Source organism: Dermacentor andersoni, chromosome 4 (genome assembly GCF_023375885.2).
Source record: "Dermacentor andersoni chromosome 4, qqDerAnde1_hic_scaffold, whole genome shotgun sequence".
In the NCBI taxonomy this organism is placed as follows: domain Eukaryota; kingdom Metazoa; phylum Arthropoda; class Arachnida; order Ixodida; family Ixodidae; genus Dermacentor; species Dermacentor andersoni.
This window is the reverse complement of record NC_092817.1, coordinates 147,119,938-147,192,026: the sequence shown is the minus strand read 5'-3', so window position 1 is coordinate 147,192,026 and position 72,089 is coordinate 147,119,938. Positions and strand designations below refer to the sequence as shown.

Sequence of the window (72,089 nt, the reverse complement as noted above, 5' to 3'; positions counted from 1 at the left end):
CTGAATATAAATAACCAGATGAAGAGGGTGGTGCCAATGTCTGCGATTGGTCCGCTTTCTCTTACTTAGATTGCGGTGGCTCGTCGACAATCGCGGCGGCGTGCAACGGAAGCTTAAGAATAACGCTTAAACGGATTCTCAGCAAAGAGGAGTTGGCAAAACGAGGACGTAAACGTGCCAAAAGTTCTCGAAAGCGTTACATGGCCCCGCAAAAGTTTTATTACACGCAAATAAACCCATGCTCTCCGGCGGGGGCGAGTAGCGAGTGCCGGAGCGATCGGCGGCAGCTATCTTTTATTCCTTTCGGAACGGGGCAGCCTGCAGCCAGCAGTTCTCGTCTTCGTAGCGCTCTTTTCTTCAAGTATGCAAAACCAACTCGCCCACATCAAGCTTCTGCTATTCAGAAGAAAATTCAGTTTTGCTCGGCATATTAATGCATCTTTAACGCGTACGCGTCACTTGGACGCGGTAAGTTCTTGCGGTTTTGTGACGTCGCGTGAGAGGCAGGTGAAGTGGGTGCAGCACAAAAACTTTTGAGGAATAGCCGAGGGCTAATCGCAAAAAGGCGTCGAATCAGAAAGAACTATTTTTGTTTTGTTCGGTCAAATTATGCATAATCAGTGTGTACACGTCATATCAGATGGGGAGCTATCGCGGTTTTCGTGACGTCGCGTGACAGAGAGGTGAAGTGGGGGTGGTCCAAAATGTTTTTGACCAATCGCGGTGGGCCGATTGCAGAATTGGAATAGAAAAGTTTGGAATAGTTTTACGTTATAGCGCCCCAGGCTTCTGTGCTAGGGTTCCTGTGTTCGAATTCTGCCGTTGGACAGTTTTAACGATGTTTATTTAATTACGTATTACGCAGCTGGTACATCGTTGAAAATGACGAGTTTACAAAGTCACAATGCCGTTTGAAGCCAAAAGGACGAAGTTTAGGCAAATCCATGTACTTACAATAATTCCCATGCTGGAACAACCGTTCTCATTGCAGCTCCCGTAGAAACTAGCGCCAGAGTTCCCTCTAGTAATTACTGCATGAAACTCTATGCCCTGGAGGACATACCATGGCGCCACCTGCTAGAATTTTTCCATGAAGCAGAAAGCAACATCACCTAATAGCGGCTGCGAAGTGTTCAAGATTTCCGGCAGCTCAGCCCCGGTTATAATTTCGAATGCTTGCATGATTTAAGCGTTGTGTGTGAGGCTTCTTGTCTGCAGAACTACCCAGCGCATCCGTCCCAGTCTAGTGTGTAAGCAGCGAATGATTTTAGCGAGCGAGAAACCTGGTGCCTTCATTTTGATTATCAGTTCGCATAGTTCTTTCATAAAGCGTCAGTACTGTTAAGTGGTACTGTTACGCGCTTTCGCCGCAGTAACAGTACTGTTCCCACTATTCTTCATGGGGAGTGGGGCTTTGCCACTTTCGCCAGAATTATCGCGGAACTGGTCTCTTAAAATACGTAGACCGTCAACCGCTTATATGTTTGTCTCATCAATCCAAGCTTTCGCCGTGTACGCGCATAGGCAAGTCGCATGGCAGTAAGCACCCAATCGTAAGCCATTGCTACGATTGGGTGAATGTCTCATTTTCCCTCAATTAATTACTTCTCTCCACCTTGCAGGTTTCCGCAGCACTGTTAAGTCAAACCCTGTGTGCACTGCCTGCTCGACTCTTACGATCACCATATCATATTGTTTTCAGTTATTTTATCAACCAAGCATTTCGTTGCCACTTCGTTTTGGTGCACATGTGAAAACTCACCCGGGACTCAGTTGAATACACCCAGCACTACGGCACCGAGCACTAGACTATACTAAAAAGCGAGCAACTAATGTGCTGCCTTGGGAATGAAAGACGTCATCTACAAACCGACAATCAAGACTTCAATCGCCCAGCCAGCGAGCTGTGTTGGCTGCGGCAAACACGCGAAGGCGCTAACACGAGTCGCGTAATTCCACGTTCTACGACATAGTGATAGCAGCGCCGGTTTCCCCAGTGGTGTTGGAATACAGAGGTTCGATCACACCTCTGGTCACGCATTTCTTTTCAAGCGAAGCGTGTATTGGCTAAGAAGTTTCGGTGGTATTGTCGTGGTCACGCAAAAAAACCCAGTTGTTCCTAGAGCCCCTTAAACTTCGTAAAGTAGCGGCACGCTTTGAACAATGCAGCATCCTTCTCGCGCGCTCTGGCCGAGGCCGACGCCGCGTCGCTATTGGCCTAATAGCATCAAGTGGGCCCTCGCACCGTGCATCAGCGCCATTTTTGCTCGAGAAGCGTCTACGGAGGGGCGAGGAGTGCATGTTGGCGCCGTTGCTACGCTCGAGCAGTGTAGGCGGCCCCACGGTCGAAGAGAGAGCGTAAAAGAGAGGAGAAACGAGGAGGAGTGAAGGCGGAGGAATAGATTGTAGCTACTTTACGAAGTTTAAGGGACTTTAGTTGTTCCCAGAGTAGAGCAGCTGCGGGAAAGGGCGGTTTCATGAGTTGACAGCTGCGCGTGCGCCGGAGCGTGAGCCATGAGCAAGGATTTGTGGGGGCTGCGTAGCCCATTTCGTTGCAGCGCCATAGCGCAGCACGTTTTGGGCATAGGAGCCGCAGCGCGGCGAGGTCGCTTTCGAACTTCGCGCGCGCGGTCCATCGCTTTCCCTCTCTCTCGTTCCTCCGAGGGCATCGAACGGCAGCGGGACCGTAAAACACTTGCTGCTGTCCGCCCCCGAACGGTCCAGGGGCTCACCCGATTGGTCTGTTTGGGTGGGAACCCGCGTTCCCTCTCTCCTGGCGACTCAAGTCGACGGAGGAGCGGCAACGCGGGGAGAAGCTCTCGGACAGCGAAACGGTGCGTACTGACTTCCGATTCTCCCGGTCATCCCTTTGGTTGACCGGTCTCGCCGAAGGTCCTCGACCCGAGGCAGTTGCGTACCTATTCGCTGCTCCTGTTCTGAAGGCTACGCCAAAGAGACGCGGCTCACTTGACGTGCGCGGTCGTACTGCGCCGAGTCGCCCTCGCAGGCTACCCCGAGCTGAAAGAACGTTGCCCTAGTAGCACAGTCGTTGGGAGCCATCCTCCCGTATAGCGGCGTGCTACCGCGCGTTTGAGATACCGAGTGTCACCCCTTGACTTGCGGGAGCTTCGGCTCACGAGCCCCGCGCCGAAACGGGTGTATACAGATATCCTGGACGCCAAGGTGGTCGTACAATAAACGCCTTCCTTGTACTCTGGGCCTTCTCCTTGCGGCGCTCTGTTTCGCTCCCAGAGGAGACCGAACGAGCGTCCGCTTAGGGAAAACGCTACACACGCGGCTGAGCTGATCGTCCCCCTCTGAGGGGCTCGGACCCTCGGACCCGCGCGGTGGTCTAGGTGACTCCCGGCGGAGCACCGCTATATAGGCAGAGACCACAGATTCTAGCTGCATAAAGCCTGTTTCACATGATGCGATTTTCGTCGCACCGGAAGTGCGATTTCCGTCGTTTGCGATGAAAATCGCAGTCGCAGTGCCGACCCCCCGATTTTCGGCTGCGACCAACCGGTTGGTCGCACCGTCGCACCGATCGCTGCGATTTTCCGTCGAAATTGCGCGGAGAGCTGTCAACGGAGCTATTTCGCCGGTTTGTTTTCGAAAATGGCGTCTCGTACGACAAGTGCAATGCGCGGAGACGTGGATCGTCGAATTCGGTACGTACGCGAAGGGAGAATAAAAAAACTTGTACCGCAGATTGCATTCTCCGATTGCTATGCGTTTGTTGACACGCTACACAGCAAATGAAGTGCATTTTCACGTTTGCTTCGTACGCCTTTGAGAGTTGTCAGTGCTAGGAGGTGTTCGATCCCCAGCAGACGACGAGGTCGTCACAATGTTCTTTTGTAAAATCGCGCTTACGGAGCAGCTTGAATTATTTCAACCTCGGCAAGGGCAAATGACAAGACAGCAAAGTACCCAAAGTTTCAACTTTGCGCTGAACGCGGTACCGTTCAGTTGCATTTTCTTGTCGGTTTTCAAGCATGAATTTCCCGATGCATCTTGAAAGCTTATCTTGCCTCTTATTAAATTTGACAGAGCAAAAGTGTAGGCTATCGTAATGAATTTGCTACGATAGCATTAAATCCGTGGCTTGAATAAAATATTACATGCACGTTAAGTTGCACCTCTTCTCTGGAGAATTTTTTTTTCTTGCACAGAAACCAATAAACATAGACTATGTTGCGGACTTTGTATCCTTACTGCATCTGTATGAACACTTGCTCTGCAAGGTAATTAACTGTACAGCTAGTAGATTAATTAAATTGCTTGCTATAGTGGCAAAGTGACGACGTACCCTCCTGCACAATTATGTAGAACTCGTGCAACAATGCGAAAAGCAGGCAAACGGCCTGTTCTTGTGGGGATAAACCAGTATAGAACGACACGCTGAAGAAAAGTAAATCAAAACTGTGCAGTGAAGTCAGCCAGTACAAGCAGTTCTTGCATGTTCACAGCTGATCAAGTGTGCAGAAACATTCATGCCTTACATGTTTCTAGTAAGTTTCTAATAAGTTTGTGATCACATATATTAGTGTGTAAACCCATATAACGATATCCGCTGCGATTACTATCTTTAGAAGTAATGAAATACCATGCTACTTGCAAGAACATACATCACCCGAGGATTTTAGAGCAAATTTCTGCATTTCAACTATACACAATATGTTGTTTATTCAATAAAAGACCACAAACTGGGCTTTTTTTGCAATGACAAACTTATTCCAAACTTTACTTACATATAGGGAAGAAAAAAAATTATAGACAGAAATATTGTTCTTCAATTTGTTCACCTGCCACTGTGGCTATAGCAATCTGCTGCTAACACAAGGCGAGGGGTTGATTTGCCAGCCATGGAAGTCGCATTTCGATGGGAGTCGTAGGTGAGAAAAAAAGCTCTTGCACTTAGGTTTAGTTCACCTTTTATTGAACCCTTACACTTCAAAATGCTATTGCATAGGGGGGCATGCTTACGCAAAATCTAACACCAATAGAAAGCAAAGGGCAGAATTGTAAAACAACCATCTTTCGTGATAATTCGAGTGTGTAAATATTCATTGCATCCATATGTATTGTTCAACAGCACTGCACAAATAAGCATGATCAGGTATAGAAAGTACTCTGTCAGGAAGCTGGTTCTACAGATGTATAAATGTCAAGGCATGAATGCTCATACTACGTCGCACACATAGCACAAAAAAAACCTTTTTCAAGAGTTGTCCCTTCTGGCAGATATGAGTGGGCCATAAGCAGCAGAAACTTTATTGCAGGACATTGTGTAATACCGCTTATGAAAGAATGAAGAGAGTGAAGAGGCTTTTAACAGCAGTAGCTCATGCTGCTCTAATAAGAGGAACGATGCGCAAAAACATTTCTGGTAGAACACTTAAACGGTAACTTTCTGAAAGACAGAAAATTCCAGGTGAGAGTTGGAGGTACATTAGGCCCACACACACCAACAACACAGGCATACTACAAGAAACACTACAGCCTATGGTGTATTACAGTCTGTGGGAAAGCTATCTTATACAGAAATCAAGAATGATGCAACAAGCCCTCAACAACACTGCAGACTTTCTTGGCCAGTCTGGCCTCTCGCTTTCTGATAAGTCAGCTCATATCGACGTTGGAAAAAAAAGAAAGACTAGAATCAAGAACTACCCCAGATTGCACATTGTGATCCACATAGCTGGACAAATATGCCCGCAAGTCAACATCCACAAATCCTCAGCTAGTGTAAGCCCATGACGGCAGAGCCAGCACGTGGGTGAAACAATTATGCAATGCCTGGGCGCAACTTTCTCACCTGGTGAAAAGAATAATCTCGAAATAATGGGGGTGGACGAGTGGATACTATAGAAAATCGCAGATGCTGTGCTTGTGTCCAAGGTGTGGTACGGTATGCATTACCAGCAGCACACAAAAAAGACAACTCATCGAATACAGGCATCGGGTAGTAATAACAGGTCTTTCCAACTGTACCATGCTTGAAGACCTCTATGAGAAAGAGCTAACGAACAAGCACCTAGACAGAGTAGAGTTGCAGCCTGCAGCACAAATTCTTTGTCTCAAGAGCTCAGAACCTCGTCCCAAGATACTATGCCAGCTAGCATATGAGATGCAAAGACGACTACCCCTCCCTTCAGAGACACAACCTCGGGAGTACCTGAACTTGAAACATAACAGGCCCATACCGTGGAATATGGGGGCAAACAATTAGGCCAGGAGACTGTATGCAACTGCCAAACACACAGAGGAGGTTGCTAATCATGAAGATGCAAGCAAACATAAGGCACATATAGTACACTGATCTGGCAATAGCAGTGTAACAGTAGTATGACACTACATAAACTTAAACCCCATATAACGTTTCGACAAGTGGACTTGTCTTCTTCAAGGTCCACGTGTGTAAATGTTGGCTCCTACTTTCACCTTGTTCTCATGTTGCTCATCCTCTTGAATTTCCATCTCCTGCCTTCCCCGAGTTTTCCCCAGAAAAAGAAAGACATCTTTGAAGGATAGATAAAAATTGGTGCTTGATGCAGCCAAACATAAATAAATATGCTACAGAAAGAAAATAGAGAAAAATTCCAAGTGCAGGAAAAAATCATTACAATTGCCAATCCTGCATGCCGGCACCTTTCAAGAAACACTGTTGTTATTCCAATAGACAGACTGACAGCTTGCATATGCAAGCACATTCTTCCAGTTCCATGCCATTGGGAAAAAAATGAGTTTCCTGGAGGGTAGCCCCATGCACACTTGGTGATCACAATGTTTTTTTCCCCTGGACTTGTATATCTATATGTATTTTCTCCTTTTCCCACTTTTATGTTTGGTTTCATCAAGCACTAGTCTTTATCAGGTTTTATTGCTGTACTACTTTGTCGTAACCTTTATAGATCACTGCATTTTCACAATAAACCTTTTAATTAGAAGTTAGCATACCCTGTTCTTACTGCTTCACACTGTACATTCTGGCTACATTGGCCAAATAAAAGATTTTATAAGGTATCATGAGGGCCATTAAAGTGACTTGTTGCAGTCTAAAAAAAAAAAATGAATAGCCTGGCTGCAAATGGCACCAGAGAACACATAGGACAAACAAGAAAACCGAGATGATCTAACAACCAAAAGTTTAATGTACACACCGAGTAAATGCTCGCTAACAAGCAATAGACTGAACATACACAAGAAGGAGAAGCAAAAATTCATGTGCGTTTCCTAACAGGAAATGCATCCATTTCTAACAGAGGCCGTGCTGACAAGATTAACCCAGCATTTTTAGATTTACAGCTTCCGTAATTTCTCTAGGCAGCCGATCTGCACAGAATGCTAGCTTCTTCCTCTACAATGCACGCTCAGATGTGGAGAGTGCATTGTAGAGGAAGAAGCTAGCATTCTGTGGAGATCGGCTGCCTAGAGAAATTATGGATGCTGTAGATGCAAATACACTGGGAGAATCTTGTGTCAGCATGGCCGCTGTTACACTTTCAGAGATGGATGCGTTTCCTGTTGGGATCTGTATGGACACACATCAGATCTTGCTTCTGCTTTTTGTGTAAATTCGATTTATTGCTTGTCGAACAGCATTTACTCGGCATGTTCAATAAACTTTCATTTGTTAATACACCTCATGATTGTCTTGGTCTCTAGCAGAAAGGCGTTCATTCTTTTTACAGTGAAGCTGTATATGCCTAGGCGAAACACTCATGGTCCGATCCCGAAAACCCTAGTGTAGGGGTATGAGCCATTGCATTCGTCTTGCATGATGGATGGAGACATTTCTTGTTGGGTAGACATAGAAATGCTTATGCATTTCAAACATACATTATATCTGCGTATTATTGCAGGGAAGGGACACAGAGGGGGATGGGGTTAAGACAAGATCATGATGTCATTATTATCACAGCAAAGGTGTGGTGGGCCATTGGCTAGACAGATAGTGACGTCGTTTCTCTCTAGCAGCAGAGCGCGCGTGCAGCAGTCTCTCCGACTTCCCAATAGGTTCGAAAATGTGTCCCTGTATTTAATTAAATGAAATGTGCAGCCCCAGTGTGTCACTTCGTAACTACAGTGCATAACTGAGTCATAAACATTATGATTAACGCATTACAAAACACAAGTGCGTAACATAATTCAGAAAGACTTTGATGGACCCGCTGGATTAACACAATGAACCACTCCATTGCACTTTCTATGATGGTGATCTTGCAAAGTGCAATGTGTGGCATTCCAAATAAAGAATGTGATAAACCCAAGTCAAACATGTGCATAACCTCATTAAGAAACGCAGACATAACCAATAATATAGAAAGACTTGAATAAACCATTGGAATTAACCCGGTGATAAACACCGGGGCTGCACATTTCAGCTTTGCTGGTTCACCGTCTCTACAGGGTGCATGGGCAGTAACTTTTTCTGTTATTGTTTGTTAAGTATGGTATAATGTTGTGCCAGTAAAACACGTTGGGCTAGTTGGTGCAATGTATTGGTACTGCTTTTTTTGCTGGTTTTTTCCTAATGTTGTGCCCTTCTTCCTTTTGTAACAACTTTTTTATTCCCCCTTGCATAATACTCCAACTTTGCAGCCTGCGAGGTATATAAATAAATAAGTACATAAGCACGTCATGCATTCATTTTGTGCGTGGAACAAAAACGCATTGATAAGCTTAGACATATAGTCATTGCTTCACACTTTCGAAATGAATAATTATAGCTTGCTATCGACATTGAAGCAGCCTTTCGACAGCTAGAAAAGGAATCAGTTTTTCCAGCTCTGAACATTGAATTGCAGGAAATGCAAGCAGGCATAAAATTCTGCCAATATAATCTGTTTAGGAATACCAAATTGGAATAACCATTGAGGCTTGCATTTGTACTTTCTCTGGCTGAGCAATCTAGTTTGAAATGACTCCCATAAGCATGTTGTAACAATGTTGATCTAATACAGGTTAAATGCATGACTAGCTTAAGAAATCTGGATGATTGCTATATATTACAGTAAAGAAACTATAATATCTAATAACATTAATAATATAATAATAATATTTATTTCCACAAAACAGGCTAACCGTGAGAGGCGTGCGAGGCTGAGCAGAAAGCTGAAAAATTCTACGGCAAGTGCGCCTGCCGTGGGCCTACGATCCTGCATTACGAATAGCGCGTATTGATATGGTCTTCTTGTTAGAAGTTCCGAGTATACTACCAGCGCGAGACACGGGACAACAAAGTGGACGAGAAGCGTGTCTTTTAGAATGCTATGTTACAACGTACAGGTTTCTACAAAAGTGACGGTAACTGCTCGAAACATTTGATGCGTCGGCTTTTGCGCCTTTAGAAATATTTAGAGAGGGCTCCCACATATATATTCGCAGCGCAAGCACGGCGATGGACGAACCAGGCTAGCGCTAAGGTTGAATTTCACAACACGATTTTCATTCCACGTCGTAATCACACAGATCGTTTGAGGCTTCGTTCAGGTTGGTGCTTCTTGTTGCGTTTGGCGTAAGAATATGGCTAGGAGCAGGCACCACATATGCGCAATGACGGGCAATATACACGCATCATTTCTCCAGAAGCTGACGCCGAGCACGGGTAGCGCGAGGATCTTGTTGGGCTCACACGACAACTTCGTGGCAGCCGAATTCCGAATACTGCATATACGGCGAGGGTAGCTACATGAACTTGTCGATAGGTCATCTTGTAGATTGTTGTAGCGCAGGCAGAACGAAACGGTCATAGAATATAGATAAGACAACACACAGCGCTGAACCACCTGCGAACAGCTGTTTACGTGCGCGATGTCGCACTGAACTACAGAAACCGCCGTCGCGCACCCCAAGACAAATCTTAACTAACGTTTTTAAATTAGTAAACGTACATATTATTTGCTTCTAATCAAGAGCAGTCAATAATATTATAGTGTAAACGTTTTATTCACTACAATAAAAGAATTATGCAGCGTGTGCCACGAAGCCTGGCAGTAAGCAACCCTGGGCGTCGCACCAGTCGCATTGTTGAAATCGCAATCATGTGAAATGAGCCCTCAAAAAATCGCATTGCGACGCGTGCGACAGCACCGATTTTCGTCGTTGCAGTCGCAGCATGTGAAACAGCCTTAAGCGCGCGCTCACGCCGCGCGCGCAACCAATCAGAGCCGTTTCGCTTCCGCCGGGGAGCAAAAGGACAGGAAAGGGCGTCGCGCGCGCTCCGCCGGCTTCGTTTCCGTTCACTTCAATCTCAGAAAACGGATGGGACGGCCACGCATTGTGCGTTCCCCCGAAGAACAGGCAGCCTTCGACGAGCGGAGGCGAGAACTAGCCCGTGAAAGAGCTCACCGTCGGCGCGCCGATCCAGCCGTTGGAGCCGCCCGAGCTCAGGCAATCCGACAGCAACGAAAAGAAAATCCCGAGCTGAGGGAGCACGAAGCCGAAGCGATCTGGCACTGTTACCTGTGGGTTACTTGACCATGACGAAGGTCAGGTGCACGCAGGACAAGCTTCGCTTACTCCCATTTAAAAAGACCCAATACAAAGAGAAACGTACGCCTACACCTACCCGTGTTTCCGTAATATGTCCAGCGGGCGCACACGCCGCCTATCTTGCTGCAGTTGCTGCAACGTGCCGCCAGCTGGGCCTTGGTGGGCATTTGGGCGAACGTCTCGGCACCCAGCAGAGGCGACTTGAACGGGTTGTGGATGGTTTTCTCCGAGTCCGCGTACGCGGCCTTCCAGCGCTTGGCGAATCCCTGGCTCCGGACAGGCCGCCATTGGAATATGAACCTGGCAACGTTTAACGCAAGAACATTATCTAGTGAGGCGAGTCTAGCAGTGCTATTGGAAGAATTAGAGGGCAGTAAATGGGATATAATAGGGCTCAGTGAAGTTAGGAGGCCAAAAGAAGCATATACAGTGTTAAGGAGCGGGCACGTCCTGTGCTACCGGGGCTTAGCGGAGAGACGAGAACTAGGAGTCGGATTCCTGATTAATAAGAATATAGCTGGTAACATACAGGAATTCTATAGCATTAACGAGAGGGTGGCATGTCTTGTTGTGAAACTTAATAAGAGGTACAAGATGAAGGTTGTACAGGTCTACGCCCCTACATCCAGTCATGATGACCAGGAAGTCGAAAGCTTCTACGAAGACGTGGAATCGGCGATGGGTAGAGTGAAAACAAAATACACTATACTGATGGGCGATTTCAATGCCAAGGTAGGCAAGAAGCATGCTGGAGACAAGGCAGTAGGGGAATATGGCATAGGCACTAGGAATAGCAGGGGGGAGGTATTAGTAGAGTTTGCAGAACAGAATAATATGAGGATAATGAATACCTTCTTCCGCAAGCGGAATAACCGAAAGTGGACATGGAGGAGCCCGAACGGCGAGACTAGAAATGAAATAGATTTCATACTCTGCGCTAACCCTGGCATCATACAAGATGTGGACGTGCTCGGTAAGGTGCGCTGCAGTGACCACAGGATGGTAAGAACTCGAATTAGCCTAGACCTGAGGAGGGAACGGAGGAAACTGGTACATAAGAAGCCGATCAATGAGTTAGCGCTAAGAGGGAAAATAGAGGAATTCCAGATCAAGCTACAGAACAGGTATTCGGCTTTAAGCCACGAAGAGGATCTTAGTGTTGAAGCAATGAACGACAATCTTGTGGGCATCATTAAGGAGTGTGCAATAGAAGTCGGTGGTAACTCCGTTAGACAGGATACCAGTAAGCTATCGCAGGAGACGAAAGATCTGATCAAGAAACGCCAATGTATGAAAGCCTCTAACCCTACAGCTAGAATAGAACTGGCAGAACTTTCGAAGTTAATCAACAAGCGTAAGACAGCTGACATAAGGAAGTATAACATGGATAGAATTGAACAAGCTCTCAGGAACGGAGGAAGCCTAAAAGCAGTGAAGAAGAAACTAGGAATTGGCAAGAATCAGATGTATGCGCTAAGAGACAAAGCCGGCAATATCATTACTAATATGGATGAGATAGTTCAAGTGGCTGAGGAGTTCTATAGAGATTTATACAGTACGAGTGGCACCCACGATGATAATGGAAGAGAGAATAATCTAGAGGAATTCGATATCCCAGAAGTAACGCCGGAAGAAGTAAAGAAAGCCTTGGGAGCTATGCAAAGGGGGAAGGCAGCTGGGGAGGATCAGGTAACAGCAGATTTGCTGAAGGATGGTGGGCAGATTGTTCTAGAAAAACTGGCCAGCCTCTATACGCAATGCCTCAAGACCTCGAGCGTACCGGAATCTTGGAAGAACGCTAACATAATCCTAATCCATAAGAAAGGCGACGCCAAAGACTTGAAAAATTATAGACCGATCAGCTTACTGTCCGTTGCCTACAAAGTATTTACTAAGGTAATTGCAAATAGAATCCGGAACACCTTAGACTTCCGTCAACCAAAGGACCAGGCAGGATTCCGTAAAGGCTACTCAACAATAGATCATATTCACACTATCAATCAGGTGATAGAGAAATGTGCGGAATATAACCAACCATTATATATAGCTTTCATTGATTACGAGAAAGCGTTTGATTCAGTCGAAACCTCAGCAGTCATGGAGGCATTGCGGAATCAGGGTGTAGACGAGCCGTATGTAAAAATACTGAAAGATATCTATAGCGGCTCCACAGCCACTGTACTCCTCCATAAAGAAAGCAACAAAATCCCAATAAAGAAAGGCGTCAGGCAGGGAGATACGATCTCTCCAATGCTATTCACAGCGTGTTTACAGGAGGTATTCAGAGACCTGGATTGGGAAGAATTGGGGATAAGAGTAAATGGAGAATACCTTAATAACTTGCGCTTCGCTGATGATATTGCCTTGCTTAGTAACTCAGGGGACCAACTGCAATGCATGCTCACTGATCTGGAGAGGCAGAGCAGAAGGGTGGGACTAAAAATGAATCTGCAGAAAACTAAAGTAATGTTTAACAGTCTCGGAAGGGAACAGCAGTTTACGATAGGTAGCGAGGCACTGGAAGTGGTAAGAGAATACATCTACTTAGGACAGGTAGTGACTGCTGATCCAGATCATGAGAGTGAAATAATCAGAAGAATAAGAATGGGCTGGGGTGCGTTTGGCAGGCATTCGCAGATCATGAACAGCAGGTTGCCATTATCCCTCAAGAGAAAAGTGTATAACAGCTGTGTCTTACCAGTACTCACGTACGGGGCAGAAACCTGGAGGCTTACGAAAAGGGTTCTACTTAAATTGAGGACGACGCAACGAGCTATGGAAAGAAAAATGATAGGTGTAACGTTAAGGGATAAGAAAAGAGCAGATTGGGTGAGGGAACAAACGCGCGTTAATGACATCTTAGTTGAAATCAAGAAAAAGAAATGGGCATGGGCAGGACATGTAATGAGGAGGGAAGATAACCGATGGTCATTAAGGGTTACGGACTGGATTCCGAGGGAAGGGAAGCGTAGCAGGGGGCGACAGAAAGTTAGGTGGGCAGATGAGATTAGGAAGTTTGGAGGGTCAACATGGCCACAATTAGTACATGACCGGGGTAGTTGGAGAAGTATGGGAGAGGCCTTTGCCCTGCAGTGGGCGTAATCAGGATGATGATGATGATGATGATGCGGCGCTCATCGTCCACCGATTGCTCGGACAGCCAGCTGCACTGGAAGCAGCTCACATTGCGGTGGCTCCGACTTGGTCGATTGTATTGGCCCGTCTCGGATAAACACGACACTGCGAAACAGGTTGCGGGATTCAGTTAAAATGGGAGCTCGGATCGCCTATCTGAGGAGAATGGGTACAGGATGCATTCATACACTGGGGGGAATATGGTAGCTTTTACAGGAGGTGAACATCTTCAAATTTTTATTGCGATAGAAATTACACGGACACTCCTGGCGAATTCTTTCCGTCGGCGTCGCCGTGAGGTTCTGTATAAAGTCCAAGTGCGGTAACATCACGGCTGCGCGCTGTATGCTGTAGGTGCGAGGGAAAGCATGCGAGGGTGAGCCGAGATGGATGGTGACTTAGTGCGGCAGCATCTTCTCGTTCGCGCAAGGGAGAAGGACGGGGAGGGCGCGTGCCGACTTTTCGCGCGCGCCGGAAAGGGGTAGCAGGAGACTTCCGCGCGCTAAGAAGGGGAAGGGAGGTTAGCGTGTCACTGCTTCTACTGCGGCCACAGCTGCACATGACGCGGCTGAGTGCGAGTGCCTTTTCTTGAAGGTCATCTGCGGTGGGTGCGAGGGCTGGCCGACCCGAGATAACTGATGGCTTCGCGTGCGCTGTGTTCTCGCGCGTCTGGTTCGCGTTGAAGCGAGAGGCAGCACGCAGGGGAATTCGATCGCCGCTGTTGCCGCTCTTCTTCACGCCAGAGTTCTGAAAGCGAGTGTCCAGGGTCGTCGAGTGAGGTGTGTTCGTGTTCGGCTGTGCGTGCGCGACACTATGCTTGTTAATTTAGTTAGTAAGGGGATGTTTAGAGCAGTTTATACAGCTAATAAAGCTACCAACCTTACTGCGCAGAGCTAACATTTTGCTATCGCAATCAGTGCTTTACTTTTCGGGCGAAACTGCGACTATTTATTTGTTACCGGCGCTTCTTCTCCATCAATACACATTTAATAAATGGTCCTTTTTTGCCTCAAAATAATCATAATAATAGGGCAAGCGCTGCGGTCTACTTATTATTAATTTATTTATTTGGGCTATACTGATGGCTTATTAGCGTTGTAAGCATTTTACACCTGCCACGGCGCTTCAGCGACTATGGTGTTCTGTTGCTCAGCAAAAAATTCGGGTTTGACTCCCGGCCACGACAGTCACTACGGTGTCGCTCGTGGCCCACTGTGATGTTTCAGGACGCTAAATCCTACAATATTAACTTAAGTATTTTACAGTGGAGCGGCTACATTCTTGCTGAAGTACGTATTGTATAAGGCACTTGAACAAAGAGACATATTTTGAACAAGTACGCTGTTAGGTAAAAGCGAGGTTGGAGAAACTGCTTAACTGTTGCATTTTTCCTACATTTAAGGCATTTCGAACGCATCTTCTGAAACGCCCTTCACATCTTTCACATACTGTCGTTGAGACATCGTACTTGCCCTCTCACGCAGTGTCCAGGTTCAATGTTCGGAAAAGTGGCCAACGGACACGGGTCACTTCGATTACTACTAAGCGGACATTGTTTGACCCTTCAACAGTTTGTACTCGGCAACTGTGACGTGCGCCCTAAGTAAATAATTAGAAAGGAAATTTCAGTTAAATGTTAAACTGCCATTAGCGCAAGCCTCTAATGCACAGTTGTGACGAGGTACACGTGCTGTACGTTGCAAAGGAAAGGCGAAGACGACGACGACGAAGACACGAGTATGATGCAAGGTTTGAATTAAAGAAAAGCTTCTTGGTATGATCGTGCAATGGCACCGGAAGAAGCTGTAGAAGAGAAAGAAGAATCGCTGGAGAGCCTCGTGGCACGCGCAAGGAAGGTGGGAGCGGCGCCATTGTGAAAATGGAACAGGAATGAAGTCTATGTCTTCTATGTCTGGCGCCCCTGAGCTCAGGACTCAACGCCTGAAGCTGGTGTATGTCTACGGGGTGTCCAACGCAGCCCCGACCACAGCCACTCTATGCTCATGGCCTACCTTCCTGGCCTTAGGGTCCTATACTCAGTCTTGTACCCACGTACGGCTGCCTGTCGCCCGTGAAATGCTTTAACCGCAGCGGATACTCGTCACCTGCATCATTCCAGCCTCTGATGTGCTCCGACACCTCTAACCAGGGTAGCATGCGAACTTTGATGTTTCATTTACATAGTTTGAGGACTAATTTGTGACTGTATAGTTAGTGTGTTTCTAGTTGCTGTTTAGTTAACTTTTGTGTGCTGGAAGCCTTATATAGTACGCGTGTGCGTGCGACAGAGAGCGTACGCTTCGTTGCATTTTTCCCGAAATGTGTTCTAACCTTCACAAGCTTAAGAACTTGCAGTGGTGAACGTAACTACACCGTGACAACAGCATAACGCAAACAATGCACCTCGCAAGAAAAAAGAAAGAAAAAATTCTCCTTTGTAATTCTGCTATGATTTTACTGTACTGCCTGATAAGTTTAGTGGAATACGACGTGAGTGTTCATTAAGTACGACGTTCGAAAAAGAGTGGGACCTCGCTTGCGATACCGTACGAGTGTTTCATCATTGTCCTCCGATCAGGTGGCCACCACTAACGATAGCGAGCCCTCTGACGACACGATAGCCAAGTGACTCGCAAACAGGTGATAGCGCTTACGCAAGGGAAGCTTCTTTTTCAATACTGGCCTCGACCTTCAGGAAACAGAAAGTAGAGAAAGAGAGAACTTGCGCGGGCATTTATTTCATAACAAACGCCGGAGATAAGTGCGTCAGTGGCTCAGAGAGGTTTAACTTCATTCGTTAAACAGAAATTACGAGATCACGTGAAATGATAACGAATACCAGACGCGGAGAGCTATACTTGAGACGCGGAGAGCCAGCTTCGTCACCTGGTAAACACATCCCCGTTAGCCGAGTGGAACACCGCAAATACGAAGGACACTAGACTGCACAAGCTTGCACTAGTGTATAATTGTGTGTCCTATTTACAGTAAATCGGTTTGTATCTTTTCTGCTTTCATGGAACTTTCACGTTCCTGTATCGCGAGCTTCAGCAAGAGAAACACTCGTTTTTTTTATTTGCCTCTTTTGTAGCCCTGTGCGCTGAGCATGACTTCACTCTTGAATGACTATTGACATTTCTATGGACGAGAAGAAAGTGAAACCAAGGGGCCCGATTTTATTAATCATATCATACTAAGCTACAAACAAAGGCACCAAGGACAACATAGAGGAAATTACGTGTATTTACTGATTGACTTTAAAAAAAAAGATAAATGAATGGAAATGAAAGTGGATAAAAAACAACCGGCCACAGGTGGGATACGAACCCACGCATTCGCATTACGCGTTCGATGCTCTCACCAATTGAGCTACCGCGGCGCGATTTCCCATACACTTTCTGGGGTGTTTATGTTTTACTACTAGAACTAAACCTGGGAATGTTAGTCAGCATGCCACCACTCAAAAACCTTGGCGGGGGATGTAGAACATTCTTTCTGCCGCAGACTTCACGAGTACGTCATCTATTTTGGTGACGGCAACTGGCCAGTAAACCGACACATGCTACCTGAAGGCATCACTGTTGGCGGATCGGGACCCTCGTAATGTAGTGATCGATAAGAAAGGGAACTGAGGGGCCCGATTGTATTAATCATATCTAAGAAGCCAACAAACAAACACACCAAGGACAACACAGGGGAAATTCCTTGTACTTACTAATTGAGTTAAAATATATAAATTAATTTATTTCTATTTTTTAAATAGTACATTTCGGCCATTTCAGGAATGCTCTTAACGGCCTTTAAATTTAGCGGCGAAATGTACTATAGCCGGGTACAACTTTAGAAGGCAGAGGTATTTGCCGCTCAAAGGAGGATGCACACGAGCGTCCACCAATGGGAGCGCACTCTAGACTGACGTCATGAACGGGACGGCCAGTGACTCCGCCGACGTAGAACATGGTCGGCCGTGCTTTGAACTGACCAGGACTTTTGAGCCACACTATTTCTTTAGTCGTGGAGGCAATTGGCTGCCGTACTTCGGTTATCTGAGCGGAGCCTCTCCTGCCTTATTAAGGTGTACCCGACTATACAATAGACAATTGAAACATAAGCTCTGCCATAATTACAAAAATTGACAAAAGTACAACGGAATATAACAAAGCACTACAAGTTCTCTTTATAGAACAGAGCAATGTTTCTGGTGTTAATATAATGTTTCAATGAAAACAATACTAAAATAACATAATGCACAATACTAATCGCGAGAAACATTGCATAAATACGTGTTCTTCAAGGTTAAACTGAAAGTAATTTAATAAATATACGATGCTGTCTTCGCAAAATACGCTTGTACAGGCGGTTTATGCTCTTTGGTGGGCACAACTTTCGCGAACAACTGCGGTCATCAAATGCATAATTATCAAGTGCCCTAATTAAGGTTTTGCTGTGACAAATATGCTTTATGTTTATATTTGGAATATCTATACAATCGTATAGGAAGAAAACTTCATTTTGCTGGAGTCTCCTAGAGGGCTTCTTTTCCGAGATATTGATCATGAAATGTCCCACTCAGTCAGGTAATTTCGCATTCAATGGGCATGTATCCCGACACAGCCTTAAGTAGTGAGGGAGCTTCAACGCCAGGGAAAAAGAAACAGTCAGTCGTTGCTTGTTTTCGCCAGACGATAGCAAGAGTGCAGCTGTTATCAACTTCTCCCAACTTGCAAACGATATGCCCCACGTAGTAAGCTACGTCAATACGAGGGTTTGACCTTGTGTTAACATCCATGCCCCTGAATGGGCTAAATAAGCTGAAAGAGTCTCAAATTTCATGATGAATATTCCGGAACACAGGCGCACCAGAAGAATCAAACAAACGGAAGTTGCCTTCAGGTACGGCTGTTTTAAAGTTTCAAATCTAAACATATTTCACAATCGCGGTAGCAAAAAAGAAAATTGCAGTGATAAACGTCGTCTGTAAGCACGATAAGCCCTGCCGTGTGGAGGTTGTCACATATCAACTGCAACAACGTGGAAACTTTGGCTCCCTAATAGCCCGCTATCCCAAAACCGTAGCTAAGCACAAACGACAAACAATAGATGTACATAATTAAAGTGGTCACGCAACAATGTCTCAACGCTACCACTTCTAGGAAACGTATGGTATTCCAAGCGGCAGCGCACTTGGCTCATTGTTTGACAGGGCATCGTGGGACATGTTGCCAAGGCGCCAACCAAACTAACACAGTGAAAGGGCTGGCAGGATCTCAAGAAAGAACGTAAATATCTTAAGTTAGTTGTACCTGCCGTGGTGGCTTAACGGCTGTGGTGTTGCGCTGTAAAGCTCGAGCTCGCGGGCTCGAATCCCGCCCGTGGCAACCACATTTCGCTGCGGGCGAAATGCAAAAACGCCCGTGGTCCCGTGCAATCGGGGCACGTTAAACGTCCCCTGACGGTCACAATTAATCCGGAGCCCCCAATACGGCGGGCCTCATAACGAAATCGTTGTTTTGGCACGTAAGACCCCAGAATTAGAAGTTCGTTGTGGGCTTGCAGAAGCTAGAGTGAGGGCACTTCATGCAATGTTCACGCAATGTATTTTGCTAAGCTTTTATTCTGTATAAAAGTTCATTCAATTTTCTCGCGCAAGCGAGGCCGGCATTGTTATCCAGAGTGAAAGCTTTCGACCATCACAAAAGAACATGCGCGATGAAAAGGACACCGCAGATTAAGACTGGCAACTGCGTTAATACCAAGCAAGTGCTACGGATAGCAACCCCACTCCTGCGTGCCTTTTTCCCCTACTCCTTTTTTTTTTCCTTCACCTTTCTCATCAGTCAGTCATTGAAGCAAGCAAAAGCAAACTATAAAGGAACGAGGGGTTTGAAGCATGGTGCAGTGGTAGGTGACGTGATGCACCCTGCGAAGGTTTTCAGTGTATGTTATAGCTGCCACGACAATGTGTTGTCCACCACGCATGCTCGTTCTGTAGCAAAAAATAGCTTTTTTAAAGAACATTACAAACAACGATTCGCAAACATGGTATCAAGACTTTAGACGCACTGAATGAAAAATGGCGTATATATTCCGAACTGGTTTGTGCTACCGGGCAAGTGATTCATTTTGGCCGTTTGGCGAACGTAATGAACGCACTGGTTATCACAGACTTTTCACGTATATGTGGATGTACATGAAAACGCTGCATACCAACAAGCATGGTTGATATTGTACCACGATGTCACAATACGAAGCATGCACTTGTTGGGCCACAATATAAATTATAGCGGTTATACATAGCATTGTTAAAAAGGCCTCACCCTCAGCGGAATCCTTTAGAGCTCTTTCTGATTATGTAGAGCTATTCTGTACACCTTATAATGCCAAACGCTCGGGCACATTTCATACGCTGTATACTTCGCTACCAAAAGTGCCATCGCGATTCTCCCGACACAGCTGCTAACCTTCAATGTTTCAGTTTCTGGGTGAGAAGCACGGTACCAGTAAATAGCGCCTTTCTCGTGTGGTAGTTAGGCACATCATGTTTGCAAAACAGCGCGCGATCGATTGACAACTTTACATAAACTGGACTCACCGCAACAGCGGAGCAGCACCAGCAGCACAAGAAGAAGCGCAGCTAGATCGAGTCGCCACATTGTTGTGAGCTCCACCAATTTGGCAAGGACTCGCGCAGAGGATCGCTCTACTTTTCAGTGGCAAGGAACCGCTTATGGAGTGATAACGCTGGCATTGCATATCTCGACAACGATAAGGTGAGCCGCTGTAGAAAGAAAAGATATAATCTCAGACAATGCCAGCAGCATGTAGGCTACGGATGAGTGGCCTTAAGATTAACATTCTCTTATCGCATTGGTGAAACGGAACGGGCACAGAGGGAGGGCAGCTGAAGCAGATTTTTTTTTTCACGAAAGTTACCTCGATGTGTCTCTCCGGCGACATGTACTAGATAATCCAACCCAATAATCCAATTAAAGTTTAACGCTTCTGCCACAATGCAATGACCTGTTTGAGGCAATGATAATGCTCAACCCTCTCAGAGACTATGAACATTGGCGCACAACAACGCCTCAAGCAGACACGTCTCCCTGCGTGTTCTATGTACTACGCAGACAGACAGCAGTGGAGCACGCAAGGTAACGTTTAACATCAACTCACCACGCTCGTACTGGACTAAACGCTGAAGAAATTACAGATTCACCGTCAACATCACCGTTAATTATCGTCAATCAGAGCAGACAGCATAGAAAGCTTCGCTTACATCGATTCCTTCCCACTGTGCATGTAATCCGCATACCTCGCTTAAACAAAAAAAAAAAAATGATGCGTTCAAGTTTCTGGATTTCTTTCAAAGTCCTGAAAGAAATCCTGTAGAGTCCTGAAAAACCACCGAAAAAAATACTCTATACCGAGAATATTCCATCACCTGTCCTGCACCAACGGCGGAATTGAACCCAGACAAGTTTTCGACGAAATCTCGCTCAACAGAAGAACATGCAAAGAGTCAAGAGTGATAAAACTAAATCTCCTTATGAACAATTGTTATGGAGCAAATGAACCGAACCTCACTTTAATAACATTTTCCCGTTTGCATCTTTATAAGAGACGCATTAAAAACATACACGGCGTGGTTTAGTAGGAGAATGATGAAGATGTAATTTTAATATCTCTAAATCATATTGGGAGCTCCCAGGACTGCTCTCAGAATAAGCGTAAGAACCGAAAACAAAGCTGAAATACGTTTTCTGCTTGCCAGGAAACCTATGCGCATTTTCACACCTTTTCCATCGCCGAGATATAGTTGTTGTATTGTTGGTATGTGCTCTTTTTTCGAGCTTCCTTGACTTAACGGTACATGTACAGCGTTGGAGTTACTGGCACATATCCGCTCCGGGGTATTGGCCAAGAACCGGGTAAATAAAATAAAGAAGAAATGTAAAATAATTACAACTAAATTTGACAATAGTTAGATTAGAAGCAAGATGTAGATTGGTAGATGATGATTTGATAATAATGAAATATTCGATGGAAGGAAAAATAGAACTATAACCAAGAAAATGAAACATTAAGATCTGCCATCCAGGATTTTCGTGTATGGTCAATGAAATTTAGAATATAAGTCTCATTCACCCTACAAGTAAATCCTGAACGGCAGCGCAAACGTTCACGTCACGGTGTGCAAGAGTCAACCCCCAAGGATAGTAAATCGGAACAGATAAATCTAATCCAGGAAAGCTTCCTTGGCGAAAGCCTGTTGTGGTTCTTGCTTTTTCTGTTTCCTTTCGTTCGAAGCGAAGCTTCCTTTGAGGACTTGAGGCGACGCCTTGCGTATTACGTTCGTCGTAACGAAGCGTACTCACTTCTGGTAAAATCAGGCTACTGAGACATGCGCATTCAAACCGTTCACACACTCAGATGAAATATTTTAATGCGTTAGCATTAGATGCATTACATGTGTCAAAGTAAAGAAAAGTGCGTAGGTGCGTGTGTGAAGCATGGGAAGCCGGCCACCTGGTAGAGGTAGAGAGGAAATGAGAGAACTTAGAAGAGCGTATAAATATGTATATTGCAACTGAGAGTGGTCTGCTCCAGACCACCAGCGATCAGCCCACCTAGACCACCCACATGTGTCGAGTGAGCTCCTGAACAACAATTTCCTATGTGGTGAACGCGATTTAAATCATGGATACGGGACATCAAAGAGGTGCGACGTAATGCTAACGCATCCCTTCGCATTTGCCGCTATATTGCCCCTGATTTCTTTTTCAACGCGCCACCACACAGCGCGAAGGCTGCTGAAATATAAGCGCTCAGATTATGGAGTTTCATTCCTTTTTATCGGTAAAAAATTGTCGCTACTACTACTACCTTAGTGGGCACCGAACTTCCGTAAACGGCTGATCACTGAGACTGGCCTGTAAACAAATGCGCGTGCGCATTCCTGCAAGCAAAATCAGACGATATCACACTGCTGCTTGTCGCACAGTCCACCGTGCTCGAGGTCTGTTTTCTAAGCTAGAAGAGACGACGTCGCAGTTTTTCGTAGCTAGGTCCGCAACATCACGACAAAGGCTGCGCATTTCCAAACAAAGCCCGATCTCGACCTGCTTCATCCGCCCACCGCGTACAGCAACGTTGCCCACTTGCACAAGTATAGAAGAACCTGGCGTCCCCCTTTACAGCCTCGCCGTTTTTTCCCACGTACCTGAGCAATCCATGTCCTCTAGCGGATAGGGCTAATAACTGTGGTCGGCAAATCGCGTTCGGAGGTTCACGGAAGGAAAGCCACACATCCTCGAGGCACTGACCCGCCCCCGGCAGTGCACGACTGGCGCGCCGCCAGTTTTCCGCCAACCACACGTCCGCTGCACGTTCACCAGTGACTCAGCATCGGATAGTTCGTGGAATTGGAAACGTTTATTTCGAAGAGGTTTCCGCAGCAGAGCAGCCCCCACATTGTTCAGTCTTTCTCTACTCATGTAAACTCATGCCACACATGTGGACTGAGTCACATACAGAAGATAGGTTCCTCTTAACGGGAGGAATACTACCGAATAAGAAACAGAAAAGCTCTAAATATACCAAGGAGGCTGATCTGCAGGGTGCAGGGAGGGAAAGAAAGCTAGACGCTTATAATCTTATTCAATAAGCCAGTTTCGTCAAACAAGTTCAGAAGTTTCGTTAGGAGCGCAAGTGGGTCATCTCCTAAAGATAAAGTAAGTTGCACGCGTAATTTGAATATTTCGCAATTGTATTTCCGTCATTGTATTGCGATATGTGGACATATATTTTAGGTGTGCCGTATTGTTAAAGATTCATAGCATTTGCAGTCATCTTGGTCATATTAGAGGTTGGATTGCGTAACATTTTGACAAGACACACAGAAGAGAGACGCACACCACAGAGTGTGTATGCTCCAACAATATCGCCACCATACCACATCTTGGGCAGGCACACACCCAGGAGGGGGGGGGGGGGGGTCCCCTTCCGAATTGAAGCGCCATAACCCCCCCCTCCCCGCCCACGCCACCATTCTTCACAAACATTCCTAAAGCGCCACCAAATCAATATTGAGACTTTTTCACTTCTTTTGGATGGCGGTAGTTATCGGCATTCCTGGGGTGTGAAGGCCAGTTTTCTCATGGATTCGGTGCCCGTGCGATTAACTCGAGATGCGTTCAGTTGTCACTCTCTATTCAACGGTAACGCACATCGCCTGTTGTTTCGTTAGTTAAACGTTCTTTGTTTAGGCTAATCTAAGGACCAGGAAAGACATTCAGTTCATGGTCAGCTGGTCTGTATGCTCGTGGAACGAGTTGCGGCCGGAGAAAACGCCATCTGCGCTTAACTTGTCCTTTTGCTTCAGGATTTCATCGAGTGACGGCTCGCTGCGACGCTGGCAGATCCTCGAAACCATATACCTGCGATATGGCTTAGGTAAGATGGAAAATAAAATAATTTAATGCGAGACAGCGTCCTTCATCAACCCCTGCAATAACCCTTAACCCACAAGCAATATAACTGTCACCCCTTATACCTCGTCTGGTTTTTCCGTAATTGTACAGTACTTTCCGTTCAAAATTGGCAGCTGGAAACAAGAGTCGCAAGGAGTTGAGAAATTAAGCGATCTACTAAAGGAGAGAGCCAAGGCAACAGCCAAACAAGAAGAAAAAGTGAATATTAACAAATTTAACCGTTGTTTATGAAAATATTGCTACGAGGATGGATGAACATCTTTTCATTTAGAAAGGAAGTAGAGAAAACGCCGCCGGAAGGGGAGAACAATTCCGTGCGTTTTGAATGATGCTTCTACAGTTATCAGTCGAGCCGCCTGACGTAGCAACTTCTCTGCTGTGCTTATGTAGGTGTTTTTCTAACCTTCCGCAGTGGGCGCAGTACGTCTAGAGCCGCAGCGTCCTGCGCTCTAAGCGGTTGTACGGAACTGGCGACCACGCATCGTTACACAGCTTCCCAAATAACAATACGAGTCGGTTGTGGCACTTGGTAGAGCAGTAAACGAGGGATCCAAAAGAACTGTGATTGTTCCGAAAATATATATTTCACTATAATTCTTCCAGAGCTAATTCAAAAAACCCTACTATAGTCGGATACAACTTAAGTCTGCAGTGAAGCCCCGCCCACACCCTCATAACCGCCAGCCATTGTTCCTCCGCGAGGCTGCAAATAATTCGTACTTCAAACTTTTGCTGTTACCCAAATATGGCGCTGGCACAAAAACAAAATTATTAGTGCGTAATTTTATACGTTTTTGCTCGCCTATTGTAGTGGAATGGCGAAAGCCTAATTCTTTATTGAACTGAAATAAGATGCTTGCTTCGCTGCAACTATTTATTGTCAAGTTTCACTTCAGTTGGCAGTGAAGTTTCTTGAGTAAAACTGGCTCAGTGAAATGAACTGTACCGCAGACTTTTGAAGAGTGAAATGCTCAGACTCCATGCACTTTGTCCATGTCTGTTGTACACCTCATTGCCTCCGCCGATGAAAAGACTCTTCAAGGACAGCAGATGCTCACGAGCTATCAAGTACGACGCCATTTTGAAAAGGCCACATGATGACGATTTTCTTGCTTCTGTGATTGGCCTTCGGAGTAACATAACCCCGCGCGATCCGTGTGCCTTGGTTGGTAACTGCTGTTTTTTTTAAGTTGCATTCTACTACACTAATCTTTATTTTACACTTTCGCTTGTTTACTTGTTCTTGGCAGTCTTCTTCCTGCGCTTCTTTCCTGCGCGAGTCCATTTGACGTGGTTGCTTTCTTGCCAAGTAAAGGAGATGTGTATCGCACAGGCGTACCTGTGAGATACAGCCCATTTTAATTCTCTTTTGTGGGTTTACGCTTCTTTATGGCGAACGGTGGGCATTATTCGCATTTGTGCTAGTAAAGGTACCTCCTCCTCCCCCCCCCCGCCCGTTCATTTGCATAGAAAGGTTACCTTGGGTTGGACCCCTCCGAAAAAAAAAATCCTGGGTACGTGCCTGGACATTAGTCAGCAATGCCGTGGTTTTTGGACCAAGGTTTCTGTTTAGCTGTATCGAGATTTTATCGGATCCTGCGGCCGTGTTATTAAGGTCATTTTCTTCTGATTTCTTCCCAGTAAATGTTCTGTATGCTAAATTTTGATGTTCCACGCTTCCCCGTTGTTGCTGGATCTACTTGATTCTGAACTACGCTTTCTCTTATGCCGGAATTATCCTTAATAACATCTGTGATATACGGCAGCACATTGTCTCCTTTGAAAATGTGAACATACGTATTCATCCGTTATAGCCATTTGCGAATTTTCACATGGAGCTTCAAGTGCTTTTACATGTATCCAGAATCTTTTTGTTGTGCATTTGTCTCTTTTGCGAATCTTATCCACCCGACGTTCGCTTGTGCATTTAATTTTCTCTTGCACGAGCTTACTCGACAATTTTCTTTTATTTTCTCGGTATTTGTTCCATCTAAGGAGTATTTCTTCGTGTAATCCCAACTTTTTGGTTTCTCGGCGATCTTTATATGCCTGCTTACGATTTTTTATAACTTGGTTTGTTTCTGTGTTCTACTACTTACGTGGTTTTCACTTTCCAATCTAACAATTTTTTTTTTTGCCGTGTCTGTCTTATCTCCTGCTGCATAACGTCTACCAGTTCCTTACATTCCCAGGCTGTTGTTGGAAAAGTCTCCCTTTTCTACTGTGTGTTATCTGTTTGCAATCTCTGTTATTTGCTTTTCATTCATTTTTATAAATTATGGTGCTATTGGTTCGTGTTTTAAGTCAGTATCTCTTACAAATTTTAAGGTTAAATGTTTATGATTGCTACCCAGGTTATTTTTTCCATGTTTGTGAATCATCATTTGGTCTATTCGTTCGTAGACCGTTTCTAGGACTAAGGCGCAGTCGATACATGACTGCCTGTTTCCCACTGCCACGTTACCTGTCCATGGCACTTGTTCTCCCTGTTAACTACTATAGGTTCTGTTCATCGCACAGATCCAGCACTACAGAACCATTGTAATCAGTATATTCATCCAAATCATCCGTGTGCGCGTTCATATCTCTCACCAATACCACCTGGCCCGACTTCTTGAACTCATAATTATCGCTTCTAATGCAATCAATGAATTCCTTATTTTTGTCTTTGTTATCACTACCTGTCCATAGGTAAGCTACGTCAAGCCACGTATTTCTGCCTTACGATGTGCTGCTAACTGAACTCATAAATGTTCCTTACGTGTCTCTTTTACCCTTTTCCACTTCATGCCTCGCCTAATTAGCTTGTCTGCACCTCCGCCTTTCCTTGGCTCAATCATTCATTCTATTGCACCGCTCACATACAAAATTGTCAATAACAGGCGACTGCTCCAAATCCCGTAGACGCGTTTAGCTGAAGGCGTACACGCTAATAGATTCGTCATTAAGCTGCGTGTGAATCTCGCGCCATTTTTCCTGCTTGCAACCACACTGCATGTTTACGTAACGTATATTGCCTTCTCTATGCTTATCTTTTGCGCGTTCCTATCAACTCTTTGTTGTCTAATTCTGCCCTTTGCTTTCGTGTGTTGCTACATTCAGTACCTAATCTTTCTTCCCGATTGCCTGGGGCCTCCCTAAAAGAGCTATTGCCCGCGCCGTGAATCGATGTCCAACCGCTGTTGCTTCACTATAGCTAAAATGTATCCCGTCAAGCACAAAACACCTTCGCGGCCTGCCCGGTGCACTTCTTGGTTGATGTAAATTACCGTAAAATTCAGTGCCTTAGCTAGCGTCCGAATTTTCCTGTATACTACAAGCAGTGCCCTTTCAATTGCATATCCCTGCCTATCAATCTCTGGCACGACCACACTGCGATTTGCACTTTGAAAAATTCCGCAGATCGGTAACCCCTTTGGCTATTTGCTTCGCTATCCTGTCCCCCGTCCTTGCAGTACGTCAATCACTCCGCCCATTATCACCACTAGGTCATTCATAATTGTATATATTTTCGCAGGCTCCAATAAAGGTGTTGTTGGCAGTCAGCGCTCGTCCTGTGTCCTCCCTTGTCCGTGTTTTTTGGCGCTGTTTTAAATATGAATGATCCGTACCAACTAGCTCGCACCCAAACCCTTCTGAGTCACCACTAGGTGCCTCTCCGCCACTGTGTCCCACATGTGTTGCTTGGCTTTCGCTATCACTTCCCTAATCGGTTTCCTTGGAAGCGCGCTAATCTGGACTCACTCGCCTGCACCTACCCTCTCATGATCGGTTCTACTTTACGCATGTTTGAATCCCCAACAAAGACAACTCGGCACTTTCCCTTCTCCTCGCCACCGAAAGTTGCACGTGAGGACGCGATGCCCTCCCCTCCTGTCTTATCGTCACCCTTCCCTTCGTTGTCTTCTTTAGCGGCGTGGACGTCGGTGGCAGCGACGTCATGACCACCACTGACGTGTCCGCTACTGCTTTCAGCGTGGTGGTTTGGGATTCCTTACATGTTCTCGCTTCGGAGTGACCCCGTTCGTGGTGCTCGAACCGAAGCGTTCACCTTTGTTTTGCGGAACGATAGCCCTCAGCTTCATTTCTACATTGGCTATCTGATCTTCTACCACCTTCCTCTGCTTCTGCTTACACTTGAGTTCCTTTTCTAGCTTCTCAACTCACTTAGCTAGGTTATCCTTCTCCAGATATAGACAGTCTGTTCGCGGCGCTCGCGCACACATCCTACAGAAAAAAAAAAACGTGGAGGACACTTAAGCTTCGCCTTCAAGAGTAGAACGCGATAGCGTTATCGCACCCCATTCGCACCGCCCACTCATTCGCTCGGCATGCTCTTGAGTCACACAAAGACGAAACGTGCGCCTGAGCAAGCGGAAGCTTCTATGAAGACGTGGAATCGGCGATGGGTAAAGTCAAAACAGTATACAGTATACTGATGGACGATTTCAATGCCAAGGTAGGCAAGAAGCAAGCTGGAGACAAGGCAGTGGAGGAATATGGCATGGCACTAGGAATAGCAGGGGAGAGTTATTAGTAGAGTTTGCGGAACAGAATAATATGCGGATAATGAATACCTTCTTCTGCAAGCGAGATAGCCGAAAGTGGACGTGGAGGAGCCCGAACGGCGAGACTAGAAATGAAATAGACTTCATACTCTGCGCTAACCATGGCATCATACAAGATGTGGACGTGCTCAGCAAGGTGCGCTGCAGTGACCATAGGATGGTAAGAACTCGAATTAGCCTAGACCTGAAGAGGGAACGGAAGCAACTGGTACATAAGAAGCCGATCAATGAGTTAGCGGTAAGAGGGAAAATAGAGGAATTCCAGATCAAGCTACAGAACAGGTATTCGGCTTTGACTCAGGAAGAGGACCTTAGTGTTGAAGCAATGAACGACAATCTTGTGGGCATCATTAAGGAGTGTGCAATAGAACTCGGTGGTAACTCCGTTAGACAGGATACCAGTAAGCTATCGCAGGAGACGAAAGATCTGATCAAGAAACGCCAATGTATGAAAGCCTCTAACCCTACAGCTAGAATAGAACTGGCAGAACTTTCGAAGTTAATCAACAAGCGTAAGACAGCTGACATAAGGAGGTATAATATGGATAGAATTGAACATGCTCTCAGGAACGGAGGAAGCCTAAAAGCAGTGAAGAAGAAACTAGGAATTGGCAAGAATCAGATGCATGCGTTAAGAGACAAAGACGGCAATATCATTACTAATATGGATGAGATAGTTCAAGTGGCTGAGGAGTTCTATAGAGATTTATACAGTACCAGTGGCAGCCACGACGATAATGGAAGAGAGAATAGTCTAGAGGAATTCGAAATCCCACAGGTAACACCGGAAGAAATAAAGAAAGCCTTGGGAGCTATGCAAAGGGGGAAGGCTGCTGGGGAGGATCAGGAAACAGCAGATTTGTTGAAGGATGGTGGGCACATTCTTCTAGAGAAACTGGCGACCCTGTATACGCAATGCCTCAGGACTTCGAGCGTACCGGAATCTTGGAAAAACGCTAACATAAACCTAATCCATAAGAAAGGGGACGCCAAAGACTTCAAAAATTACAGACTGATCAGTTTACTGTCCGTTGCCTACGAAGTATTTACTAAGGTAATTGCAAATAGAATCAGGAACACCTTAGACTTCCGTCAACCAAAGGACCAGGCAGGATTCCGTAAAGGCTACTCAACAATAGACCATATTCACACTATCAATCAGGTGATAGAAAAATGTGCGGAATATAACCAACCTTTATATATAGCTTTCATTGACTACGAGAACGCGTTTGATTCAGTCGAAACCTCAGCCGTCATGGAGGCATTGCGGAATCAGGGTGTAGACGAGCCGTATGTAAAATACTGAAAGATATCTATATCGGCTCCACAGCCACTGTAGTCCTCCCTAAAGAAAGCAAAAAAAATCCCAATAAAGAAAGGCGTCAGGCAGGGAGATACGATCTCTCCGATGCTATTCACAGCGTGTTTACAGGAGGTATTCAGAGACCTGGATTGGGAAGAATTGGGGATAAGAGTTAATGGAGAATACCTTAGTAACTTGCGATTCGCTGATGATATTGCCTTGCTTAGTAACTGAGGGGACCAACTGCAATGCATGCTCACTGACCTGGAGACGCAAAGCCGAAAGGTGGGTCTAAAGATTAATCTGCAGAAAACTAAAGTAATGTTTAACAGTCTCGAAAGGGAACAGCAGTTTACAATAGGTAGTGAGGCACTGGAAGTGGTAAGGGAATACATCTACTTAGGACAGGTAGTGACTGCGGATCCGGATCGTGAGACTGAAATAATCAGAAGAATAAGAATGGGCTGGGGTAAGTTTGGCAGGCATTCTCAGATCATGAACAGCAGGTTGCCATTATCCCTCAAGAGAAAAGTTTATAACAGCTGCGTCTTACCAGTACTCACGTACGGGGCAGAAACCTGGAGGCTTACGAAAAGGGTTCTACTTAAATTGAGGACGACGCAACGAGCTATGGAAAGAAGAATGATAGGTGTAACGTTAAGGGATAAGAAAAGAGCAGATTGGGTGAGGGAACAAACGGGAGGTAATGATATCTTAGTTGAAATCAAGAAAAAGAAATGGGCATGGGCAGGACACGTAATGGGGAGGGAAGATAACCGATGGTCATTAAGAGTTACGGAATGGATTCCAAGGGAAGGAAAGCGTAGCAGAGGGCGGCGGAAAGTTAGGTGGGCGGATGAGATTAAGAAGTTAAGAAGGGACAACATGGCGACAATTAGTACATGACCGGGGTTGTTGGAGGAGTATGGGAGAGGCCTTTGCCCTGCAGTGGGCATAACCAGGCTGATGATGATGATGATGAGCAAGCGAAACGAACCAAAGAACTCGGTGTCTCGGAGGGAGAAACGACCTACGCGAGCCAAACGTCATGATCGGCACGGAAAGCCTGGCCGCGACGCGCCATGAAGGCGGACGCATAACTCCTCGGCAGCAGCACGGCACACATCGCAGGGGACGCTTTCCCACCAGACGCGCTACGGCGCAGCGATCACGTCAGAGGCGTACCGCATCGGACGCTGCACCTAGGAATTGCGCTTTGAGCGGAAAGAGGAGCCGCGTCGCCTAAACACGAGGGTTCGAGTAACGCACGCTGGAAGTTGGAGTGGGAGAGAGCGAGAAAACTAATTAAACGCAAGGGTGTTGGGGCATCCTAGCACTGGTCCCCACACGGCCCCAATCCGCTCAAACGAGACGAAGGGGAGAAGCGGGCGAGTGGCGCACCACCTGTCGGGGCAGCGCCGTACTATGCGAGGAGGGGGTCTTCAGTGTTTCCCGCAAGGTGGCTCTGCTTGTGCGCCAAGCGCAGAAGAGATGTAGCGGAAACGTACTTCGCTACTCGTTTAACTGCGACAGTAAGGTTAGGAGGACTAATGAAGCACATGCAGTGCTAGAAAGCGAGCACGTCCTGTGCTACCGGGGCTTAGCGGAGAGACGAGAACTATGAGTGGGATTCCTGATAAGGATATAGCTGGTAACATACAGGAACTCTATAGCATTAACGAGAGGGTGGCAGGTCTTGTAGTTAAACTTAATAAGAGAAACAAATTGATGGTCGTACAGGTCTACGCGCCTACATCCAGTCATGATGACCAGGAAAAAAAAATTATGGGGTTTTACGTGCCAAAACCACTTTCTGATTATGAGGCACGCCGTAGTGGGGGACTCCGGAAATTTTGACCACCTGGGGTTCTTTAACGTGCACCTAAATCTAAGTACACGGGTGTTTTCGCATTTCGCCCCCATCGAAATGCGGCCGCCGTGGCCGGGATTCGATCCCGCGACCTCGTGCTCAGCAGCCTAACACCATAGCCACTGAGCATGATGACCAGGAAGTCGAAAGCTTCTATGAAGACGTAGAATCGGCGATGGGTAAAGTCAACACAAAACACTATAGTGATGGGCGACTTCAATGTCAGGGTAGGCAAGAAGCAGGCTGGAGAGAAGGACAAGGACTGCGATAGGCTAGTCCTTCGCGCTGTGCGTTATTTTTGATCATGAATTACCAACTAGCTCAAGCAACTACCCTAGTTCACTTCCTTTCTAGTACAATGGGCCCTTTCTCTTCGTCTTTTTCCTGTTCCTCAGAAAGTTCGTGTTTTGGTCAGCGCTGTGTATGTCGTCTATCGCAGTCCTTGTCCTTCGCGCTGTACGTTATTTTTGATCATGAATTACCAACTAGCTCAAGCAACCACCCTAGTTCACTTCCTTTCTAGTACAATGGGCCCTTTCTCTTCGTCTTTTTCCTGTCCCTCAGCAAGTCCTAGTGTTTTGGTCAGCGCTGTTTATGTCGTCTATCGCAGTCCTTGTCCTTCGCGCTGTACGTTATTTTTTTCTCATGTAGGACTAGGCTATCTGTTGTGAACCTTCCTGGTCGAAAACCGGCTTGACGGGAATCCAGAATTATATTGTATTCCAAAAGTACATTAATCGGCGGTTTGTCATTTTTTCAAACATTTTACATACACAGCTTGTTAAAGCGATAGGTCTGTAGCTGTGTACACAGGAGGGGTCTTTTCCTTGCTTTAATATTCGTGCTGCTATAGTTTCCCTCAAGCAGGACGGTAGTCGACCACTGGAAAAAATTTTATTGAACAGATGCAAGAGGCATTCTAGTGTTTCCTCAGGTAGGTGCTTGATTTCATAATTAATGCCGTCTAATCCTGGCGCAGAGTTTTTGCAGCTGCGCAAAGCTATCTTCAGTTCTTGCATCCTGACTGGGCGATTGTACCCATCACTATGGAATTTTCTGAAGGAGAAAGGTACTGACTCAACTAATTTTTTATGTTAGGAATGTTTCTGTGTAATTCGCAGAGCTCGATATGTATATAAAGTGCTCGCCCAAACAGTCTGATTGCCCTTCTAGTGTAGCAGCACAGTTATTTACCACGGGTAGGGGCAGTATGCTATGCCCCTTCAGCCTTCGAACCCTACTGTACACTTTCTGGCTGTCTTTGTATAAGTTTATTGAGCTGATATAATTTCTTCTACTAGCCCTCTTGGCTGCCTAACGAACGCGCCTCCCATTTGCTTTTGCACGTTGGAAATTTGTAAGGTTTCCTGTTGTTGGATATTTGGAGAATATACGCCATGCTTTCTTTTGTTGTTTTCACGCCTGCTTGCACTCTTAATTCTACCAGGGTTTAGGATTCACAATTTCACCAGAGATTTTTGGCATTGTTTTGCGGCATGAATGATGTGTTCAGTTACATAGGCAGTCATTTCTTCATTACCAAGCTGTCTTACGGGTTCATGGGAAATACACACGAGCTCTTTGAACTCTACCCAGTTTGCAGCATTTAGCTTCCACTTCTTTGGATTTACAAGTCAGTCATGCGGCTGTATCGCCTCGAAGGCTATTGGAAAATGGTCGACTCCAAAGGATCTAAGAACTCTCAATTCAAGCCATGGTAGAAGTGTTGGAGAACCAACCGCCAGACCTATTGAGGAGTAGGTGTTATTGAGGACTAGGCATTTGCTCTGCGGTGATAGTGGCGAGCCGCATCGCAGAAAGTGTAACCAAGTTCTTGGATACTTGCAGTTGCGGCTATCCTTCCCTGGAAACATCGCCCACGTGGCACCGGCGCTGACAGAGCAATCCTTCCACGATTACATCCAGCAGTGACGTCATCGAGCTACCTTTAAAGAACAAGGCTCCCCTGGCATCGGTGCATTTGCTCTGCGGTGATAGTGGCGAGCCGCATCGCAGAAAGTGTAACCAAGTCCTTCGATACTTGCAGGTTGGTGCTGGTGCAAACTGTACCTTTTAGTAGAAGTCTTGCTTGCTCCCTGCCACCACCACTGCTGCTTCTAATGTTACTTTGATGCACTTTTTTTATTAGAAATACCTGTCTGTACTTTGTCTAGTCTTCAATGACACCCTTCCAGAATCAGGCTTGTACCCTATGTGCATAGAATGCGGCTTTGGTTACCACCTCGGCGCATGTTCAGGCGTGACTAAGTCCGCGTTTAAGGCACAAGATGACGCGACGAAGAATAATTGGAAATGTCAGACGTGTGTTGTATTAGCAGCCCGAATGGCCGCTGACGTGCGAAAAGAGAAACACGAACAAGCTTCAGGAGTTGAACGGATGCTGTCTGAAATTAACAAGCAATTGATGCAACTACCTGCCATTCTGAATAAAGTTGAAGAACTCATGCTGCTGAAGCACACAGTAGGCAAATTAGAGCAAACTGTGCAACATTTCTAGGATGTGTACGATCAAGTGCTGGCTACAATGAAAACACATTCTTCAAAGATAGCTGCTTGAAAAAAAAAGGTCGGAGAAGCTGAGGAAAACAACGGCAAAGAAGAAATTCCTAAACTGCGACAGCAAATTAACCAACTTAAGCAGTATAGTAGCTACCAAAATTTGGAAATTCATGGACTTCCGCACAGTGACAATCAAGTACTGCTTGACGAAGTAAACAACTTAGCGAAAACACTGCAACTTGCCGAACTGTCTCGAGCAGATGTTGAACGTATGCATAGGCTTCCACCTAAACCAGACAGAGAACCTGTAGTGCTCATTAGTTTTGTGTCCCGTGTCACGCGGGACGAATGGATTACAAAAAAGAGTGATTTGAAAGCAAGGAAATCGAATGTTTACTTCCTTGATAATCTGACGCCAGAAAACAACAAGCTTCTGTGGGAAATGGAGCTACGATGTCAGGAAAAGCTTTACCAATTCGCTTGGCACAGGGACGGCAAGCTGTTCGTGCGCAGGGCTTAGGGCGAGCGCGCAATCCGTATTGCATGCGAAGCTGATTTGAGTCTAATACGCCGACTTTCTCGTGCCTTCTGGGCGTTATAGATTACTTTATTTTCTCATGGTGGGTACATGCGCATCGGCTTACTATGACAGTTCTTTATTTACTTCTGCCGTAAATGCTTCATTTTTTCTAAAAGATAACAAGCTATCTTTCATTTAAATGCCAGGAGCCTGAAAAATAAGTATATGGAAACAAACTTATTTGGAACTTTAAGAATATGAATTCGAAGTTCTTGCTTTTTACCGAGACGCGGTTCACAAGCGCAGATGATATTATTCATTTTGATGGCTACAAATGTGAAGGTGTTTATCATAAACACTGCCGTGGTGAGGGTACTTCACTTTATTTGAAAAACGATCTGTCCAACGAGTTGATGTCTGAATTATCGTGCGTTACTGATTCCTATGAATGTGTTGCTGTAAAATGTTGTAAATACCTAATTGCATCAGTGTTCCGTCCCCCTTCAGGTGATCTTGATGACTTCTTCAATTGGTTATCAAAATATTGGAATGTGCCTCTGATATGAGTCTCCCGGTTGTTTTGGTTGGCGATATGAACATTAACTTATTATTACCTACTGCCCCCACTCAACAATTCATTTCAACAATTCAATGCGTGTTTGAAATTTTGGCATGCAAGAGTCTGGTATTATTATTGCCACACCACATGATGCACCACCTGATGTAGCAAACGTTTGGTTGCAAGGGAATGTAAGTCGCTTTCTTGCTTCAGAGAATGTTATGTTTTCATTAATCTTAAGAGCAACAATTTCTTTATCTTTCTTCCAGATTGGGCATGACTGCGAAAAGTCTGGGTGATCCCCCTCACATTTCGTGCAGTGTGATTCAGCATTACTATTATCAGATGGATGATCGTTAGAACTGCATTTGGCACATGTTAGCTTTCCTCTGCATGTCTGAGAGCTGTGCCCGAACCTCTGGCATTTGAAACAACGTTTAGCATTGGGGATATAGGGCTTCACACAGACTTTCACGTAGCCTGCTTCGACTGAGTCTGGTAGTGTGCAGGAGCCGAATGTAAGGATTACATGCGTTGTGGGAATTTCAGTGTCATGCCGACAGATCATGATTGTTTGAACTTTGGTTACGTTTTGTTCTGCAAAACCTTCAAGCAGTTCTTCATCACTGAGGTCATGGAAGTCTTCATCAGAGATTACCCCACGAGCACTGTTCATCGAGCGGTACGCCGTAATCGTTACTGTGATGACACTAATGCTTGTGAGACCTTAAAGCTTTTTCAGTAGCTCTTTGTCCTTCAGTTCCAGAAGAATGTCGCAACTAGCCATTATTGTAGCTTTGTATCCTATGCTTAATGTGTCCATTAAACATATCAAAACTTTCAAGGGAGATAGCTTTCTGGCTGTTATATTGCGTTCACTGTGCATCACGTGGTGCTAAAGTTGTTGTCATAGGTCTTGAAGAAAAATCGACTGGTTGTTTCGTTGCGCCTCTTTTTTAGAAAACGATCAGTTAGGGAAATGGAAGGACTAGCCATAAAAAAGTAGTTGTCGTCGGCATAGGCGTCAGCCGCCCACCACTGAGCCCAACATGGGGAGGCCACAAGGCTTGTATCACAAGACTTGCGCACGCCAGCTGTACGCCACCACTATAACCGTACATGGTGTAACCAAGGCTGGTTATCCACACAACGTTAGCCCTCGCCACCAGGAAACTTAAAGTGGAAAAAACAAGGTAAGGAGAGGAGTGGAAAGAAGGAAAGCTGCATAAGAAAGATAATAGATGGAGATGGGGACAGGAAAAGGCAACTACCGATTTTCCCCGGGTGGGTCAGTCCGGCGGTGCCGACTGCGTGAAGCTGAGACCAGAAAGGTGTGTTGCCGCCGCCGAGGAGCCATAAGGTCCAAACACGCAGCATTAGCTCCACCCCCAGGATCCCAATTTTCCCGGCCCACGCTTAGACGGGGGAGGGTCCAACCCTCGTGTGCTCGGGTGCTCGGTGCACGCCTCTGCGGGGGTCCAGTCACTTGAACCACCATGTACAATCGTCATCAATGTGAATGGCAATACCGAATTTCTTTTTCAGACGCGCGTAGGGGCTAAACGCACACGCCCTCCATGAAAGTATTAATGAGAGAAAACGTTCAACAGGAAAATTTATTGTGAATCAATATCCCAGATTTCAAACCATGCATCACGAGTTACCGCGTATTAAAAAATTCTCTGTTCCCTCTCATATTGATGACAATAGTACATCGACTTTGTCTTCAGCGTCGACAGTTCGCTGAATCTGTCTTTTTTCCCTTTTTCTTTCGGAGTGTGAGCCGCTAAACAGATTAGTCAGAAGCGCTAGTGGTTCACATAGACTGTCACGCAGCAAAGCATCGACTAGACCGTACAATGTCGCCCAAATATTCCATTTCAGACCTCAATTGACTGCAGTAGGTATCCGTGCGACCGGCCAAGTCTCAGAGATAGCAGGAGGCATGTGTGCTCTCAACCAAACAACCACGGATACCCGTTGAATGCCCTATTGATATTCGTTTCTGATATAACGGATATCCGGTGGACGTCCACAACTCTCCGACAGACGTGCATCGGACATCCGATGGGTGTCTAAAAACAAACTTGTGCATCCATCGGACATCCGGAATGGGATGCTGCGGCGGACGTATTTAGGATAATACGTGTATCGTGCCCCAGTTTGTTTACACAATGTACAACAATTTGGTTTATTATATATCTGCGTGCGTGCGTGTGTGTGTGTGTGTGTGTGTGTGTGTGTGTGTGTGTGTGTGTGTGTGTGTGTGTGTGTGTGTGTGTGTGTGTGCGCGTGTGTGTGCGTGCGTGCGTGTGTGTGTGCGTGCGTGTGTGTGTGTGTGTGTGTGTGTGTGTGTGTGTGTGTGTGTGTGTGTGTGTGTGTGTGTGTGTGTGTGTATGCGTGTGCGCGCGCGTGCGCACCTTGAAGCAGCGATAGTGGAAGCAATGCATACAAGCATCCAACCAATGTTATATGTGCTAGGGACGTTCCAAAAGTAAGTCGTCATTTATTTTCGCACGATATCTTTATTGCGCAAAAATACACCATGGAATCATGAACTACACATCTTGCACTATTTTTCCACGTAGTCGCCACCGGCATTGAGACATTCGTCGTAGCGTGGAGTCAGTTTGAAGAAACCACTCTGGTAAAACTCGGTACCCTGCGATGCAAGGCTTGAGACATGACTCCTTCACCATACACGATCTGTAGGCGTTCATGGATGACGGACACACTAGTCCCACGTGCCCATTCATACCGGATAAAACCACGAACTTCTATTGGCAACCACGTTGCCAGCAAACGTCTGTCTGCTACCGTGATTTGTACTCGCATAACTTCGGGGCACGCCAGTATTCTGCTACTCTCTCTTCTTCGGCGCTCCGTGCATGTGTGATTCCTCCTCCGCTGACGCTTCTTGCGTCCTTGAACCAGCAACGGGCGTGCATTCTTCTGGCGATTGTTTCACCTGGTGTAACATCTTCTCTTAAAAAAAAATGACGAAGCTTACTTTCGGAACGTCCCTCGTATAACAACTGGTCCTGTGCCTTAATGCATTTCTCTGTCTCAGCTCTGCTCTAAATAAACCTAACAAAATGGCCCACACTAGCTTTAAAATAGCAATAAATATTTTATTTTCACCTAATGTATAAATTCCAAAACGCACTCATGAATACTGGCCATTGCAAAAAATACGCATGCTGATAAAAATAAAGAAAACTTGCAGATCCAGATATCATGACTGAAGTTAGAACAGCGCGAAGATATAAAAAATGCTGGCTCTCCCGTAATCGAGAGTAGATGTAAGCATGAAATGGCTACCCGCAAAGCAGATTTGTTATTACGACGATTACTCAGAGCCATCTCACAACCATCCGCGGCGAGCCAGACGCTGCCGGTCTTTATGCCGGCCTGTCCACGCAGCGCGGCGCCATCTCTCGAAGGAGGCGGCGCAGAACCCGCGCCGCTGAACTCACGGACAGCTGGCGTTGAACAGAGCACAGGAAACCCTGTCTCAGCGCCGAAAGATGACAATCAAGCGTATGGTGCACTCTATACGACTTTTGAACGTCGCTATTGGAAATGCCAAATAAAAACTCAGCGTAATAGCAGTTACAGCTTGAGTCATGTTGTGCACAAACATTAGGAAAAACTCGGAAGCAATATTTTTCTAACTTGCTTGGGTAATAACTACCGTATGTAATGCGGTCCTGTACAAAAGGGTTGGGGGCCAGAGACTCCACTTTCTTGAGTTATGACTGGTTGCTCGGATGGTCTCCTTTTGTTCTCGCAACGATGTCCGGACGTTCTCGTCCGAGTGCCCGGATAACGGCTCTCGCTTTTGACTCAAGGCGACTTGAAGGTCGCCGAGAACTGGAGCAAAAATTATGCTTATAAAACAAGAATACAGGTGTCGTGTGGTTATCATGTTTATTTTACTTTTTTGTTTTACTGGGATGGCCTCGTTGGTCACCGTAGTCAACGTGGCGCAACCGATGTGCCGTCTGCAGTGGAGATCCAGTGCCGCGTCGTATAGCAAGCTATATATATACATATATATACCCCGCACCTCCACCAAATATTACGGTGTGTGCGAGCTACGATGGAATATTTATAAACGCCGCAGCAGAAAACGCAACGCGCGCGCGCTTCAATATGCAGTCGGCTTTCGTCTTCTTCTTTTCGGCATCCCGGCACAAACTACGCCGTGAGGATATCGCGCAAGAAATGAGCGGTTGTGAGTTACTATGCTAGTGTGGACAAAGCAGATAACCGAATTATGGAATCGTTTATTTGCTTAATGAACCATCGCGAGCAGTCGCGGTGGCTCGGTGCGTATAGGCAATCCGCTGTTTAGCACAAACCCACCGGATGTATTCTTGGCCGCGAAGCCGCGGCTTTCCGTATGCGAAAAACCAGCATGCGCTTAGATTTAAGTGCGTTTTCATACACCGGATATGGTCAAAATTTACCCGGAGCCCAAAACTATAGACGGCATTTCTCACGGCTCAGCTGTCGCTTCGGGACGTTAAGCACCATTCAACATCGCGGTTTTGGCACGCAAAACCCCATAACTTGAAACATCATTTATCAAAATCGGAAACACAGTACAAAGATCAAAGAACTTGCGACGCATTATCAGTGACTAGAATGTACAAGTCACCCGGGACAAACAGAAACTACGTGTGTAAACTGAGGCTTTGTTTTATAACGAAGTGACCTTTACTGCGTGCAAATGACTTTCTTTCGGCTTGATCTAATCACACCTATTTGGACTATCGACGTGCGTTAAGTGGGAAGGTCTTCGACCTGCGAGTAGCCCGGTGCCTAGCGTGAGTTTGAGACCACAGCTCTGAAAGTTTGGAGCAACGTTAGTGCTGCAGAAAAAAATATGCTACCGAGAATGTAGCGGTGTCGCCAGAAAAAAAAAATGAGCTGTAATGTTCTTACGCGGTGTACGCGTCACAACCACAGCTCGGGAATTAGATCCGACAGGACGACACGATATCAGGTATCACGCAGTTCGCGCACCAACATGTTATTCTTGCACGCCAGCTGAGCGCGATATCAAGAAGACACTTTCCGAGGCACAATGATCCACACCGCGCAGAGAAGCAGAGCAACCAGGGGCGTGGGCGTTGCAACACCGGCAGCGTTGCAGTGATGTCTGTCCGCGCACAGGCACACCTCCTTGACAAAGTGGCTGGCCATGTACTCCACAAAGCAGCCCGTCTCCAGGCTGTTCACGCACATCCACGTCACGTTCACCGGCAGACCTGCGTTCGCGGCAATTAAAGAATGCGTCGAGCTACCTCGGCGACTCAACAAGAAACGCGTCTTGTTCATACAACATTTTTTGTTCTCCCGTATGTTTATTTTCTCTGTTGACCAGTGTTCTATTATAGAGTGCAAATGGTCGAAATTTTCGTACAACGAATCGAATGTTACCCAGTTACATTCGGTCATCGAATGAAATAGTTACTATTTGTAAATACGAACATTATTCAATAGTTTTCGGATAGTAAAACATGAGAAATTACGCAGAGGAGCACGCTACATTTTATTCGGGTAGTCAGAATTCGCAGGCTAAACCGTTCTACTTTCACAATTACCCACATGTCCCGAATATATATATATATATATATATATATATATATATATTCCATGCCACGTAATTTCATAAAAGAAGTTGTGAATGTACTAGGATGTGGAGATCGATGGTGGACACTTCAGAAATTATTCGAAAAAATAGTCGGTGTTCGATTCGGTGCCCTTTTGGCCCTATTCAATTCATATTCGATTCGGTCTCGAAGATTACTACTCGTAAACCCCTAATTTCTTGGTAATAAGGTTTACCTTAACTGTCCACCTAGAGGACACGTCTATTTCGTCTGCTGCTGAAGTGCTGGTTGGCTGGGGGCGTCTATCTCCTTCTGACGTGTGCCCCAGCCCAGCCAATTAGAACTTCAGCAGCAGCAGATGAAATGGACATGTCCACTAAGTGGACACTACAGAATACCCTCCCCAGGTTGCTGAGGAAGCTGCAGTAGGAAACTGCCATAAAAGATCACAGTTTCGCCATAAGGGCGATGCAGTGAATGCGATAGCAACACCTTAGAATATTACGCGAAGTGTAACACTCGTAGTTGTAGTCGCAATATGAATTAAAGTAAACGTAAGCTGACTAAGTAAACGCGAGCTGTTGTGCTAGGGGCCCTCTGTATGAATCCTGTCATCAGACCACTTCATTTGTGTTTATTAATTAACCCACTGTTGCATGGAAAAAATTGTTACGTATGCAAACGGTGGTTACTTCTGGTTTTCTATCAATGTGCACCAAGAAATTTTTTTTCTGTGTTGTCAAATGGTATTTCACAAGATACAGAATTTCCACTACAGAGGCCAACATGCGCACTAGCTCCAGTGAGTGTGCGTACCGATAGTTTCCTTTTGCTCCAACAGGCAAAGCTGCTGCCACCAAATTAACAAACGTAAGCTTGAACACAAAATATTAGATGCGGCGCACGCTACTGCGCGTTAGGGAATACGAAAATAAAATATAGTCACTATCGCCGGTATAGCGCACCTTGCAGTGGCGTAGCCAGGAATTTATTTTGGGAGGCGGGGAAGGGCGAGAGGGGCACTTGACCAGGAAGGGCGTAGATGGGCAGGCGAGGGTTCTCGCACATCGCTTCATGCCACGTATCCTGATTCGCAAAACTTCGGGGGTGGGGGAGGAGGGGGCCGAACGGGTGCACGTGCCGGTGTGCCATTTTGCGGTGCACTACTGAGACGAGCACAACGCGAGACGTGTGCCTTTGTGTCGCTTATTTCGTACCATTGTTAAACACTCGATTAAAATTTGAGCGTTTTAACGATGCGTTCACGCGTTTGTCTAAGCCCATGCATGCTTTAACTGTTTCAAGGCGCAAGCCGCGACGAACGGCGAGAACGTGCACACTGCGTTGTGGTACAGGCTAGACCTTCGTGCCCCGACATCCGAGAATCAATTTCGAGAAGAAACGCGGGGAAACGCGCTTGGTACCGGGTAGCTTCTTTCTTACATCATTAGTATGATGTGAACACTCCAGGTGAATCTTCGCCGTCGGTGTCGCCGTGATGTTCCCTATAAAGTCCAAGTGTGATAAGATCGCGCTCCGCGCGCGGTTTGTTTAGGGTACGAAGCAAAGCGTGCGAGGGTGAGCCGAGATCCGAGAAAGATGACTTGATGCGCGCAGTTTTCCCACACACCCAATCGTGGATGACACGTGATGAAGCGCACGCTAGGGGAGGAAAAAATTGGAGGACGCTTAAGCTTCGCCTTCAAGAGTTGAACGCGACAGCGTTCCCGTCAACCCGCCAAGGGGTGTAAGACGCGCTACGGCGCAGCGACTACGCGCCCCGCATCGGACGCGGTGAGCGTCGAGCAACGCAGCGTTCGGCGCGACAACGAAATGTGCGCCTGAGCAAGCGACGCACGCCTGAGCCTTAGAAACAGCTCGTTTCTAAGACAACACCGCGTTCACTAGAGGCGCTTTTGTACCGTTTTGAAGCATCGAACTCGTGTCTCAGTGGTAACGTCTCCGTCTCACACTCCGGAGACCCTGGTTCCATTCCCACCCAGCCCATCTTGCAAGTTGTTTATTTTCATGAAGTGCCTGCTGGGATTTATCGCTCACGGCCAACGCCGCCGACACCGACGCCGACGACACCGGCTTTTCTGCGACACGAGCTCCTTAACGCAGTCGCGTTGAAAGCGCGTCTCCTTCTCAAGCCTGGTCGCGGCTGCGCATGGCTGTCCGCGCGGCGGAGCACATACGAGGCCTGTACCACGTATGCGCTCTTGTGCTATTGGAGGTAATCTGCGGCGGGTGCAAAATTATGGCGAGCCGAGATAGCTGGTGGCGCGGCGTCTTCCCGCGCGCCTAGTGTTGGAGGTCGCGTAATCTCAAGTTTCGGAGGCGCGTTGAAGCGAAAGGCAGCGGGAAACGATCGCTCCCCGCTGCCGGCGCTGTTCATCCCGCCAACGTTGTGCCAGCGAGTGCTCGCTATCATATAGAGCGTTATGCTCATGCCTGTACGAAGAATGACTCTGTACATTTTACTTTATTCGGTAAGCGAATGTTTACTGCAATTTACACGGCCGATAATACTACATGTCTTCGTGTAATCGTATGATGTGTTGTTATAATTATCTATGCTTCGCCTATCGGGCGGTACTGCGAGTTTTTAAAATAAAGTATAAACTCCTTTGCTCTTAATGAGTAGCAGTCTTTGGCTAGGTGTCCGGGGTAATTTGCTGCTCCATTCCGTTCCGTCATTTCGGTTTCGTGTCCCTAAAGACCCCTAGCACCATCTAGGCTCGACTATGTGAACACGCGAACTTCTATACGCTTACCGGCACCTACTTGTGGCCCACGAGCCTCCGACGCGATATTTTGTCACAAAGCGGCCAAGTGCTCACACAAACCCGACCAAAGCCCCAACAATAGAGTTTCATACAATAACTGCTAGAGGGAACTCTGGCGCGAAGTGTCTGTAGTGTCTACAGCAGCTGCAAACGGTTTAGTTCAGCCACTATGAGAATGCTAGAAACTTTCCATTGTAAGTAGCCGCGCAAATGCGCTTATCAAGTAATTAATTAATGTATTGATCTAATTAGCGATAAAATAACAATACATAGCCTGTTTCCTTACATCTGTCGTTCCCAATTATCAGGTTTCTAAAAACTTACGTTTTTATCTTGAGTGCCCTATTTTTTTTTAGGAATTTTTGACAATATTCGCAAGAAACAGCCGGTATATACATAGTCGATGATAACCGTCACCGAAGATGGCTCTTCATTCTATTCGGAACTGACAACTGTTTATACATCGGCCGTGGGGCATGAAACGAGAAGAGCTGTAGCTTACCCAGGACCCGTATGCATATGAGCAGACTCACAGCAAGTACTTCGCCTTGGACTGGGAACATTAAGCTATACGCGTTGCCTCTCTTCAGCATCTGTTCTCAATCTTCCGGCACATGCTTCTGCGCAGAGGCTTTGAAGGTTTCTCGGGTAACTGCTTATGCGGCAGGAAAATTTCAGACATGACTCATTGTTTGCGTAACCAGGACTTAATTTAGAAGTGTAACTTCAACCTATCGTAGGTCCCTGGGGCTGTTACGACTCGGAAACGCATATCCCGGCTACGTGAATATGAAACCATGAAGACATGTAGACGTCAGTGGTAACCCTTCCCTGTGTGCCAAGCAGCATGTCCCCGCTGGCGGATCGCAAGCCATATACGCACCCGTGCTCCCGTAGAAGGTCCAGCGGGCGCACATGCCGTCCGCCCTGGTGCAGTTGTCGCAGTGTGCCGCCAGCTGCGTCCTGGTGGGCATCTCGGTGAACGTTTCGACGCCCAGTAGTGGTCGCTTGAACGGATTGTCGATTGCGTCCTCCGAGCGTTCGTACGCTTTCCTCCAACGCTTTTCGATATCAGCCTGGCGCTGGGGGTCCACCGGCTGCTCGGCCAGCCAGCTGCACTGGAAGCAGCTGAGGCTGCGACGGCGATGACCTGGGCTATCGGAGGAGGAGCCCGACACTGCGATAGAAGTTGCATTGCTACAGGTTTGAATGGTGCTTCAGTAGATTTGACCTGGCTTCGGGTACTAAGGCATATAAGGTCCGGTTACCGTAATACATCTTTCGTGATTTCTTTAGTATTTTATCCATTGAGAGGAGAGACGAAAACTACGCGGACACATACTCTCGTACAACCCCTCATGTCAACGAGATACCTGCGTTCGATAGCACTATCAGATTCTTGTGTAAAATTTCACAACAATCTCTTGTGTTGGTGCTACGTACTGCGATGTAACACATCAGTGCAGTAATATTCTTGTGCGTGGAAGAGATCTCAACCTTTAGGATGCTCTGACTAAACGCTATTGTCTATATACGACTGAGAATTTAGTGAAAGTGCTTGCCTTTCGTACGTTTGCTGTGCTCTCCACGTTCTGGTATGTTGCAAAGTTGCTGTTAAACAATTATTGCGACAGGACCTATATGAACACTTCAGGCGAATTTTCGCCGTCGTTGCCGTGATGTGCCGCGTAAATTCCGTATGCTCAAGCGAAAGCGAGGGAGGCTAGCGAGAAGGATGGCGGCTTGATACGCACCGTTCTTCCCGCCTCCACTGCCTTGGCGTACGGCTGCGCATGGCTGTCCGCGCGCCCGCATGCTCGTCACGCGGCCCATGCGCCTATCTTGCCGGTAATCTGAGGCGGGTGCGAAGTTGAAGGGCGAGCCGAGTTGGCCGGTGGCTGTGTTGTTGATCGCTGTGTTGGGGGACAACTGATCAACTTTTCCGGACGCGGTCAAGCGAGGCGGCTTGAAGCGTTTCACCTGCCGGCGCTCTTCATCACGCCCCACTGTTGTGACAGCGAGTGGAATTCGTTTCGTGGTCATCAAGTGAAACCTATTCACGCTTGCTTGTACGTGCGTGACACCGTGCTTGTTAAATTGATTAGTAAGCGAATGTTTACTGTAATTTATACAGGCGATAAAACTGATGAAGTTATTTTGTGTAGTCGTCTAATACTTCGCTATCGCTATGAATTCTTCGCCCTTTCGGGCGAAACTGCGACTTCTTTAAGTTCGCATGAAGATATTAATGCTTCGACCTCCCTTGATAACCCCACCCACAGTGCCCCCCCCCCCCCCCCCAAAGAAAAGAAAGCAGTGGTGCCAATTTCGCACAGGATTTCATACAGCCGAAAGAAAAGGTGAGAAAGGCGCTATTTCCTCCCCGTCCTTGTTGCCTTTTGTTAAGCTTTGAAAAATATGCACTCTAGCAGAAAAAAACAACTTGCAATTGAGACATTATAAAGTTTATATAGAACACAAAGAGACGAGGATATAGAAAGACGTGGTACACACAGCGCCTGTGTGTGCTACGTCTTTCTGTGTCCTCGTCGATTTTGTGCGTTATAAACTTCACCATGTCTTACCTAAAAAGCCCGAAACGCTACGTTACTAAGACAAAATTTGTCTTTGGCGTTGCACTGAAAAACTTTGTCTTTGAGACTACTATTTCTTATGGCAAATATTACGCCAAATGGCAAATGTTAAGGCGAACTCGGCGCTTCCAAACGACAGACTCGGAGACTGCCGTAGTTAAGACAATAACCTGCGCTAATTGGTTTGAGTATTCTTCATATTACCAGCATTGAAAACGGAAACACGCCACACGATGAAGGCATGATGTGCGTCAACCATGCTGTCATTGTCTGCCACAGAAATGAGCCACATCCTCCAGAATCTCGCATATACCTGCGCAGGACTATGTCTTCACTATTACCTATTACGATTAGACGAGGCGGTATGTAACTACAAGTTTGTATACCCATGGTCAAGTTGGTTTTGAACGTATAAAGAACTAGGATGGCCGATACGACGTTATGCACGCGCTACCAGCAGCCAATTTTTTATTCTTTTTCAGCTTAGCTACGCAGCTTAGTATGGCTAAAATAAGTGACATTTGAGCGCCAAAGTGAGTCATGCCACAGGGATTCCTGTGAAGCGAGTGAACAACGGTTAACAGCGCGATCCATTGGATGTCGAATTGTTGCGTTACGCCACTTGTGCTTAGCGTTTCTGTTAATGACTGGCGTAATGTCTTGCTTAGTTTAGTTTTAACAGTTTGGTATATCACTGCAGGAATGTCGGTGAAAACCCTATCTTGTATACACAGAATTGTTGTGTTACAGTTCAATTTGAATCACTGCATATGTAACAGCGACGAAAATGAAAATCAAGGAGGCCACACACATGCGCTTTGTAATCGCTCTCCATTCTGCACTGAGCCAAGCAAAATCTGTCCAGAATATTGATGCTCCCGTCACATCCGTAGATCGTCACGCACTAGGACGCCACAAGCGTCGCGCCTTGCTGACGAAAATGATTGAAGCGATTCGATAACTTTTAGCATGGAACATAACGAACCTAGTTATGTGCAGGACGATGTTCCTTCACTATATATACGCATGCCATGAAGTGTGCGTCATCTACGAAACGTTATATCCACCAATTCTACCCTTCCTAGCATTCGAACATCTACCAGATTGCGATCGCACAACTCGCGAGCCATTTTATTAAAAAAAATTATGGGGTTTTACGTGCCAAAACCACTTTCTGATTATGAGGCACGCCGTAGTGGAGGACTTCGGAAATTTCGACCACCTGGGGTTCTTTAACGTGTACCTAAATCTAAGTACACGGGTGTTTTCGCATTTTGCCCCCATCGAAATGCGGTCGCCGTGGCCGGGATTCGATCCCGCGACCTCGTGCTCAGCAGCCCAATAGCCACTGAGCAACCACGGCGGGTCCATTTTATTGCATACTACACTAGAATCCACAGAATTGGTGTGTTGCGCGGAAAGCTGTATCGCGGCTACGCTGCGACGCAAGGCTTTGCAGAAGGCCGGCATGAAGCTAGCCCAGCTACTGCATATAGCAAGCACGAGGGAGATGGCAGACCAGTCCAAAATATGTATTGAAACCGCTCTTTCCGTGATGCAGAACATCCCGTTGCACGTCAACACGGGGCAGCTATCAAAAACGAAAAGCAATATACAAAACCAGCTGCCCGGACAGCCACGACACCGTGTGTGCGGGCATCGCGGTGGCGTTTACCACCACCCTGCCTGGCAAGAAGGTAAATCTGAAGCACCTCTGGCGAAGAAACCTACTTCGTGCGAGTGGGCAAGAGGCCATCGTGACCAGCGACAAAAATTCGCCCTGGACTGCCACCGAGACACACTTTTCTTCAAATTCAATGCTTATTCTTTCTGAGAAATCCGCATTGGTTTCCTTTGCAGCGTCATGCCAGGGGAATGATAATTTTCGCCCTTCGATGACTACTGTTTTCTTCGCAATGTAAACCTACAGTACTCGGAAGATTGACAGGCGCATTTTTACGATTTTAAGCTGCACTACTGGTCTGGATCTAACAACTCTGTTGACTACTCCAGGAATCCTGTGAAGGCGCCTAAGTAGGACGCTCAACGCCTTACTGAAAAGTTTGTCTGCTACACCACTGATACCACACCATGCCACTTGGCCACACCACATGGCCAAAGCCGACACTCTATATATACTTTGTCGTCAATGTCATGACCAACACCAAGCCTACTCTTCTCAAGAAGTTATAAACCCAATCGCAAAGGTGACAAACTAGCTCATTACGCACTCAAAGGCTGTACTCCGAGGTACAAAGATCCTCGTATTTCAGCCTCTTCGCTTTGTGATGGTGCAATTCTCCCATGTCGGTTATCAGGGAGTAGTAAAGACGAAACAACTCTAACGCACAAAGGTGTGGTACCGAAAAATGAACCCCTTTCGCAAAAACGCTGTCAACAGCTGCATTCATTGTCAAGTTCATGTTGACAAATCACACCAAGATGCAGCTAAGATGACCGAACTTTCAGAACGACCCCGGTGAGAAGCGTCCACTGACTATCAGGAAAATACCTCACAGTAGTCCCAAATTAACACTCGCGCTACTTTAAGCATGTTTACGAATTGTCTATTATTGCCGGATTGCTTGTTTGTTTTTCATATCACCTCATGTTATCATCCTTTGCTCGTTGGACAATCTATTGGAGAAGTCGGCGAAACCACAGCTGCGAATATTTCCAATGCCATCATAATAAGTCACTTACTCACTCTGTGTGGTGATGGTTGGATGCAAATTTGCCAAGAAATTCTTGCTAAAGCTCCGCATTTCTCAGCGATATCAAATGACTTGCTACAGAATATAGTTTCCGCCACAGAGACGACATCAGCATACTGGCCCCTGTCAAATGACAGACTGGAAAAATTTATGAAGGCGCTTGTGATAAAATTGATATAAACGGAGATGCGTGTTTGCTTAGGGCAGTGTCAGGACCACTCCTGTGATTTCAGACCACCGAATGTATACAGTACGGTCTACATTTAGAGGGCCGTAACATGAAATTAGCGTTTCGGAACTGATTATACCTCAGTTCTAACAAGAAGGCCTCGGCAATTCGTTACCCTATTGATCTAATCTAATCGAACGTCACATCAAGCATTGTTCTCCTATAAAGATGATGCATTCGAGTTGTATTGGCATGAGTACCAATTACGGGCTCCGTTTAACCATTTAGTGATGTGCTCTAGATACTGCATACTGCTCTTCTGGTCTCAACGTTAAGGGGCGGTGCAAGATGACGAAAACAGAAAGCAGGGACACACAGGACAGCGCTGAACTCACAACTAACTTTATTCGGAGGCATACACAAACTTATATACTAATGTATGCCTTCGAATAAAGTTAGTTGTGAGTTCAGCGCAGTTCTGTGTGTTCTTGCCTTCTACTTTCGTCGTCTTGCGCCGACACTTCAAGGTGTTCAACCAGTACCAACTCGTCCAAATGCCGATCCTTCTTCTGGTCTCATAACAATAAAATATCTCTTGCTATTCGATTCGTATTTCATTTGAGGATTCATTATATCCGAAATTGTCGGATATTCTTATTTGCTCAAAAATTTATAGGATATTAACACACATGGAAGTCGATAGAGAGACTCTCCGCTGTACTTGCAGGTTGTTCCGAATGATTCTGCGGCAAGACACAATGGAGCCTCAGGTTTTGCAGAGGCACGACTTGAGCGAGCGCACGAGGCAGGTAACGTTCGTTCAACAAGAATGCTTTTTTTAAAGCAATCTACGAATTTGTTCTCTCGTTTTAGCTCATACAATGGGCGTTGCTGCAAGTGGTATCGGACTTGTCTCCAATGGACACAATGACGCTCTACGTGCATCTAATGAGGTGCTGCTTCCTTGTTTCAATACTATCATTGCCATGGTGCAGCAGAAAACTGAAAAAGCCAAACATTTACAAGCTCCTCAGTTGGCCAGATGTCCAGTTATAAAAAGATCAAATAGATGAAATCATGTAATGTTTTTTTTTTCGCTGGACAGATTCCACACAGACAATATATTTCAATTAGTTAATAAAGAATGTCCGGTACTTGATCCGATTCCAAGGTCGTTTCTCTTACGCACTCGTATTCGATTCGGAAATTCTATTCGAACGCCCCTACTTCTCAAAAATAAACGGGGCCCATCCCTCTGTGCTTATCGAGAAAATAACTAAATTCTTCCGATATGCTTCTAACAACTGTGAGCGCGTACGTTCAGTGTATCCTAACACGAAAGAGGCCAACATCCGCGAGGCAGGCCGGACGTACTTTCATAAAAAAGATCTCTGTATCCGTCTAACGTTATTCTAAGAAACTTCAAAGGATAGTTCAAATATACTTAGCCACGACTTTTATCGAAAGAAATAACTGCTAGCCACCAATCGTGTTTTTTCCTCTTTCAAAAACAGTCAACAGGGCCGGTCAAGGGAGCACAATCCAGCGTTGTATGGAGTCTTCATACGCAGTTCTCAACGCTGGCCTGGCAACCCGCATGCACGACAAAGGTACAAACAACGAAATACTATATGGCCGATCGAGCATCATAATAAGAGGCCAGGGAAGCTTTATTTCTAGGCTGCAACATGCGCGTAACAAACGCTGGCTACACCTGCTATTGTATTAAAATGTGTTTTATCATGATTATTACCTCACGGCACAACACCAAATTTTCGGATTTCTCAAGATACTGATCGCCAGCCTTCCAACGCACAGTGAAAGGTGCTCGACCCACAAGTTGCGCCTTCCTCGAGTGATGCGGAAACGTACGCACAATGCACATGGCCTCGACGCACTCATACATGTAGTAAGTGAGGAGTGATAACTTTCGATAACTTACCCTGATGGAGGAGCGGTAGCAGCAGCACGAGCAAAGGCAGCACAGCCGGAGTTGTGCGGTACATCGTTGCAAGAACCAGGTACTTTGCAAGCGCTCGGCAGGAAAGTACGGTCGCTGCCCGAGCAATTCGAACTGCTTATCGCACGACAACGCTCTGGTGGCTTCGACGATAAGGCGACGCGGTAGAAAAATGGACGGCCCTCACCTCGGAGCTGGCACACAGCCCTTCCGCCATGAAGGAGTGTCGTTGCCTTTCGCATTTCGCTTATCGTACAATAAACGACTCTGTCGCGGTGGAGACGCGGAGAAGTCGTTTCCACCTAAGCTAGGTAGGCGTCGTTTTACCTTATCGGCGGCATACAGTGCGGGCGATGTAAGGACACTGATATCACGCGAATTTCCACAAGTATAATAGAAGCGTGCTGGCACGAGTTTTTAAAGAGGAACGTCAGTAAGACGTCTGCTGAACTAGACACGATACACGCCAATGCATGAGAGCTAGTCGAGAGATAAGTGCCGACTTAGATACATGAACGCGGACATTGAACCTTAGTGTTCATCTGGTAAACAAAAAAGCAACACCTCAATTGCTTGTCTATGACGCGTAAAAATATGAATAACAAGTCGAAGTTTGTCCCGAAAGGCGAAGCAGCGATTGCGATTGCAAATTAGTGGACAGCTATACGAATTCGTAAGAATAGTAGCTTTGTCGGCCGTATAAACTTGTAAACATAGGCATACTAAATAAATTAATAAGCATGGCGTCACGCGCGCACAAGCAAACATGAACACATCTCACTTGATGGCCTCGGAAACTCGCTATCAAAACAGTGGAGTGAGGAAGCGCAGTCACCGCAGTATGCGAATTGACCTTCGTGCTGCCTCTCGCACGAATGCAAATTGAGTGGCGAAAACACAGCGCACGGCGGACTCTGCCCCCGTCGCAGATGGCTATCAAGATACAGCGGCCCGGGCACGCGCACGGCTGCCCGAAGTAGCCCCTCCCCCCATCACTACCTTCCTCCGGAGCCTTGCGCGCGACGGAAGACGGCGCGCTTCCTCTCTTGCGTGCGCGAGACTGAGCCGCGATCGCCAGTTCACCGTTGCATCCTTTCACTCGCACATACAGCATACGGCGCGCGGCGACAATTTTATCGCCATAGGAATTTATACGGTTCCTCACGTGAACGGCGACGCCGACGGCAGATATGCGCCTGAATTGCCCGTATAATTGCTGTCGCAATAAAAAGAAAGTCAGTGGGTTTCTAAACTACAACTTCTTGACCCATGATAGTGAGGAACAGAAAATGTGCGTAAGTTACGAACATAAGCGCATCAATACAATTAACTTGTGGAGGGTATATTACTTGGTACCACCGCACGTGTCCAGTTTACAGTTTTGTTTTTACTATCACGAAGCCTAAAAACACTAAAAGCCCGAAAGATGAACACAAATGCAGGAAAAGGAGCTTATGCGTGCAGCCAAGAGTTGGTTCAGTGACGCACTCTGCAGAATACTAAGGCGCTCTCCGGTTAGCTAAATAGCACAACTGGAACACTATTGCCGGTGACAAGGCGTACACCGACGAAATAAAACTTTAAAGGAAGAACATTTCTGCTTCCATACGGAAGATTTGTTCACAATGACCTAGTGAACAAGAGAACAAGGCTTTCGCACGGAAGCAGAAACGTCTTGCTTTTAAAGTTTTATTTGGTCGGTGTATGTTTTTGTTGTGTTTCATTCCGACCAGACTGGCTTCCGTCGAACGCTCGATTATACTATAGCTGGTGATCAGTACATACTAATAGAGAAGACGGGGTCCAGAATGGCATCGGCGTCTCAATATTAGGCCTTATTCAGGCAGTCTACCCTTCATGCTGCTACCGCAGAAGTTGGAGGGGCGCTTTACGGTGGTAAACAACTGAACTTTTGTTTCAAATCATATCAAAATTTATTCAAACAGTAAGATACTGAGAGCACAGACAAACAGCCAAATAGCAATGACGTGACAGTGTACATGTAATGGCGTGGTGAAGACTGAAAGCAAAAAAGAAAAGAGTAAATTACATCAGGTAGGAAAAGGTTACATTCAATGTCCTAATAACATGGCACCTCTGGCCTCCTTGATCCCATAACGTGATAAAGGAAGAATGCCGGAGAGGCACCCTCCCTCCCCCTCCCTTCAATCCTCTAAAAAACTGTGCGATTTACGTTCTGTGGGACTGCATACTGTGAAAAGTGTTCATAACTTTCCCCGTCTTCATCTGTGTGCACATCATCACATCAACATAGAGCGCGTCTTCTCTCCGGAAGGTACCACACTGAAAAAAAAAAAAAACTACAACACGAGAGCGTCAAGGGCCCTGTGTCGCAGAAAATGAGGTCTCGGCGTCGGGCACCGACCATCTTGTGAGCGAAAAATGATTCAGAACCACGCAGGTCCTCCGCGTAGCGCACAGGCGTTACTGAACTAATTGAATTTCTCAAAGTAAGACGCGTCAGAAAAGTCGTAAAGTGCGACTAACATACAACCTACAGACATGAGAGAGTCGGATTGTAATCTGAATATACGAGAAAACATACTTCTGCTACGCGGAAATTCAGACACCCCCCCCCCCCCACCCCCCCCTTTTCCAGCGTTTCTACCACTCATGGAGCAGCGCGCCTGGCTCTGAAACACCATCCAGATGGCGCTCGCCTCCGCCCATTCATACGAAGGAAATAGATATATAGAAACACAGGAAAAAATAACAGCAAAGGGGAAGAGAAATGCGGCCAAAGAGCGCTATGGGGATAGAATAGGTACGAGGTGCTCCGGGGTATGTAGAAAGGTGTAATGGTTCCAGGACTTAAATTTGGAGATGCGATTGTTTGCTTGAAATCAGGGGTACAATCAGGGCTCGATGGCAATCAAAGGACAGTGGGACGCCTCGCACTGGGCGCTCACGGAAAGAATACAAATGAAGCGGTGCAGGGTGATATGGGCCGGGTAAGCTTTGAAGTGAGAGAAGCTCACAGTAAAATTGATTATGAATAGCGACTAAGGAATATGGAAGAAAGTAAATGGGGTGGAAGAGTGTTCAGGCATTTGTACAGGAATAACACTGATTCACAGTGGAGGAAAAGAGTTAAGAAGCTTACCAGCAAGTATGTGGCCTGTATGATGAGCAACACAGCAACAAAGAACTTTAAGCGGAAAGTCAGAGAGGCTGAGATATAATCTCATGGGAGGCGGCAATGAAAAAAAAAAAACTGCCATGAGTAACTATTTCAGGGAAAAAAACGAAATCAGGAAAGAAAAAATTTATGATAACTCAAAGGGAAGCTCATTACTTTTCGAAGCGAGATCAGGATGCCTTAGAACGTGCACTTATAACGCGAGATACAACAAGGAAGAAGAAGCACGTGTTTGCTAACGTAAAGCTAGGGAAACGATGGAGCATGTTTCATTAGAATGTGAAGATATCTGCCCAGCGGGCTATTAAGACACCACTGGCCTCCTTGAAGCCCTTGGGTTCAGCGAGCAGGGAGAAAGTAAACATGTCCGCATAGAGATTAGTAAGAGGCGATTGGAAGATTGGTGAAGTAGGGAAACGAGAAAAAAAGAGACGCAGAAAAGCAAAGCTCACGGTAGGGGTTCAAAAAGTTCGGTTGTGGGAATTCATTGTGGGTTCTTTTTTTTTTTCTACTTTTAACATAAGTAGGACATTAGGCAATATAACAAGAAGAGCTTGGTGGGGCAACCCACCGCCCCGTTCCAAAGGGGACGCTCATAGCATCCATCCATCCATCCGCGGCCCACGCAAGAGGCCGCATTTCTACCAGAAAGCTCGCCTTTGTGCATAGCGTTCGCCACCAGCGTTTTCGGGTAAACATTACGGTTACATAAGCTACAGTTGCCAGGAAGCGTGAAAAGCAGTCAGGGATCTTTGAATACTATCGAGTTCCACTCTTGAAGGCGAAGCTTGAGCATCCTCAAATTTTTTTTCACAATAGAAACGATGAGAAAGAAGAGAGAAACCAGTATGGGGCCATTTGCTGGCAGGATTTGTACAAGTCCCCTTCGGGAGGCACTTGTCGCTCTACTTTTTATCTTTCACTAACTATACAGGGTCTGCACAGTTAACCATACAGTGACTTTGATAAAACCGCTGCGCTATCTACGCAAGACCAGGCACAGGCGGTTTACGTGGCTTGGCGGACACAATATTTGAGACAAATTAGCCACCAGTCACACAATTAAAAACTTCTTGTCTTGCTATCGCAATTGTGATACACGCTTATATTTCAAACGTTAAGACAATCGCATTTTAAGACAACTTAGCCTCGTTTGATTCTCCAGGAGCACTCACGTTACGAGATGAATATTCATCATAAATCATAAGACTCAGTCAACTAAATTCGCATTCAGAGGCATAGATACCGACACAACGTCAAACCCCACTGTGACGTGGCTTACTGCGTGCGACATATCGTCTGCAAGCTGGGCGAGGCGGATCATAGAGTTCGCTACAATTACTAGTAGATGCGCTAGTGTCTACGGGAGCTGCAAGCACGACGGTTCGGCCGGCGTGGGATGATGGGCGCAGTATACATGAATCTGCCTAAACTTCGTCCTTGTGACCTCGAGCGGCTTTGTGCGTTTGCAAAGTAATCATTTCCAATAAATATTGCATTAAGGGTGAATAAAAAAGCCTAAATAAAGTAATCCGACGGCTGGATACGATGAGAGGACATCTAGCACAGAAGCCCGCTGTTGTAACCCTTAGGCCACGGACGGGTGCCTCGACAAGCGGAATTGCTGCAATTAGCAGCGATTATGCATATTCAGTCTTATTGCCTCCTGCATTTAGAAAAGTGCAGATTGCTTTGAAATTTAGGCCAATAAAACAGGTAAAGCGTCGTATTCAAAGCCACAACACTGTCCGAAGCCACAAGCACGATCAGGCGAACCCGTGTACTGCTACTGCCCATCATTCCCGCGGTGGCTGAACGACCGTAGCGCCGCCACAGTTCACTCTAATAACTTTAGTAAGAAACTCTATGAAGTTGATCACAGCTGCGATCTTGCTATCGGCTGGCGAAAACAAGCAACGTCCGGCTTTTTCCGTTTCCCTCACGTTGACGTTCGCTCACAGATTGACTGTGTGTCGACATCCACGCTTCCGAATGCGAAATTAGTTGACTGAGTGTCAAATTTGCCGATGAATCAAACAAAGTGGAGTTGTCTTCTAATACGGGTGCTGTCTTGACGTTCGATACACGTGATAGCACAAAAAAAGTTTAGTTCTTAATTATGCTTTCTATGGCTAATTCTTTGCGAAAATTATGCCCGCCAAAGCGCATAAACCGCCTGCTCAAGCAGATATTAACGCGATAGCGTTAAGGAGCCCGTGTCGCAAAAAAATCCGATCTCGGCGTCCCGCGTCAGCATCCGGTGCTGAAGGTTGTTTCGGCAAAAATATTTTCGAGCCACCCATACCGAGGCCATCCATGTTACGCAAGAAATTTGCTGAACTAAGTGAATTTCTCAAGGTAAAATGCGTGGAAAAATCGTAAACTACGACATACACACAACCTACAGGCATGATAGCTCTCGGATTCTGATTTGGCTATGCGAGAAAACAATTCTGTTACGCGAAAACTCAAAGAAACTCCCTTTCTAGCGTTTCTACAATTCACAAACCGGTCTGCGGCGTCCGCCATTAGCGCGCGCTGACGTCTCGGGGGCCAAGGAGCGGCGCGCCCAGTTCCTTGCAACACCTCCAGATGGCGCTCGCCTACGCCGCATCGCGGCCCACGCAAGAGGCCGCGTTTCTGCCACAAAGCCCGCCTTCGTGCATAGCGTTCGGGGTCAGCGTTCCCTGGTAAACATTACGGTTACATACGCTCCAGTTGCCGGGAAGCGTGCGAAGCGGTCCGGGATGTTTGAATGCTATTGCGTTCCACTCTTAAACGCGAAGCTTAAGCGTACCGAGTTAGCATTGAACATTTTTATAAAATTGCTGTTTCACTTTGAAGACCGCATATAGTCAGGTGGACCGTCCAAGGCTAGTAAGGTAGTTCAACAAGGTTCCGCCGTTGCGAGTGGCCTGAAAAAAAAAAAAAAAAGGAGGGTACGGGGCTCCGCACACGGTGTGATGCATCTCAGCAAGAGCGCCTCCATAGACTTGACGCTGGTTCACGATTCCGGCTTCCACGGTTGAGGAGAGATTAGGAAACACTCACCCATCGATTACGGCTCGGTGTGGCGTACTCTCACCAATAACTTCACAGGATTGGAGAAGCGCGGGACCCTGACTGTAGCATCACACTCCCGAGACAATAACTCACGTACTTGGCGTGTGCCCTCAATATGCGGCAGAGCGAAGAACACTTGTCTAGTGTTGACTGCTTCGACACCCGCCCATTTTAGGAAGATGTTAGGCGCGTGGAGAAGAGTTGACCATGCCCAACGTGCCATAAAGTCACTCTTGAACTTTCTACGTGAGTCGGTTTAGACGATCGCCTCCAGAACCTGTGAAACGTGCAAACAGTGCAAAATGTGTCTGCGCGATAGCTTTTTGTGTGGACAAGATTATTGTATTGTGTCTACAGCGCGCATCCGCGTATTGGACAATGTGTATATAGCAGCTCATTGTACCATAACATAATCCCCTGCCACCTAACTTTCCCACTTCCTCTTTCCCCAGTGAGGAGTGGCAGGCTAGACACGCTCTCCAGGCCCGACCACTCCTTCTTTCTCTTCATTAAAACCTACTACTCCTCCTAAAGCCTTTTGCCGCGTCACCCGATTGAAAGAATAAATTAATTCGGCTGCACTTAGAATCACAGTGCTCCTTTCTCGAAGTGGCCGCTAGGTTTCATTATGGAGGCCAAGGTCAGCTGACCATGATGTTTCGGCACTCGCTCGGTCGCCTGCTGCTGCGCTGCTACATCGAGTCGCGCAATCAATAGCAGCACAACAGACCAACCAGCGAGCCGGAGGGAAAGCCAAATGTCGCGTTGTTTAGCTCCCACGTGACCACGTTTCAAGTCGTGACGTCACGACACATACGATTGCCAGAAAACGAAACTGATTCGTAAGAAAACTGTACTACAGTGAATTATTTAGGGCGCTCCGAAGCTGGGAAGTTTTGTGGTTTCAGGTTCAGGACCCTCATTTAGCGCAAAAAAAAAAATGTCGACGATTTCAGCGCTCCTTTAGGGCTAGATGAAAAGTTGAAATGTACAACCTGGCGCTGCTTACTGCTGCAACCCTGAGGTTGAAATGCGTAAGGGTTACTATCCTATTTTGTGCGAATCGTATTCTAGGAATTGTCGCGCAAGTATTTTCTGGCCATCTAACCGTTCTCGTGGGTCAATCCCGAATAATGTGCACTCCAGAAATGTGGCCCTCACCTCATTCGGAGTGGTGAGGGCCACACTGTGGTCTTCAATGAAAAAAGAGACTATCCCTTAAAATTTCTCCGATTTTCGCCTCGGAAGAATGCTATTCGCATACTTCGATAGTCACCGTAGATGAGTTCTGCCCAAATTTTCATTTTCCATTTGTTTCTTCCTTTGTCATCACTAGAATTACGTATTACCGTCTTCGCTTTCGCCGCTATCGGCCACTCTCAGCGACGGGTGATAAGAAATTAACGGAATAGTAAGAATCCTTACATAATACGGCGCCTGACCTCAAAGGGGATTTGGACGCCGTGCAAGTTGCGATATACAAAAAAAAAAGCGAAGATCATTACCGGGGATAAATTGCAGAAATGTAACGGTGATTCGATCACCATGACCTCAAGCATTTACTTTGATCTCGGCCTCTCAATTCTCACGCTATCGAAACATGACTTCCCTTCGACCTGACCGATTTGCTCCACGTCATGTCACGAGCGATCATGTTTTTATCTTACCTGCAGCTACTCATTCATCGCCGCAATTTACCCACGGGAATCGTTCGTTTATCCAGGTCGCAAGCGCCAACAAAGCCGGAAGTTATGGTAGTCATGTGCTTTATCTACGAAAAACATTCCGCAGCAGGATGGCGTACAGGGGACATACGACGGACGCAGCACAGCGGGCGCCGACCTCTTCGCGGTTTCCGCGAGCAGGCAAAACGTGTGAATTAGTTGAAGAGCCACGTAGAAGTTGAAGAGTAATCTTTGATGGCCGATAACTCCGTTCGTAAGCAATGCATTCGCATGTAGTTCCAGCCCGCGAAGTAGATTCGTGATGTGGCATTTTGTAATGTCGAATGGAATTTGAAAATTTCGTTGAAAGGCCAATCAAGGGGCCCTTTATTTCTCCCTGCAGGCAGCTGCGGAGTCATACACTTTCTCAACCTGACAAGATCCAATCCTCAAGAGAATGGAGCGTGCCATGCCACCTTTTAACTACATCCAAGGTGTAAATAACTGTGGTTTAATTAACCAAACTCAGACACATGATTGTAAAAACACACAAAGAAAGCTTTATTTGAGCGAGGTTTCACTTTCAAAACGAAGAAACAAGCATACAGATAAAACTGACAGGCTCATGAACTTACAAATGTAGCATATAAATGTACAAAGCAACTTATACCAGACTTAAAAAAGTAAGGCTAGCATGTGGCGCACAAAACAAAGTAACACAACATTAGTTATATTCACTTTGCACAACTAAGGGTATCATTATATCCTATATGTACAGCTGGTTAGAACACAATGAATAACAAGCATTTCAACTACTGAATGTTTAGGCGTGTGACAAAATTGTAAACTCTTGACCGAGTGTGCCAAATCAATAATTTTCACCACGACAACACTTTTCGCATTTTTTTAACATTAGAAGGCAGATCCCGAAAACTAAAAACAAAATACTATGCGAAGGCCGTCTGCCACAGGCCTGCAAGGCCACGCACTTGACTGCCATCTGTGGTTCTATCGTCCGCGCCATCAATCCCTGTTAGACTATATCGGACACAACAAATCAACATACAATATAACAATTTTAAGCTCCACAGTGTTGTGACGGCCAGGACCAAGACAAAACAAGTCAGACTACATTAGGCACAGTGTACAGGCACAAAAGTGTGCGTTCTCAAAGTGCGAACAGAGCAGAACAAGAAATGTTCATGCATTCGCAGAGCCGATCATCTGCTACGGCTCAGCTCGCAAAAGTGAAGAGGAAAGACCAGCGCTTCTGTAAAACTACACGGCTGCGGCACATACTTCACATCACTCGCTGCTCACGAGATGTGACTTGTGTGCGTGCCCATGCGCATTAATTACACTGCTTCATTCATCTGTACAGTTCGAGGACGAGATAAGCAGACACAAGGGAAAGTTTAATGATCTGTGACATTTCTGACCTTGATTTTCTTATGCTTGTACAACTCTTACAACACGCTATGAAGAGAATATTGGTGAATTTTAGCTGGCAGTCGCAACAGAAGCGCCGAATCCTCATATCCTATTGCACATAAAATGTTTCTTTTTTTCATTTGTCTCACTGAAAACAGGCTGTAAGACATCTAAACAGGCTTAGACATAAAATGGCATCGTAAAGTCGGCGTGAAAGGTTTACGGTGCGCGCGTATTCCGATAAAGTCTGACCCCGCTCAGTTTTTGCTTGCACCTAAAAGAAGAACGGCGCTATGTTGATCAAGTATGCGCTAGTCCAGGCTGCAGGTCGAAATTCATGGCTGCGGATTCTCTCGAAATAGCGCGCCCCACAAACTTTTGACGCCAACTGTACATATAGGTCACACTTTACTATTGTTCAAAGCATCATGGGAAATCAGACTCGTACAATACGTTCAGTTTGCACATGCTCTTTAGACGCAGTACTGACAGTCGCAGCGGCAGCTGGTGACGTCAAATTCCCGTCATATCAAGGTAACAACGTCGTAAGGATTGAACATAATACTCTGGTAAAGGGCTAAAGGTGGTAGTAGGTATTTTAACGACTCTAAATCGTTAAAAAGACACTAAAAAGACACACTGAAACAGTTTAGACTGATAAAATACTTAAAAACTATTTTTATTAATTTCGCGGCAGCAGGTTACTTAGTAGAAAAGAAATCTTAAATATCAAGGTTAACCTTTCATTTCTTCAAATTTCGCGCGTCAACCTCAGCTCTTGTACGTCAGTGTGACGTCATGAATTTCAATGTACGTTCTCGTATTCCTGCCATTGTGGCATAGTGAAATTTCTCAAAACTGTCCAGCTTCATTCTTTGGCTACTTCAGAATACAACGCAGTCCTGATCAGAAGCCGTCAAAATCCATGACGTCACGTCGAGCTGGTGCGCGAACTTCGAGGTGGCGTAGCCCTAATTTCATTTTGCATTTCTTTAGAGCGCAGCTCTTAGGCGCCCGTCCCTGCGTTGAGCGTCGGCGTAACCGGCCGAACGAACGAGCGCAGCGCAGTGGAGGATGAAAGACGTCAATAGCGAAGAGAGCGCGAGGAGGAAAACGGATGAGGGCAGCATGGCGAAAGGGTGAGGGGGAAAGCGGAGTGCCGCACGAGGCGTGCTCCACGGCGGCGACCCGCTACGAGATGGCGCCATAGCAGCCTGCGCCGTAAAGCCCCTCAATCTCCCAAAGTAGCGCCATTCGCTTCCCTCCTCCTCCGCTCGGCGCGGCCTCGACGGTGGCGCCGCCGGTGGTGGGCCTGCCGTAGCAGACGACGGCTAACACGCTACGGGAGGAAATCCACAGAAAAGTTCGTTCGAGACCTGCGGAGCAGTTTTTTCAATCGAGATCTTTCTTCGTCAGTCGGTAACTGGCCTTTAGAATTTCGTGTTAGAATTGCGGAGGAAATAGAGAAAATGACCATTATTCAAGGCGTATTTAAGGCGTAAAGCGCGCGACGTTGAGAGTTCGTGTTGCTGAAACACGACGCAAGCACGCGGTGTACTCAAACACGCGCGTAATTACCAATGTTTCAGGTGTTGACAGCGTGAAAGTATGCGTACGTGGTTTCGTAGGTTCATTCACGTACCTGCAGGACACTTTTGTTCGGTCGGCGCGTGAGACATTCCGGCTGTGTGCGGTCAGCAATGCCTGGCAACAGGGCCGTTTTTTCATTGCGGGGTGCTTTGGTAATCGTGACGATATCTTGTTTTTCTTCTTTTTTTTCACAAGTACTGCTCCAGGAGGGCACATGTAATGGCTAACGGAAGCCTCTGAAGAGCACGTAACATTACACTAATGCAGACGTCGCAGGGAGTGTTCGCATACAAAATTGGCTGTCCGCGATCTTATACCCCCGTGGCATGCACAGGCTTCGGCGAGCCCCATCTAGCGCTGGTTCTAGCTTTGGTGTTGCCGTTGCCGCTTTGGTGCCCTGACGGCGCCGTCAATAACACGAAATAATGACAAGTTGTTACACTAGTAAATAAAATTTATTGAAGAAATACAATCGCGCCGAGGCGCCAACTTCTAAAGCAGCACTAGCGCACGAGTATTATGAAACGCCAACGAGGAATTTACCGGCCCACGTACGACTCTACGATCAAAGTGCACGTTAAACATCCCTAGGCGAGCTAGATAAAGTTATCCGGAGCCATCCACTACGACCTCCATCCTAGCTTTAGTCGCTTCGGAACGTTAAAAACATTAATCACCACAAACCAAATCAATACATGCGGGCGTACATTCGAAGCTAAAAGACTGCATCGTAAGTAATAGTGAGCCTTGCAATAGCGTTGAGAATGTGCTAACTTCTGGTGGAGCTCAATACACACCCTGAATAAAGTCGCTTTTATGTCACAGGCCAGCTGCAGATGCGTGCATTTCACCGCAAGACGATACTACATGAAACAAAGAGAGCACATTCGAAAAAAGAAAGTCAAACAACGCGCTGAAAACCACGCAGAGCATGAACACCCACTTTTTAGAAGCGGAAGGCGTGAACTAGGCTCAACATAAGAGGTTGTGAGTAGCCGTGGCCCTTACTTCACTAAGCCGTGCGCTCTTTGCCACTTCCTCGAAGTCAGCCCGCCCGATCCTGCGAATCCACACTTCTTTTTGCGTTGCGCCCGCCGGACGGCAAAGCAAAAAGCTTTTTGCCCTCGCTGTGTCTGTTGCGGCAACCGAAGGTGCAGCAGCATGGCATCGCAATTAAGTTCTCGGCCCTGCACATTCTAGTACGCTAACGCACTCCGTCAGTCCGCCTGCCGTACTTTTGTCGCGCAGGCCCAACAATGGAGGTCGGCGCGCGCTGGAAAGAAAAAATATACAAAAGCGCGGCGCCTGCTCCACGCTGGAAAGAAAAAAATATACAAAAGCGCGGCGCCCGCTTCCACGTGACACAGATTGGCCAATGGGGGAGCGGAGGAGGTTGGGGCGACAGGAAGCGTGGAGGAGGACGCGCCAGGGTGAGCGGGGTGGCGGAAAGATCTAAGAATGGCGCTACTTTTGAAAGATTGAGGGGCTTTACTGCGCCGTCACGCGGTCGCCGATGACGTCATTACTGACATGCGACGAGCGCGTCCACCGATACCGTATACGGAAACAAAGCACTGGCGTGGGCTTCGGACCGACTGCGAATTCGCTACTTCGCCTGAGCCACGCGTTCCTGTGTTCACGCTTTCTTTCTGGACAATGAGCGACGCGACCGGTGGAATTCCAAACACCTAAAGAGCTGCGCTCCAATTTCGCATTAGGGAATACCGTAATCGTCGAATTTGTTTTTTCGCTTACCAATGCTCTTCTCGCAGTAGCAGTAACTTTTCCAGTATTGTATAGAAGCGTAATTTACTACGCAGTTAAACTTATTGTTCTCTTTAGTGTCCCTTCAAAGTCGGCAATGTGGAGCACGTGTCGCACCAATGAAAAAGAAACAAACAAACAAAAACAAAAGAACGCCACATCTGAAGGCCTGCAAAGTAAAACCCCTGTATGAACAAACGCAGTTTTATCCTTGGAAGAATTCCGCCGCAGGGCCATTCGTATCACGTAATACAACAAGTTATTGTTCCTTTTTCTATGTTTTATACAAAAGAAGAGTGCTTATTTTTCCTGCTGATGTTTTCGGCACCACCCGCCACGGCGCTCAGCTCAGATGAAAGAAGCCCGCGAACACACGCAGAACTGCCGCGTGACTGGCGACTCGGGGCGCTTTGCGTACGAGGGCTTCTTTCACGCTCAGAAAAACCCTTATGTATACACTCTTCAAAATTTTCACACCCATTTGGATGTAACGCGGGTGTATTTATCTTTTTACCCTTGTAAACACCCTTTTTTAACGGAAAAGAGTGTTCAATAAGAAAACATCCTTGGAACACTCCAGTCTTTCTAATTAATACCCTAATTTTACGGGAGTAAGTGAACAAGCTTACAGTATATGACAAATGAACATTGGCAGTTTACGCTTTGATATTGGCTATACATGAAATGCGCGCTGCGTATATCTGCGCTTCAATAAGATCAATAACCGTTGGACAAATAAAGTTTATTCCTATCCTCCTATCCTGGAATGATCGGGGCATCTAGGCAGCAGCGCACCGACTCCGAACAGCGGTCAAAAATGAAGTTTCCCACGAATATTGATTTCGAACGGATGACACTAACGCGCCGACTTTGCATAGCCAGATATCTGCAAAAGGCTTCGCATGATCAATGACAATATCTTTACAATGGTATCACTGAAGACTTAAAGGTGTGCAAGCAGTTAGACTAGGAATGGTTAGGCGTGAGGGATAACGGTAAATAGCTCACCAACTTATGGTTTGTAGATTACATTGGCATACTCAGCAACGCTGCAGACTATTTGTAACAAACGTTTGAGGACCTTAGCGAAGAAAGTGTAAGAGTCTCATTGAAGGTAAGTATGCAGAAGAGAAATGTAATGTTCCACAGCCTGGCGAGAGAACGAAATGTCATGATCGGCAGTCAGCCTCTAGAACCTGCGCAGAAATATGCTTATTGAGGTTAATTACTCGCAGGGGCCTCTGATCAAGGAAATTAACAAAAATAAAAGATTAGTTGGAGAGCTTACCGCAGGCATTACTAAATTATGACCATGGAGCTTACTGCTAATCATTGCTTTCTACCGTTACTTACATATGGGGCCGAAACATGGAGGTTACCAAAGAAGCCTGGGAAGACGTTGAGGACCGCGCAACGAGCGATGTAATGAAAACGTGTTAGGCGCGACGATAATAGAGGGAAGACAGCGATGTGGATTAGAGAACCACCGCCGCGCCTGACGTCACACGTGCACAAGACGCGTCGTCTTCCCACGCTCGGCTGTCAAAAGCTGATTAGTTATGGTCAGAGTGCTTTTGTGTACGGAGTGTTGACGCGACCATTTCTTGGCCCCTTAAACTCTGACGCTTATTGGATGATGTCGGCCTGCCTGATTGGTCGGAGTAACGAAATAGCCCATTGGTGAAGAAATGTGTCCCTTGGATGCTGTGTAAACTTATTTAAGGAATAGTTCAAGTAGTTTTTGAGGTGTGAGCAAGTAGAAAGCAGCAGACGGCGCAACTTCACCAGGGGAGACCAGGCCGGTCAGGCAGGCCGTCGACGAAGGGTATGACACCGTTTTGTTTGTAGATATTTTTGTACAGTGTAAACTTAACGTAAAATACCAAATGAATAAACCTAGTTGTTGGAATGCTACCTCTCGTCGTCGTAGCTGCGGATGTGGACTTGCCCCTGCCAGAGCTCATCCCCATTCATCTTCCGTCTCCCTGGTGAGCTGATGCGTCTGATATCTCACGGCTGCGTCACTTCGCTACAGTAGGGTGATGATGATGTCACGACATCCATGCCAGCTTCGTGGCATGTCATTCATGTTATATGATGCATGCGTGTCATGCACATTCTGATAGCTCGATTGCGTTGATTGCGGGTGGGGAGGGGGAAGTAGCGGAGTAGCCAAGGGGGGCAACGCCGGGCGCTTGTAACGCTTACTAACAGTAAAATTTTTGCCACTATGGCACTGGCCGAGCTCCTTCCAGCTCCACGGTCAATTGGGGCCACCCCCTCCCCTCACAGGAAAAATTTTCTGGCTGCGCCACTGTGGGGAGGGGGGCGTAAGGTTGCTCTAGACCCCTCCCCCTAACTCGTCAACGGAAGCGGGGGAGGGGAGGAGAGCTGCCGCCGGGCCGCAAACCTTGGGCAGCCCAATCACCGGCTGCATTTTCTTTTGGACGTGAATACTGCTCTAACGTCATTACACAGTAAGATTCATGGCGGTTCAAGGGCATGCCACTATAGAAAAAAAAATGCACACAGCCATCAGCAAGCCTTAGCTTGAGCAGGTCGTTGGGAGCTGGGCAAGAATCTCATAAAAAGAACACTGCTTCGCAACCCTCTTACATCTATTGTCAGCTCTGGATCGCCACCGACTGCACTTTCCCGATAAAAAAAATCACACAGAATCTTCTCTGGGAGTTGTCTAAGTATGCGTAAGCATTGTGACTCTAGCTCATCTACACGCCATCCAATGTCATTATCAATGTTATGAGACTTGATCCGACGAGTATAAAGGCGCAGATATACTCCGACGTAGCGCGCGCGGCGCGGCGACGTTACGTCGGCTGAAGCGCCACCCTCTACAGTGCGACGGCTCCCGACCGCCGACGTGACCGGCGGCGCCCGACGCGCTTGGACGTCGTCCGGCTCCGAATAGAGCCGTCTGCATAAATCAGTGTTGCCAGGTTTGGCTATATATAGCCAAATTGGGCTACAGAAAAAATGTTTTGGTGTCGACTTGGGCGAGTTGGCTATATGACGATATTTGGGCTACTGAAAATCTGCGGCTTGGCTTTGTTTGGGCTGTAAGTGGCGCCCTAATCCATGCTTCAGGGGTGGTTCTCATCCAGTAGCAACAAATCTCGAAGGCTATGCTTTAGGAGATTGGGCAGGCAGCGCGGCTGTGCGTGTGTGCTTGCGCGAAAAGCCTCCTTTCCCCGACCCTGCGCCGTTGGCGGAGCAGGTCGCTTTGATCTTTGATGCACTTAAAGCGTCTTAAAGCCGGCTTCGGCAACTCCTCGCTCCGATGCCTCAGTGGCAGCGCCATCCATCAGGCGCGCGTGAAAGCAAAACTGCCCCTCCGCTCAACTACGCTCCCCTGCCTTCTCCCCCTCGCAACTCTCTCACATCGACTGCCTCTGCGCGCGCCGGCCCGGCGCCAGCTTAGCCCGCTCCACGAAGTGTCGTTTTCAGCCAGTATTGGGAAGCGAGCGTTGGCCAGCATTCGAGATTCATCTCTATAGGTTGGGCTGAAGATCGGATCTTCCTCGCAGAAGAGAATCGAGCCATGGGGAAGCGGGCCAAGTATGCATAAAAGAAAGCATAAAAAAGAATGGAAGAAAAAAAGAAAGCATAAAAAAGAATGGAAGCAAGACCCCGAGCTCAAATGTGGGTCCTGGTGCTTTTACTTATAGCTGCTTTACCCGTAACGTCACAAATGCCGGTACTCACTGTGCTAATACCGAACATGTTTGCCACGATGACATCAGTCCGCCGCTCCACATGACATCACCCACCGTGTTAGCTTAGCAGGTGAGTTGTCGCGCTGCTGGCTCGAGGACGTAGGTTCGATTCCCGGTTACGGCGGCCAGGTTACGATTGAGGCGAAATGCAGGAAGACGCGTGTGCTAGATTTAGGCACATGTTAAACAACCCCAGGCGGTAAAAATTAATCCGGAGTCCCCCACTCCGGAAAGCCTCACAATCATATCTTGGTTTTGGCACGTAAAACCCCAGCAATAATTATTATAGCGCATGAACAGTTTGCTTTTTGACAGTAACCGGTTTTCGCAGGATTACCACTGTTATCAAATTGTCGTTTACTTTTGCTCTTTGTGCGCCGTTGCGGCTTTTACCATTTCGGGCGAGTTACGTTCGGGACGTGCTCGTTGCCGAAAACGACTGCGCGCTTCTTACACTCGTGGTGTCGTTTTGCGCAGTAATCCTTCAAAGCTTCGCTTACAGAAATTCAGAGAGTGAGTGGCATCGGTCGTCTCACTTTTTTTAACGCATATTCCTGGCGTGCTAGAGACCTAAGGTGGCGGCTAGGTTGATGCAAATGTAAACTATATAGAGTGTGTCCCAGCAATACCGGGCCAAGTTAATTGGAAAAGGAAAAGGACGATGAGACAAAGTGTGTCTTGCGACAATTTTTCGGTTACCATATTCTGTGCTTAATTCGAGAAAATGACATTATTAATTACTCGAGCAATTGCCTAAGATCTCATGTCAGGTTGTGCATCACATTCGAAAGCATCATGCCCAACTGTATGCAGTTCGCAACGTCTTAAGTTTTCCGCTTTCCAACGCCATAGCGCAGAGGGCGAACAAGGGTGCGAAGGGAGCGCGCGACGGCAGCGCTCTCGAAAAGCGCAAAAGGACTGATTATTCTCGGTGTACTATATGGCGACGGTGATGAAAAGGCAAGACAGCGATTCAAACGTTCGTTGCTGCCACGAACAAGCATCCGCACGACGCTGTACTGTCAGCCGTGCGCCTGAGGGCGACGCGTTGCATCCGCGATCACGCCGCGGGCGCGTTACGGGCGTTATTGGAGTTGTCGGACGATCCCACCGCTGTCAACCAGATGTAGGAGTCGTCGGACGATCTCGCCGCTGCCACCATTTGAAAGAGTTGAAGGTCGTAGAGAGGAACTCGATGAACAGGATTTACTTACATTATTTACATCTTAGACAAGACATACATCGACAGTCAAGCGTGACTCCCATATGGAGCACGCAAGACGACGCATACAGCAAACAGCTTACGAGCACACAGATCACTACGACGAGCACGCTCTAGCAGCCGGCAAAAGCTGCTTATAAGCACTCGGTCCCCCCTTGATTCCAAGCGGATGGAAACGTTCGTCCAGTCATCGTTCGACGTCACCGTAGACCAGCCCTTTTGGAGGAGGACGAGGGCTGTCGACTTGAAGGAGGATAAGGGCTTACATACACGTGCCGCACACACACACAGGTGTAATGGTCCGGAGCCGACGTCAGAGGGGCTTCGTAGAACTCCTTCACTCGCAACGGCGACGAGGCTAGAGGTTGGCGGTTTCAGCACAAAGCCTGCTTCGTCGAACTCCTTCACTCGCAACGGCGACGAGGCTAGAGGTTGGCGGCGGCATTCCAAGATGAGGTTACCACCGCTGGCGTAACTGGCTGGCAAACTTGCACTGCAGCTGGCCCTTCTTAACAGCGTACGTGGAAGTAGTGGAGGTTACGGACGAAGTTCTTTGAAGCCCTTAGGGTGCTGCTCTTGTGCGCGCGAGAGGCACGGGCTTGCACTCGGTGCGCCCGTTATTTTGGTTATCTGCCACAGCATTGAAATGCGGAAAAAACAAGTAGGAAATATGTGTAGCCAGCCAGAAACCAACTGAACATGACACTTTCAAATGGTATTCACAATTTGACATGCGGTCCTTGGTAATTGTGCAAGCAGTTAGATATTTGGTAATTCATTTTCCGTAATGAGGGAATCAATAATAAGAGGAAAATTCACAAGTTCGCGCAGCGCGGTTCCAAGAAACAGTGTTGGTCTGATTTAACTGGGACACACTGTATAAGATCAGGGTCTATCTTAGGTGAACAGCATACATTGTACTAAACGTTACTTTTTTTTTGTCTTATAGACTGGGTTGCACCGTCAAGTGCACATTTAAGCAACGACACCTCTGAGATGGCCTACTGAAAAAAGACAGCAAGTGCAAGTTGAGGCAGCACATGCAAGACCTTAAAGTGCACATGACAAGGCAGAAGCACATAGACAACATGAAAGCGGCAAAGGAGGTGGCAGTGAGCACAACCATTGACTCGTTGTTCAAGCCTGGACCATCAAAGCCGATGACAACCAAGATAAAGCTTGCAGAGCTGCGCCTCGTGGCTCACATAGCAGCGCACAGTTCTTTGTGCACTGCTGACCATTTGACTTCAGTCGTGAAAAACGCATTCCAAGACTCTAGTGTAGCAGGCGGGCTGACGCCTAGGACGTAAATGCAGCGCTCTGGTTTCCAAGGTGCTCGGTCCCACATTCCTCAACATGCTGGTTGAGGACATTGGAGAAAGGCAATATTCTCTTATTGTGGACGAAAGCACTGACAAATCTTGCACTAAGAAGCTGGGTATTGTTGTGCAATATTTTTCTCACAAAAGTGACAATTTGGTCGCACGATTTTTGGGGCTTGTTCCCATAACCGATGCATCTGCAAATGGTATCTTTCTGGCGCTCAAATCCTTTCTGAACTCTTGCAAGTTGAGCATTTCACAGTGTGTTGGCATTGGTACAGATGGTGCCAGTGAAATGTGCGGTAGGCATCATTCGCTGTTCTCGTTGATGAAGGCAGAGAACCCTCGTTTAATCCTTGCTAAGTGCCCATGCCACTCATTGCACTTGGCTTGCAGTGAGGCGACCAGTGCTCTACCATCGAATATTGAGTTTCTTTGTGCGTGAAAGCTATAGCTGGTTTTCGTGCTCGCCTAAGAGACAGGAGCAGTATCGATTGCTATACAGCACGGTTGTTGCATGGAATGTTTCAGGATGAAAGGAACTACCTCTACATGCTTTTCGTTCAGCCGATAGTCATGGAGTTGGACAGGGTCGACAAGCTGTTTCAGTCAGAGAATCCGGACCCGGCTAAACTCTTCGAAGACTTGGACCTCCTTGTACGGTCAATGCTGTCAAAGATAGTACTTCGTGAGCACGCGTCTCCAAGTGCTGATTGGGAATGGCACTTGCTTCATCCACGTGCGTGTGCTTTTGGTAGTGTGTTTTTGGACTATTTTCACAAGAGCTCACTCGCGGATTCTGAAAAGAACAGCATATATAGTGACATGTGTAAAATCCCTCGTAAAGACTCCCCGTGAACTTGGAGTTGTTCGAAAACTTCAAATACCTAAGCCCAAGCTATGTTCGCGACATGCCATTTTCCAAGTTTCTGAAAGTTCTCTCGGCTGCCAAACTGACAGTTGACAAACCCACCATTGAAATGGAGTACGGAGTTCTGCAGGCGAAGCTTCCATCTCTCCCTGTGAGTGAAAATGTAGTGGAATTTTGGCGCATCATTGAGAAAACGAAAAACGCTTCTGGTGAGCCTCTTTTTCCAAACCTGTCAAAATTGGCTTTTGCACTCCTTTGCCTGCCTGTGTCAAACGCTGCTGTAGAACAGGCGATAGCCTGGTCTCCGTTACTAAGACCGATCAGAGAAACAGACTAGCAACGCGAACGTTAGAAATGATCTTGCACGTTCGGTGTGGCCTCAAGGAGTGGCATGGATGCTGCGAAAACTTCGAGCCAAATGACCGCTTCATGGCCAGATTTAACACTGCCGTGATGTACGATCAGTGAAAACAATACAAGCCCAGGAAAGCTTAACTAGCTTCGACCGTTATTCGAAAATAAGCAGCGGGGGCGCATGATACTGAAGATTATTTTGCACTCACGACAGCTAAAAAGCAGAGTTCGTAGTAAATATTATTCTATATAACTAAAAATAATAATTTACTACTATCTTTCATTCAATAAAAGCCGTGTGAGGGGCTTTGTTGGTTAAATTTGCGCTTACTGCGGCGCCTCTAGCGGGCAATTGCCTGCTCACGACGGCAGCCCTGTGGAGTGGAGGTACTTGTTGCTTGCTTGGCAGCGCTAAAGTGTACTAGACCGTTGGGTAGTGAGCTGACTCTCCGGTGGCGGCGTGCGCTCCCGCGTCGCCGGAAATGTGAACATTTTTATGTTTTCCCGGGGACCCGCGCGGAGGCGCTGTCGTCGTCGTCAATGTAAACCTCCGCTGCCTCCGCCGCTGCCTTCCTGGCTTTGCGCGCCGCTGCCTCCGCTGT

General features: G+C 46.7%; 2 protein-coding genes across 2 annotated transcripts in view; both read right to left on the bottom strand.

The window, feature by feature from the left end:
• The window catches only part of LOC126537884 (uncharacterized), a gene marked incomplete at its 5' end in the record, with an annotated part of 13,526 nt that extends 2,754 nt beyond the window's left edge, over positions 1-10,772 (bottom strand). Inside the window, one exon of the mRNA XM_055074511.2 lies at positions 10,577-10,772. Coding sequence (XP_054930486.2) covers positions 10,577-10,772 — 196 coding nt within the window. The remainder of the gene's footprint in view (positions 1-10,576) is intronic.
• A 27,803-nt stretch (positions 10,773-38,575) lies between these two features.
• Positions 38,576-51,552, bottom strand: LOC126537885 (uncharacterized). The gene is made up of 3 exons (XM_050184982.3): positions 51,295-51,552; positions 44,759-45,052; positions 38,576-40,741 (listed from the first exon to the last, which is right to left on the bottom strand). The coding sequence occupies exons 1-3, from the start codon at positions 51,356-51,358 to the stop codon at positions 40,533-40,535; spliced, it is 567 nt and encodes a 188-aa protein (XP_050040939.2). The 5' UTR covers positions 51,359-51,552; the 3' UTR covers positions 38,576-40,532.
• Positions 51,553-72,089: the final 20,537 nt, after the last annotated feature.

Bases quoted from the DNA above. Each gene is read 5' to 3' on its own strand.
- LOC126537885 (XM_050184982.3), bottom strand. From the start codon at position 51,358: ATGTACCGCACAACTCCGGCTGTGCTGCCTTTGCTCGTGCTGCTGCTA. The intron at 45,053-51,294 runs GTAAGTTATCGA...CTTCTATCGCAG, and splicing joins GCTACCGCTCCTCCATCAGG to TGTCGGGCTCCTCCTCCGAT. The intron at 40,742-44,758 runs GTGCGTATATGG...CCGCGAACGCAG, and splicing joins GACCTTCTACGGGAGCACGG to GTCTGCCGGTGAACGTGACG.